The sequence below is a fragment of the Rutidosis leptorrhynchoides genome, chromosome 11 (assembly GCF_046630445.1).
Source record: "Rutidosis leptorrhynchoides isolate AG116_Rl617_1_P2 chromosome 11, CSIRO_AGI_Rlap_v1, whole genome shotgun sequence".
NCBI classification, from domain to species: Eukaryota; Viridiplantae; Streptophyta; class Magnoliopsida; order Asterales; family Asteraceae; genus Rutidosis; species Rutidosis leptorrhynchoides.
In genome coordinates, this window is record NC_092343.1 from 64,671,678 (window position 1) to 64,743,766 (window position 72,089).

The window sequence follows — 72,089 nt, forward strand, 5'->3', positions numbered from 1 at the left end:
AACTCGTCTAGACATGAGTACTGCCTATCATCCACAAACTGATGGGCAGAGCGAAAGGACGATACAAACGCTTGAAGACATGCTACGAGCATGTGTTATTGATTTCAAAAACAGTTGGGATCGACATCTACCGTTAGCAGAATTTTTCTACAACAACAGCTACCATTCAAGCATTGAGATGGCGCCGTTTGAAGCACTTTATGGTAGAAAGTGCAGGTCTCCGATTTGTTGGAGTGAAGTGGGGGATAGACAGATTACGGGTCCGGAGATTATACAAGAAACTACCGAGAAGATCATCCAAATTCAACAACGGTTGAAAACCGCCCAAAGTCGACAAAAGAGCTACGCTGACATTAAAAGAAAAGATATAGAATTTGAAATTAGAGAGATGGTCATGCTTAAAGTTGCACCTTGGAAAGGTGTTGTTCGATTTGGTAAACGAGGGAAATTAAATCCAAGGTATATTGGACCATTCAAGATTATTGATCGTGTCGGACCAGTAGCTTACCGACTTGAGTTACTTCAAAAACTCGCAGCTGTACATAACACTTTCCACGTCTCGAATTTTAAGAAATGTTTTGCTATAGAAGATCTCACTATTCCGTTAGATGAAATCCAAATCAACGAAAAACTCCAATTCATAATAATGGATCGTGAGGTTAAAAGACTTAAGCAAAACAAGATACCAATTGTTAAGGTTCGATGGAATGCTCGTAGAGGACCCGAGTTCAACTGGGAGCGTGAAGATCAGATGAAGAAAAAATACCCGCATCTATTTCCAGAAGATTCGTCAACACCTTCAACAGCTTAAAATTTCGGGGCGAAATTTATTTAACGGGTAGGTACTGTAGTGACCCGAACTTTTCCATGTTTATATATATTAATTGAGATTGATATTTACATGATTAAATGTTTCCAACATGTTAAGAATTCAAACTTGTTAAGACTTGATTAATTGAAATATGTTTCATATAGACAATTGACCACCCAAGTTGACCGGTGATTCACGAACGTTAAAACTTGTAAAAACTATATGATGACATATATATGGATATATATATATATATAGTTAACATGATACTATGATAATTAAACATATCATTAAGTATATTAACAATGAACTACATATGTAAAAACAAGACTATTAACTTAATGATTTTTAAACGAGACATATATGTAACGATTAACGTTGTAAAGACATTTAATGTATATATATCATATTAATAGATATTCATACATGATAATATCATGATAATATAATAATTTAAAATCTCATTTGATATTATAAACATTGGGTTAACAACATTTAACAAGATCGTTAACCTAAAGGTTTCAAAACAACACTTACATGTAACGACTAACGATGACTTAACGACTCAGTTAAAATGTATATACATGTAGTGTTTTAATATGTATTTATACACTTTTGAAAGACTTCAATACACTTATCAAAATACTTCTACTTAACAAAAATGCTTACAATTACATCCTCGTTCAGTTTCATCAACAATTCTACTCGTATGCACCCGTATTCGTACTCGTACAATACACAGCTTTTAGATGTATGTACTATTGGTATATACACTCCAATGATCAGCTCTTAGCAGCCCATGTGAGTCACCTAACACATGTGGGAACCATCATTTGGCAACTAGCATGAAATATCTCATAAAATTACAAAAATATGAGTAATCATTCATGACTTATTTACATGAAAACAAAATTACATATCCTTTATATCTAATCCATACACCAACGACCAAAAACACCTACAAACACTTTCATTCTTCAATTTTCTTCATATAATTGATCTCTCTCAAGTTCTATCTTCAAGTTCTAAGTGTTCTTCATAAATTCTACAAGTTCTAGTTACAAAAAATCAAGAATACTTTCAAGTTTGCTAGCTCACTTCCAATCTTGTAAGGTGATCATCCAACCTCAAGAAATCTTTGTTTCTTACAGTAGGTTATCATTCTAATACAAGGTAATAATCATATTCAAACTTTGGTTCAATTTCTATAACTATAACAATCTTATTTCAAGTGATGATCTTACTTGAACTTGTTTTCGTGTCATGATTCTGCTTCAAGAACTTCGAGCCATCCAAGGATCCGTTGAAGCTAGATCCATTTTTCTATTTTCCAGTAGGTTTATCCAAGGAACTTAAGGTAGTAATGATGTTCATAACATCATTCGATTCATACATATAAAGCTATCTTATTCGAAGGTTTAAACTTGTAATCACTAGAACATAGTTTAGTTAATTCTAAACTTGTTCGCAAACAAAAGTTAATCCTTCTAACTTGACTTTTAAAATCAACTAAACACATGTTCTATATCTATATGATATGCTAACTTAATGATTTAAAACCTGGAAACACGAAAAACACCGTAAAACCGGATTTACGCCGTCGTAGTAACACCGCGGGCTGTTTTGGGTTAGTTAATTAAAAACTATGATAAACTTTGATTTAAAAGTTGTTATTCTGAGAAAATGATTTTTATTATGAACATGAAACTATATCCAAAAATTATGGTTAAACTCAAAGTGGAAGTATGTTTTCTAAAATGGTCATCTAGACGTCGTTCTTTCGACTGAAATGACTACCTTTACAAAAACGACTTGTAACTTATTTTTTCAACTATAAACCTATACTTTTTATGTTTAGATTCATAAAATAGAGTTCAATATGAAACCATAGCAATTTTATTCACTCAAAACGGATTTAAAATGAAGAAGTTATGGGTAAAACAAGATTGGATAATTTTTCTCATTTTAGCTACGTGAAAATTGGTAACAAATCTATTCCAACCATAACTTAATCAACTTGTATTGTATATTATGTAATCTTGAGATACCATAGACACGTATACAATGTTTCGACCTATCATGTCGACACATCTATATATATTTCGGAACAACCATAGACACTCTATATGTGAATGTTGGAGTTAGCTATACAGGGTTGAGGTTGTTTCCAAAATATATATAGTTTGAGTTGTAATCAATACTGAGATACGTATACACTGGGTCATAGATTGATTCAAGATAATATTTATCGATTTATTTCTGTACATCTAACTGTGGACAACTAGTTGTAGGTTACTAACGAGGACAGCTGACTTAATAAACTTAAAACATCAAAATATATTAAAAGTGTTGTAAATATATTTTGAACATACTTTGATATATATGTATATATTGTTATAGGTTCGTGAATCAACCAGTGGCCAAGTCTTACTTCCCGACGAAGTAAAAATCTGTGAAAGTGAGTTATAGTCCCACTTTTAAAATCTAATATTTTTGGGATGAGAATACATGCAGGTTTTATAAATGATTTACAAAATAGACACAAGTACGTGAAACTACATTCTATGGTTGAATTATCGAAATCGAATATGCCCCTTTTTATTAAGTCTGGTAATCTAAGAATTAGGGAACAGACACCCTAATTGACGCGAATCCTAAAGATAGATCTATCGGGCCCAACAAGCCCCATCCAAAGTACCGGATGCTTTAGTACTTCGAAATTTATATCATATCCGAAGGGTGTCCCGGAATGATGGGGATATTCTTATATATGCATCTTGTTAATGTCGGTTACCAGGTGTTCACCATATTAATGATTTTTATCTCTATGTATGGGATGTGTATTGAAATATGAAATCTTGTGGTCTATTATTATTATGATTTGATATATATAGGTTAAACCTATAACTCACCCACATTTTTGTTGACGTTTTAAGCATGTTTATTCTCAGGTGATTATTAAGAGATTCCGCTGTCGCATACTTAAATAAGGACGAGATTTAGAGTCCATGCTTGTATGATATTGTGTAAAAACTGCATTCAAGAAACTTATTTTGGTGTAACATATTTGTATTGTAAACCATTATGTAATGGTCGTGTGTAAACAGAATATTTTAGATTATCATTATTTGATAATCTACGTAAAGCTTTTTAAACCTTTATTGATGAAATAAAGGTTATGGTTTGTTTTAAAATGAATGCAGTCTTTGAAAAACGTCTCATATAGAGGTCAAAACCTCGCAATGAAATCAATTAATATGGAACGTTTTTAATCAATAAGAACGGGACATTTCATTGATGATTATTATGTGGATTCAAGAGGCATTCCTCCCATTAGTATTCCTCAAGCGAAGTCTAATGAAGCTTCTACATCTGGAGTTCTGACTACATCAGAGGTTCCCGTGACAAGTGTAAGTTCAACAGTAGCAGACGATGTTCAGACAGAGAGTGCAAATGTAGTGACAGCCTTTTAATCATCACTGAATAAGACAAGAAAAATATTTGTGCATGCTCACTCATGTTATGTGTGTCAAATCGAACCTAAAGATGCTTATGAGGCATTGAAGTATGACGAGTGGGTTAGTGCAATGCAAGAGGAGCTTTTACAATTTAAACATTTAAAGGTTTGGAAGCTAGTCAATCCACCACATGGTTGTGTGCCCTATGGTCTTCGATGGGTTTTGAAAAATAAGAAGGATGAACAGGGTATTGTTATCAGTAACAAAGTTAGATTGGTGGTGAAGGGATATCAACAGATCCCTGAAATTGACTATGATGAGGTATTTGCTCCGATAGCGAGACTGGAGGCTATTAGGATTTTCTTGGCCTTTGCATCCTTCATGGGATTTAAAGTTTTTCAGATGGATGTTAAAAGTGCATTTTTGTACGGAGAGATCAATGAAAGAGTGTTTGTTGAACAACCACCCGGTTTCGAAGACCGGCATTTCCTAGAAAAGGTTTATCGACTTGAAAAGGCACTTTATGGTCTTCACCAAGCTCCGGGAGCATGGTATGCAACGTTGTCCAACTAAATGCTTAAAAACGGTTTTAGGTGAGGTGTCATTGATCAAACACTTTTCATCAAGAAGAAGGGACAACATCTTATGTTAGTGCAGGTTTATGTTAATGATATTATCTTCGGGTCAACAGATCAGGGAATAGTTGATGAGTTTGAGAAGGTCATGCAGCAGAAGTTCAAAATGAGTTCAATGGGAACAATAAAGTTTTTCTTAGGTCTGCAGGTAGCTCAGACGGATAAAGGCATCTTTTTGCATCAAACCAAGTATGTTGCTGATAATCTGAAGAGGTTTCAAATGGAAGCAGAAAGACCAGCTAAGACTCCGTTGTCTGTGAATCATGGGATATCACCTGATTGTGAGGGTGCTTCAGTGGACCAAACGTTATACAGGGCAATCATAGGTTCTCTAATGTATCTTACAACTTCTCGACCAGATATCATGTTTGCGGTTTGTCTGTGTGCCCGTTATCAGGAAAATCCTAATGTTCATCATATGTTGGTGGTTAAGAAGATTCTGAGGTATTTGAAAGATACACCGAGTTTAGGGTTATGGTATCCGTGTGAGGATGGTTTTGATCTCACAGCGTATAGTGATTCTGACTATGAAGGTTGTAAGAAAGATTTTAAGTCAACATCAGGGGGTTGTCAATTTCTGGGTAGCAAACTAGTTACCTGGCAGTGTAAGAAGCAGACAGCAGTGGCTCATTCCACTTGTGAAGCAGAATACATTGCCGCAGCCAGCTGTACATCACAGGTCATCTGGATTCAACAGCAACTACGTGACTACGGTTTGCAAATTTCTAACACTCCTATTTATGTTGATAATACTGCAGCCATAGCTGTCACTAAAAATCCCGTAAATCATTCTAAAACGAAACATATAGGGATTAAATACTATTTCATTAGAGATTGCTATGAGAAAAAGTTGATAGATGTAGTGCAGATAGACACTACAGCCCAAAGGGCTGATCTCTTCACAAAAGCTTTTGATAAACCACGCTTTGATTTTCTGTTAAAGGAAATAGGTATTAAATTGCTTACTGACGTGGTTCCTGTAACTGAGGTTCCTAACACAGAGGAACCTAACCAAGAGACTGAGTTGTAAAGAACTTGAAACTACTTGTATAATATGTGTAGCTTTGCATGGTAGTTTGTAGGTCATTTGCATGTTCTCTTGTCATTTGTATAATAGATTAGTATTTGATGATATTTCTGCATGTTTGCTTATGTTTTTAGATAGTTTTATGCATTTGTACAGAGAAAATCAAAAAGACGTAAAAATCGAAAAAACCAGAAAAACAAATAAAAATTGAAATATGGAAAATCCAAAAAAATTGGAAAAACCTGAAAATGAGTTGCTTATTCTATGTTATGGGGAAGTGATTGCTATACTGGACTGACATGTAAGTTGTGAAAAACAAGTAATACAGGATGATTGATAATGTGTCAGTAGACTTTATTGGCCTAACTCTAGATAGAAGATGATCACACTAACAAATCGTAAATATCATGATGAGGAAATTATGGAAAGATTTACAGCGGTTGAGGGTAGTCACCTACTTATCACTGAATATGTACTGAGAAATGATTGTTCAGAAACTCAACAGACGGTTGAGGTCTCCCCTACTACGATTTATACTTGGTAGCAAAGGATAATTTTGTGAGTCCCCAAGGTGAGCATACTTTGTCTAGGATGCATACTTATTTCTATTTACCTTTATTACTTGGACCTAAATTCAACAACATACATATCGGGTACCCAAAGGGAGGTGTATTCTCTTGAAGGGTTGAGAAGTGCAGTCTTGTATCACAGACACATAATGATTTGTGAAATGCAACGTCATCGAGTTCTAGATTTCAACATCAGAAGATTGGTTTTCCGTGCAGTTACAATAAAAGTCAAAGACAGTGGTGCATCATCATCATCATGTATAGTTGTATTTGTTTATTTATTTTTCCTTATTTTGTTTATGTGCTGTAAATTGGCATGGAGAAAAGGCATTAAAAAAAATGTGTTCTGTTATGTTTATGTTTATTTATTTCAAGTTACTAATAACATGATGCATCACATTACTACAAGAGAATCATGGATCAAGAATTGAACAAAGCTTCAAAGATTTTCACGTTATCTACGTCTGAGACAACAGATATTCCAATCGGAGAATTAATTGGACGATTTAGTTATCTACATCCGAGGGGGAGAAATCATCAGATCATCAGATATAGAGAACTTAAATCATTCAGTCCACATTTCTAATCTGGTGGACTTTACATCTTTTGTCTGTGGTATGGGATTGTACCTATTGGCCTGGATAACAGGGAATATCTTCTGGAATGTATCTTAGCGTTCCATCACTCAAATATATATTTCACTTACATCCATCCAACATCATACATACAAACGATTTAAGTTTAAGTATGGGGTTTATAGCGGCCGGTATGCGTCTTTAACAAAGTATGCAATAAATTTGAGATTCACAAGGTTATCTGAAACGAAAAGTGTAAGTTTAAGGTAGAAGCTCATGGCTAACAGGGTTGCTAGAAACATCGTGAGATGGTTCTGTCCAATCAAATTGAAAGTACATTGATGTGATAAGAGGACATCGTCAACATGTTGTGCTCAATTGTTCTACCTGAAACATCGTGCAATCTCAAATGAGGACTGACTTTGTGATCAAAATCTAACATTGAAAAATGTTAATGTAATTAATATAACATGATCATCGAAGTCTAGGGTGAAAGTTGGTAAATGTTTACTGATATATTTGAAAGTTGTTCTGTATATGCTTTATCAAGTAAGTTAATGACTGAATTGTGGGATAACATGTCAATAAGGTTCAGTTCTGATCCCCGAATTAAGAGATTAAATCAATGAGATATGTCAACTCACAAAAACATGTGTTATGCTTTTCTTAGTGTGATTCATGATAAGCAGTATTACCTGTTCCTATGCTGATGACATCATATACTCTTCTTATGCAATTGTTTAATGAAACTGATGTTAGAAGTTGATTTATTGCAGACCTAAATGGTTAAAAGTTACTAAATATGTCTGTTATAATATTGATGATCATGATATGCTGAATCTTGTACAGTGGTTTGCTTTGTGAATTTGCATATGCTTTCTTATCTGAAAAATCCAAAATCATTTGCATTCATAAGATTAGTTGCATGTGCATTTCTTTTTATGTATTAAGCCAAGCAACTCAGTTCTCGGAGAGGTTTACTGTGAAAGGAATCCTATGTTTTTATTAAATTTGAAAACAAGTTGTTTAGAGCTTAAAGGAACAAAGCGTGTTTGAATTATACTGTGGAGATCAGTCCCAGGGGAGTGAATGTGAAAAAGAAGGTAAAGTTTGAGTATGAAAAGTGTTAAGTTTTTAAATTTTTCAAGGCCAAGACCACCGGCCGACAGTATTTATCCTCGGCCGAAGGACTATGACACTCGACCGAGTGTCTGGACCATTGGACCGAAGGATTAGACCATCGGCCAATGGTCACTGACAGAGTATAAAAGGCCCAAAGTCGATTGGGTCAGTCACTTTGTGCAAATTTGTGAGATTTTACCTTCGATTTTCAAGTGAAAGAGAAAGGAGTTTTTTATCCGATAGTTTTGTGCATCTTTTCTTTGTGATTCCAGCGCTATTAACAAGGTGCTCTAACTCACTTTCATCTGTTTTAAATCGTTAATTTCATGTTCGATGTATAAACTTTTAATCGAGTGACTTTTAGACATTATCTGTTAAAACTGGTGTGTATATTTGTGTTTATCGGCCCCCTTAGAGACTATTGTGACCAGGAATTGACCCAGAAACAACAGATTGATCGAACTGAATTATTGAGTAAAAACAGATCTGATGAACTACACTCGGCCGATGGTCTCTGACCATCGACCGATGGTGTCTTACACTCGGCCGTATGTCTCTACACTCGGCCGTAGGTCCCCAAGTTGATCAGTTGTTAGATTTTTGGTGTTGTGTTTAGACCAACTGCCGTAGGTCTAGACCATCGGACCGATGGTCTAGTCCATCGACCGATGGTCACTTAATTGGACCGATGGTGGGTTTTTATGTTTAATCTGAATGAATTTTAGGTCTCTGATAATCTTTGTTATGCCTATCTAATGCTAGTGCTTGTAGTCTGTATTAGAATGTCAGGTGGTTCCTTTATTGGGCAATGGATGTTTAACATCGACCTTAGGATAATTCTAGCTAGTAGACGACCCATCTTAGTGGAACAAAAGGTCATTGCGACTCGACAGACCTATAACCTTTGGGAACAAATTGGATGTCAAGAATTCTTAGACATTGGGGATTACTTTTGTCCTGATTTGTTGTGGGAATTTTATGCCAATGTTGCCGTAGAAAATAGCAAGAAGAAATTTGTCCACTCAGGCTTATTTGACCAAAAGTATAAGTGGACCATGGAGGAATTCTCAAACCTGTTGAATGTTCCTTTCACTGGGGTTAAAATACTATATGCTAGTAAAGATCTACGAAAGATTCCCAACAGATTCAAACTGTCTGACATAATTGCAAGGTTATGTGTGACGATCGCTCCAAATCCATATGGACGAACACGTCATTCATCGATTTCATTGCGAGGTATTTGACCTCTATATGATACGTTTTGTAAACATTGCATTCTTTTGAAAAGGCACACCATAAATGAATATTTAAGTCAAAGGTTTTCGACATCTGATGATTTCTACATATAGACAATCACCATAAATAATAGTTTACAATAGTACTTCCGTTGACAATGCAGTCAAAATAAGATACATGGTGATGATTTGGTGAATGCAACGTTTCCTTGAAAAAATATGCCATGTAAGACTCCATGCACATAGCTTGTGTAACATATAATCAAACAGCGGAAGACTTCTAGGGAACCTGAGAATAAACATGCTAACAAGTGTCAACACAAAGGTTGGTGAGTTCATAGTTTTAATGTTTCGTATAATCTGTATATAAAGGTGGATCACAAGATTTCAGTTGTTTCATCCAGAAACGTTTATCAAAATATTCTACGAAATTGAGCACCCTGGTAACTAAACTTTAACGTATATATAATTTGTGTCCTTTGTATAATCATCTTAATAATACACGCAAACCAACGTGTACGCTTCTCAAATAGCATACATCCGTTAAAAGGCTAGTGCTCTAGCTCGGACGGGGATATCAAGCCCTATGGATCCATATACTACTACTCGCGCCCACCAGTTCTTATAACTGGCAGTTAACAGTTACCAAAGCTAAGGGATTTTTGGTTCAAACTCAGTGTAAAATTTAGTATGTACTTGTATCCATTGCGTTTAAAATAAAGTGCATGTATTCTCAGCCCAAAAATATATATTGCAAAAGCAATTAAAAAGGGATCAATGAAACTCACCTTAGCAGCATATAAAGTCGTTCACCAAAATGTGATCGAAACTCGGATTACCAAATAATCGTAGATCTCAACGTATAAATATTGAGATTCAATATTGTAGGAAAGTACGTAGACGTAACGGAGATGATAAACACTAGATTTGATTCACAAATATACCCCCGAACATTACCCATAACCTCCTTGGCAATAACCCATAATTTCCTTACCTCTATCCCGCTCAAAAACCCATTTTGAAGGTGACACACTCATAACCTCGTCGTAGTATTTTAGGTATATATACTACTAATAATAATATTATAATAAGATTAATAATAATAATATTAATCTTAATAATAATAATAATAATAATAATAATAATAATAATAATAATAATAATAATAATAATAATAATAATAATAATATAAAAAATAATAATTCGGAGGAATGAACCGAGCTTTTATAGTATGTGGCCTGCTACAGTACCTCATGCGATCGCATGAGTTTTCAGTGTTTTTGCCATGCGATCGCATGGCCGCCTTATCCGTTTTTGTTTGCTAGTTCGCCGACATCAAATAGTGTTTTACTGTAGCAAATAGTGACTGTAGCAAATAGTGTTACTGTAGCAAATAGTGTTTACTGTAGCAAATAGTTTTCACTGTAGCACTGTAGCAAAATACGGTTTCACTGTAGCAAATAGTGTTTACTGTAGCAAATAGTGTTTTACTGTAGCAAATAGTGTTTTACTGTAGAAAAGTCGTTTTTACTTGTACATATATATATATATATATATATATATATATATACATACATATAATTGTTCATGAATCGTCGAGAGTAGTCAAAGATAATTGTATATATGAAACGGTTCTAAAATTTTGAGACTCAATCTAACAGACTTTGCTTATCGTGTCGAAAACATTAAATCATTTAAAGATAAAGTTTAAATTTGGTCAGAAATTTTCGGGTCATCACAGTACCTACCCGTTAAAGAAATTTCGTCCCGAAATTTAAGTGAGGTCGTCATGGCTAACAATAAAAATGTTTTCATGATGGATATGAGTTGATAAATAGAATTTTATCACCTTTGAATTATATGGATAAAACAATCCAATTTCTCGAAGCGTATGAGAGAAGTTATCGTAAAAGAGTGAAATGAAAGAATAGAGATTCGTCTTAACTTTTGACGTAGTTACGATTGAATTCCGGAATTTAAGGAATAGAAAATCTTCATAATCTAAATAAGATTTGATTCTTCGGAATTTGCGGAAATTAGGATTTTCTTTGATTAAATGCGTAATCTGCCTCGATTGCTATGTCTGATATTTGACTATAAATTGACCTCTTCCGTTTCATTTATTTTCACCACTCCTATAATCTTCTTTCTTATTTCATACATCCCAATAGATTGTGAAAATGCTTAATCCAGTTCTGATTCTTGATATTTTCCTGGCTATCGTATCCTTCATTCTTCTTTTTCATCTGCCACCAGAGGAAGTTATTTTCTTCTACTATTACCTTGGGGTTATAGTGTTTTTCATTCTCCCGTGTCTTTATATTGCTATACGCATTGATATACACGGTTTGTAATTTCGGGGTTGTTATCGGGCTTTATATTCTCCATTATATTTCGGAGCTTCATGCTTTCGTTTTCTCTTCCCGACCTTAAGTCAAGCGGATAATGGTCCAGAATTCGTAGATATGAAGTTTCAGATGAACATAACTAATGTTCTAAGAAAGAAATGGTAATAGTACAATCTGACTTGTCAAATTACCAGAATACCTCGAAAAAGACCGAATCATCAAGAAATATATTTTCTTGATATATTTAGAGATTATATAGAATGAAAGAGTTATGTAACATGGTTCATGATGAGGGTGGGATCTGTGAACCTTTATCACGTTCCATTAGAAACTCAGCATGACTTACTGTAATATAATCACGTTGATCAAATGTCATTATATTATACTAACTCATGCTTCAATTCCCAACACTACTTCAAAGACATCCATTTTTCGAAATTTTCAGAATTTAGAAACTGAAACAGTTTCTTTTATGATATAACACAGATAGCGTGAATAGATGAATGATTTCAGATAAGAATAGTTATGAAAATATCTTCAGAAATATGGAGGATATTTATAACGGAAGATACGATGATATCTTATAATATTTAAGATAAGATGATGATAAAGAATATTATACGTAAAGGTTTTAGAGTAAGGAGCAAGGTATTCGCTAATGATTTCAGCAGACACTGAATCATTTGGATTCTTTGAAGGTAGATTTAGTCTTTGTGATTTGTCCACAGCCTCCTTCATGGTCTGCTCAATTCGTTTTTCAGTTCCAAACCTTCTTTTTTTCTCAGCTTTACCACCATACTATTCTTTATTATCAAACTTTTGACTGTTAAGGTTGTTTACAGTTTTTGCTGCTTCATCAGCATTGTTCCAATTTCAGAGAACTATTTCATAGTTTGGGATGTTTTTCAGAAGCTTCACATTCGAAGTATGTAAGTCTAGAAGATAGATGTTATCTATATATAACTGTTGTCGTAGAAAATGCTGCGAGATTCAAAATACTGATTGCTAATTCCTGGTAGTTGGTATGGCAATTACCGTTACAAGATGTGGATGAGTACATGATAGGGTTTCAATGAGTATAATGACTTTTCGGAAGGTTAAAGATCAATGAAGTTGTTGGTAAATTTACTGCTAATGTGGTGGAACATAAAAGGTTCTCAAGTAACAAAAATGTATATGTCAAGGTTATAATAAGACTAATCTGAAAAGTCAAAATTGACTGGTTGAAAGTGAGGGTAAAACTGGATACTTTGAAAAAGAAATTTCAAGGTTATTTTCGGTAAAAACAACGCTAAAGGATCTTGCACAGTTTTGAAGTCAAAGTATAGATTTGAAAGATGTAGAGATCTAAGAATGATGTCACCGGTTCAGAGTTATGACTTGGATTCTGATCCGTCAATATCAGAATATGTATTTGAATTTGTATGGAAACGATTGTATATCGATGTGAGCATAGTTAATAATTTTTGAATCAAAGTTGAAGAATGTACAATATAACATATTAATTGTGAACTTATATATTTCCCGCAAATTACCGACCCGTTAAAGATTTCACAAGTAATATTTTGTACAAAAGAATTTTCATTACAGTCTTTATGAAAATATATGTATGTATATTTCTTCAGATGTAATACGGATTTAATGAGTTAATATCATATTAAGCTCATTTGATTTTCGACTTGACTTAAAAATGATTAATCTCTAAAACATTAAAGATTACATAGTCTTTGCGGAGTATTTCACTAATGAAATCAACACTTCATTATTTATTCTTATTGATATTCCTAAGTGAAGGATGTTGGTGCTCGTGGAATTTTTGTGAACCTTACAAGGCACAGATGATGTTTTCTGAAAAGTTTCGAGTACATCGAAAATGAAAATGTAAAATCAATTATGTAATTGAATAATACACTTGGTTTATTATGAAATGAAATTCATTAAGTTGTAACAGAGATTGTAGTTAACAATTGTAACGACCCGCACTTTTTCGATCATACTATACTTATAAGATTAATATTTACATAAATTAAACCTTGCCAACATGATAAGCAATCCAAATTGTCGAGACTTATATTTCCGAAAAGAGTTTTACACAACGTTTGACCGTCTAGTTTGACCGATGATATCACGAACTATACAATATATGATAATTATACGTTTGTGTATATATATGTATATATACATATTTAACATGATTAATGAATGTTTTAATATCTCATTTTGTATTAATAACAACAAGTTATATGTGTATTTTGAAACTACTAACTTAAGTTTTCAAAACGATAACAATACGTAACGTTATTTGACTTAAATACTTAAGACTATAATGTTTATACATATATTGTATAAGTAATGTATTTAATCACTTTTAAGAACTTAAATACATAAAATCATATAAGTGTATTCACAAAAGATAGCTATATTTGAATCCTCATTCCATTTTTCACAAAATTTCTATACGTATATTTAGAGTATTTGTACTCGTATCATACCTAGCTTCTATACGTATTTACTAATAGTAAATACACATCAAAATCACCACCTAACCAGCCATTATTCATGCCCTTAGAGCTAGGTAATTACTTTTGGATGATTACTTGACTAATTAACAAAATTACAAACTAAAAATCTTATCATGTATTACATGATACATGTTTTTTTTAGGTTATAAGTATCACCATTTCTAGTTTATTTTCTAACCTCATTTTTAGTTAAACACACACTCTTTCACAACCCTTAAAACCCTTAATCAATTCAGCAAAGTTTCCAAGAAGATCTAGCTTCAAAAACCATACTAAAACACCATAAGAAAACCATACAAAAACACTTCAAGAAAGCCCTCCAAGAACACCAACTTACTCCCAATCTTTCATCCACTTCTATCACCCTTTTGATTCTAGCTTCTTACTCCTCTTTTACAGCAAACTTATCCAAGGAACTTGAGGTAGAATCTATGTTCATAACCTTATTCAATTCATATATATATATAGCTATCTTATTTTGTGGTACAAAAGTTTAACAACAAGAACATAGTTTGAATATTTTCAAACTTGTTTGCAAACTAAATAGATCTTTCTAACTTAACTTTTAAAATACTTCAAGACATGTAACATAACTTATTTATATGTTAATTTAACAAGGTAAAACTTGGTTTTTCAAAGTATAAGTATTTTTGGAAAAATGGTCATTAAATGATTTTGTTGTAACAAAAATGTTTAACTTCATATGTTTCACTAATGTTTCACTTATGCCGTATGATTTTGAATACAAACCAAGGTATTTACAGTTCATAGTCTTAAAGAAGAACTCGATCCAAGAAGATGGCAATTTGAATCAACGAAAACGGATTTGTAACGAAGAAACTATGACCGAAACAAAATTGGTTATCCTAGATCATTTCAACTACGGGATCAATTGGAAAAAAATGATATAAATCACATATTTCTAAGATAACATGATATTTTATATATATGTACTTATAATTCAATTTTATATGGTTCAGGATCACCCGTAAACAATACGAGAAGATTAATCATAAGATCCCATGTTTGTACGCAACACGTCATTTGACAACACCGGTACTTTATGTACGCAACACGTCATTTGACAACACCGGTACCATGGGTCAAGATTAATCTCGACCAATACATATACGATGGGGTTTTATTTATTTCGTTGGGGGTTTTGTTTATTGCGGGTATATTAAACATCTAAAAATGAACCATTAAAAATTGAATTACTAACATCGGAATGCTAACTACGGACTAAGGAAATATTCAAAATATTAAAAGTATAACAAGTATATATATATATATATATAACGTTTGTTTTAAAATGAAAACATATTGATATATTATATATGGATAGGTTCGTGATATCAACCGGAAGACCGAGTCAAAATATATATATCATCAAGACAAGAGTGAGTATATAGTCCCACTTTTAAACTGTAAATATTTCGGGATGAGAATACATGTATTTTATGTTTTACGATATGGACACAAGTAACTGAAAAATATGTTCTACGTTGAGTTGTACCACTGGCATACTTCCCTGTAGCTTGGTAACTAATATTTACAGCGGTATTGTAAACGCGAATCCTGTTGATAGATCTATCGGGCCTGACAACCCCAACCGGACTGGACGACCAGTATTCAACGGTTGCACAGTACTTCGTTTTGTGACTACACTTGGTACGGTGTAGTAAGATTTCATATTAAAGGGAATATGTGACGTGAAAATGTTAAGTATGGTTACCAAGTGCTCAACCACTTAGAATATTTTTATTGAAATGTTTATATACGAAATCTTGTGGTCTATATATATATATTGCTGCGCACTAAACCTATATCTCACCAACTTTATGTTGACGTTTTTAAACATGTTTATTCTCAGGTGATAATTAAAGCTTCCGCTGCATTATGTTGAATCTAAGCAGGATCATGCGTACTCATATTTGTGTCAAAAATAAAACTGCATATCCGAGGACGTGTGTTGTAAAATATGCTAGAAATCGTGTTGTTATTATCATTTGTAAAGTTTGTAAGTCGAAGATTATCGTTAAACGATAATCATTTTTTTTATTGTCTAAAGCTTGTAACAAAAATAATGGTTTGGTTTGTAATGTATAATATATGCAGTTTTCCTTTTTAAAAATGTCGCATATAGAGGTCAATACCTCGCAATGAAATCATACGTTATCTAACACGTTCTTATGGTTAAGGACGGGTTATGACATGTGGTATCAGAGCGGTGGTCTTAGCGAACCAGGTTTGCATTAGTGTGTCTAACTGATAAGTCGTTAGGATACATTAGTAAAGTCTGGACTTTGACCGGGTCTGATTTAAAAAAAAAAAACCATTGCTTATCACTGTTGGTTAAAATTTATATGTAAATATTATATAAGTACTAATGGGTTAGTTGTTGTGTGATAGATGTCGAGCTCAAAAATTGTTATCACAATCAACGACTCCGAATCAGAATCTTCAGATGGCGTTCCAGTCATTAACCTGTCCGATGACGAAAATGATATCCTTGGGGAAGACTCACAAATTCCGGATGAACCAACTATAGAGAACTCGGAAAGTGAACCCGAGGAGGAAAGTGAACCCGAGGAGGAAAGTGAACCCGAGGAAGAAATACAGGAAATTACAAAAGACGAGTTCGAACTAGGAAAGAAACGAAAGGCTAATGAATTAGAAAATCCAAATCCCGAGTTTAATGAGAATGATGTGGCACCAATTCCACTCAACACTACCACCCCTATCCCCGCTATTCCTATTCGTTCTGTCCCGGCATCCAGTTCTTCAGTCCCACAGCCAAAATATAGGCAGACAGTTAGGATAAGCGTTAAGCAAATCTTTGTGTCTAAACGTCCTAGAAAATAGATCAAACGATGCGCTGCTGTGTCAAACCATGGAACCGAATAATGTTTTGTATAATATTAATAGTGTGGTTTGCTTAATGTTCGATGTAAGATAAGCATATGTAAAATATTGAAGTATGAAATGCAATAATTTTCCATGGTTAAGTATTATTTAGATTGTAGTAATTGATTCTGTACTAAGCTATTAAGTATGAACATTAACGGGTAGGTACTACCCAAGATATAATTATAAAACGCTAATAAGAAGAAAAGGCTTTTATAATAATACCTAGTTCATATTATTAATAAGCTATAATGTACTATAAATACACACTACATCTATAATAATCCATGTGAATAATTATTTTCTTTCATTAGGAAATGGCGCGATTGAATCGAATGACGGAACAAGAACTCGAGGAACTCATCAACCAGCGAGTGAATGATAGAATGCTATGGGTTGAGGCTGCAAGAGCTGCTGCAGTTAATCCAAATCCTCGTGTAGGATGCTCCTACAAGACGTTCCAAGCTTGCAAGCCATCATCATTCAGTGGAACGGAAGGACCTATCGGTTTAACCCGATGGATAGAAAAGATGGAGACGGTGTTCAAAATCAGCGGTTGTGATGAAAAAGACATGACCAAGTTTGCATCGTGCACTTTACAAGATAGTGCACTCACATGGTGGAAGAATTATGTGAAGGCAGTAGGAGGAGATGTAGCTTATGATACTCCATGGGAAGAAATCAAAGCAATGATAATCACCGAGTATTGTCCAAGGAATGAGGTTATTAAGTTAGAAGATGAGTTACGAAGTTTGAAGGTGGTTGGTACTGAAATCACCAACTACAACCAGCGATTCATGGAATTAGTTTTGCTATGTCCTGAATTGGTTCCAACCGAAGCACGGAAGATTGAAATGTACAAAGGTGGTTTGCCTAGAAAGGTCAAGGCAAACGTTACGGCGTCGAAACCTAAGACAATTCATGAAGCTATAACCATGGCGAACGAGTTAATGGATCAGGTCATTCTGGATAAGAAAGCATTCACTACTGAGGTGAAGGTATCGAGTAACAAAAGGAAGTGGAACGGAAATTATGATCGAGGTTACCAACAGCAATCTTTTAAGAAACCAGAAACCCCGAAAGGTGCGGGTAGCGGTTCAGGCTTTGGTTACAAAGGACAAAATCCTTTATGCAACCGTTTCCACAAACATCACTTTGGTTACTGTAGTGTGTTATGCACCAAGTGTAATCGACAAGGTCATCTTGCGGAAGATTGTAAGGCTCTCGTTACAAATGGCAACAAGACTCCTGCCACCAACGCAAATAGAACTGCTTTGGCTACCATTACTTGTTTTGGTTGTGGAAAACAAGGTCATTATAAGAGTCAGTGCCCGAATCAGAATGGCGGACCTGCACGTGGAAGAGCGTTTGTTATTAATGCTAGAGAGGCACGAGAAGACCCGGAGCTTGTTACGGGTACGTTTACCATTAATAACTTATCAGCATCTATTTTATTTGATACTGGCGCCGATAGAAGTTACGTGTGTATAAATTTTTACACTAAATTGAATTGTTCATCATTACCTCTAGATGCTAAGTACTTGATTGAGTTAGCTAATGGTAAACTAATTAAAGCCGATAAAATTTGTCGTGATTGTAAGATAAATTTAGCCGGAGAAACATTTAAGATTGATTTGATACCCGTAGAATTAGGAAGTTTTGATGTAATAGTCGGCATGGACTGGATGTCCAAAGTAGGAGCGGAAGTTGTTTGTGCCAAGAAGGCAATTCGTATTCCTGGTAAGGATAAAATGCCGGTGATGATTTACGGAGAGAAGGGTGATTCAAAGCTAAAACTCATTAGCTGTTTGAAAGCCAAAAAGTGTTTAGAAAAGGGATGTTACGCTATTTTAGCACATGTTAATAAAGTCGAAAAGGAAGAGAAGTGCATCAATGACGTGCCTGTGGCAAGAGATTTTCCCGAAGTTTTTCCGGAAGAATTGCCGGGATTACCTCCATTTAGATCGGTAGAATTTCAAATAGATTTAGTACCAGGAGCTGCACCAGTGGCTCGTGCTCCATATAGACTTGCACCGTCCGAGTTAAAAGAACTTCAAAGTCAGTTAAAAGAATTACTGGACCGTGGATTCATACGACCGAGTACTTCACCGTGGGGAGCTCCAATTTTGTTTGTTAAGAAGAAAGATGGATCTTTTAGGATGTGTATAGACTATCGTGAATTAAATAAGTTAACTATCAAGAATCGGTATCCACTACCGAGAATTGATGACTTATTTGATCAATTGCAAGGATCATGTGTTTATTCAAAAATCGACTTAAGATCGGGCTATCATCAACTACGCGTCAAAGAAGAGGATATTCCGAAAACTGCTTTTCGGACACGCTATGGTCATTACGAATTTTTGGTTATGCCGTTTGGATTGACGAATGCGCCAGCTGTATTCATGGACCTCATGAATCGAGTTTGTAGTCCGTATTTAGATAAGTTTGTTATCGTTTTCATTGATGATATTCTTATCTATTCCAAGAGTGAGCAAGAGCATGAAGAGCATTTAAGGTTGATACTGGAGTTGTTGAGAAAAGAACAACTTTATGCTAAATTTTCTAAGTGTGCTTTCTGGTTGAAAGAAGTGCAATTTCTTGGTCACGTTGTTAATAGCGAAGGAATTCAGGTTGATCCAGCAAAAACTGAAGCTATTGAAAAATGGGAGACTCCTAAGACACCAACGCAGATACGCCAATTTTTGGGTTTAGCCGGTTATTATAGAAGGTTTATTCAAGATTTTTCCCGAATAGCTAAGCCGTTGACAGCATTAACGCAAAAAGGGAAGAAATACGAATGGACCTCGGAGCAGGAGAACGCATTTCAATTACTGAAGAAGAAGTTAACTACGGCGCCTATTTTATCGTTACCTGAAGGGAACGATGATTTTGAAATATATTGTGACGCTTCGCGACAAGGTTTTGGTTGTGTTCTTATGCAACGAAAGAAAGTTATTGCATTTGCATCCCGACAATTGAAGATTCACGAGCGAAATTATACGACGCATGATCTAGAATTGGGAGCAGTCGTGTTTGCATTGAAGATGTGGAGACACTACTTGTATGGGGTTAAATTCACTGTGTTTACTGATCATAAAAGCCTTCAACATATTTTTGATCAGAAACAATTGAACATGAGGCAACGTAGGTGGGTCGAGTTAATAACCGACTATGATTGTGAAATTCGTTATCATCCCGGAAAGGCGAACGTGGTGGCCGATGCTTTAAGCAGAAAGGAACGAGAACCAATTCGAGTACGAGCGATGAACATAAAAATTCGCATGAATCTCAACTCACAAATCAAAGAAGTTCAACGAGAAGCACTTACTAAAGAAAATATAGGAAATGAAATAATGAAGAAGTACGAGAAACAACTTGTTGTACGGGAAGATGGAATTCGGTATTTTGCAAATCGTATTTGGGTACCGAAGTTGGGTGGATTAAGGAAGTTGATATTGAACGAGGCACATAAGACAAGATATTCGATACATCCTGGAGTTGGAAAGATGTACCAAGATCTTAAGACGCATTATTGGTGGCCTAATTTGAAGACAGACGTTGCAACATATGTTGGGGAATGTTTAACTTGTTCCAAAGTCAAAGCAGAACATCAAAAGCCGTCAGGGTTACTTCAACAACCAGAAATCCCAGAATGGAAATGGGATGGTATTACCATGGATTTCATCACGAAGTTACCAAAGACTGCCTGGGGATACGACACCATTTGGGTGATTGTTGATCGTCTCACCAAGTCTGCACATTTCTTGCCTATAAAGGAAACGGATGGAATGGAGAAACTATTACGATTGTATATAAAGGAAGTTGTTTCAAGGCATGGAATACCTATTTCTATTATATCCGATCGTGATAGTAGATTTACCTCAAAGTTCTGGCAATCACTACAGGAGGCACTAGGGACTCGTTTGGATATGAGTACCGCATATCATCCGCAAACCGATGGACAGAGTGAAAGAACGATTCAGACTCTCGAAGACATGCTCAGGGCATGTGTGATCGATTTTGGAAACGGATGGGATAAGTATCTACCGTTAGCAGAATTCTCGTATAATAATAGTTATCATGCGAGCATTGGAGCTGCGCCATTCGAAGCATTGTACGGAAGGAAGTGTAGATCTCCTATCTGTTGGAATGAAGTAGGAGATCGACATTTAACTGGTCCCGAGATCATACATGAAACGACTGAGAAGATAGTGCAAATCAAGGAGAGATTGAAAACAGCCCGTAGTCGCCAAAAGAGCTACGCCGATGTTCGAAGGAAACCATTAGAGTTTCAGGTCGGGGACATGGTTATGCTAAAGGTGTCACCTTGGAAAGGTGTAATACGTTTCGGCAAAAGGGGTAAACTGAACCCAAGATACGTAGGCCCGTTTAAGATCATCGAACGCATTGGACCGGTAGCTTATCGACTCGAGTTACCGCAACAACTCGCCGGAGTACATAATACCTTTCACGTCTCAAACCTTAAGAAGTGTCTTGCAAAGGAAGACCTCACCATTCCTCTTGAAGAAATCCATGTCGACGCGAAACTACAATTCGTCGAAGAACCAATCGAAATCATGGACCGTGAAGTTAAACAGCTCAAACAGAGCAATATACCGATTGTTAAGGTTCGTTGGAATGCTAGAAGAGGTCCCGAGTTTACTTGGGAACGAGAGGATCAGATGAAGCAAAAGTATCCACACTTGTTTCTCGATGACGCAAAATAGGTACAATTTTAAAATTTCGGGACGAAATTTATTTAACGGGGAGGTAATGTAACGACCCGCACTTTTTCGATCATACTATACTTATAAGATTAATATTTACATAAATTAAACCTTGCCAACATGATAAGCAATCCAAATTGTCGAGACTTATATTTCCGAAAAGAGTTTTACACAACGTTTGACCGTCTAGTTTGACCGATGATATCACGAACTATACAATATATGATAATTATACGTTTGTGTATATATATGTATATATACATATTTAACATGATTAATGAATGTTTTAATATCTCATTTTGTATTAATAACAACAAGTTATATGTGTATTTTGAAACTACTAACTTAAGTTTTCAAAACGATAACAATACGTAACGTTATTTGACTTAAATACTTAAGACTATAATGTTTATACATATATTGTATAAGTAATGTATTTAATCACTTTTAAGAACTTAAATACATAAAATCATATAAGTGTATTCACAAAAGATAGCTATATTTGAATCCTCATTCCATTTTTCACAAAATTTCTATACGTATATTTAGAGTATTTGTACTCGTATCATACCTAGCTTCTATACGTATTTACTAATAGTAAATACACATCAAAATCACCACCTAACCAGCCATTATTCATGCCCTTAGAGCTAGGTAATTACTTTTGGATGATTACTTGACTAATTAACAAAATTACAAACTAAAAATCTTATCATGTATTACATGATACATGTTTTTTTTAGGTTATAAGTATCACCATTTCTAGTTTATTTTCTAACCTCATTTTTAGTTAAACACACACTCTTTCACAACCCTTAAAACCCTTAATCAATTCAGCAAAGTTTCCAAGAAGATCTAGCTTCAAAAACCATACTAAAACACCATAAGAAAACCATACAAAAACACTTCAAGAAAGCCCTCCAAGAACACCAACTTACTCCCAATCTTTCATCCACTTCTATCACCCTTTTGATTCTAGCTTCTTACTCCTCTTTTACAGCAAACTTATCCAAGGAACTTGAGGTAGAATCTATGTTCATAACCTTATTCAATTCATATATATATAGCTATCTTATTTTGTGGTACAAAAGTTTAACAACAAGAACATAGTTTGAATATTTTCAAACTTGTTTGCAAACTAAATAGATCCTTCTAACTTAACTTTTAAAATACTTCAAGACATGTAACATAACTTATTTATATGTTAATTTAACAAGGTAAAACTTGGTTTTTCAAAGTATAAGTATTTTTGGAAAAATGGTCATTAAATGATTTTGTTGTAACAAAAATGTTTAACTTCATATGTTTCACTAATGTTTCACTTATGCCGTATGATTTTGAATACAAACCAAGGTATTTACAGTTCATAGTCTTAAAGAAGAACTCGATCCAAGAAGATGGCAATTTGAATCAACGAAAACGGATTTGTAACGAAGAAACTATGACCGAAACAAAATTGGTTATCCTAGATCATTTCAACTACGGGATCAATTGGAAAAAAATGATATAAATCACATATTTCTAAGATAACATGATATTTTATATATATGTACTTATAATTCAATTTTATATGGTTCAGGATCACCCGTAAACAATACGAGAAGATTAATCATAAGATCCCATGTTTGTACGCAACACGTCATTTGACAACACCGGTACTTTATGTACGCAACACGTCATTTGACAACACCGGTACCATGGGTCAAGATTAATCTCGACCAATACATATACGATGGGGTTTTATTTATTTCGTTGGGGGTTTTGTTTATTGCGGGTATATTAAACATCTAAAAATGAACCATTAAAAATTGAATTACTAACATCGGAATGCTAACTACGGACTAAGGAAATATTCAAAATATTAAAAGTATAACAAGTATATATATATATATAACGTTTGTTTTAAAATGAAAACATATTGATATATTATATATGGATAGGTTCGTGATATCAACCGGAAGACCGAGTCAAAATATATATATCATCAAGACAAGAGTGAGTATATAGTCCCACTTTTAAACTCTAAATATTTCGGGATGAGAATACATGTATTTTATGTTTTACGATATGGACACAAGTAACTGAAAAATATGTTCTACGTTGAGTTGTACCACTGGCATACTTCCCTGTAGCTTGGTAACTAATATTTACAGCGGTATTGTAAACGCGAATCCTGTTGATAGATCTATCGGGCCTGACAACCCCAACCGGACTGGACGACCAGTATTCAACGGTTGCACAGTACTTCGTTTTGTGACTACACTTGGTACGGTGTAGTAAGATTTCATATTAAAGGGAATATGCGACGTGAAAATGTTAAGTATGGTTACCAAGTGCTCAACCACTTAGAATATTTTTATTGAAATGTTTATATACGAAATCTTGTGGTCTATATATATATATTGCTGCGCACTAAACCTATATCTCACCAACTTTATGTTGACGTTTTTAAACATGTTTATTCTCAGGTGATAATTAAAGCTTCCGCTGCATTATGTTGAATCTAAGCAGGATCATGCGTACTCATATTTGTGTCAAAAATAAAACTGCATATCCGAGGACGTGTGTTGTAAAATATGCTAGAAATCGTGTTGTTATTATCATTTGTAAAGTTTGTAAGTCGAAGATTATCGTTAAACGATAATCATTTTTTTTATTGTCTAAAGCTTGTAACAAAAATAATGGTTTGGTTTGTAATGTATAATATATGCAGTTTTCCTTTTTAAAAATGTCGCATATAGAGGTCAATACCTCGCAATGAAATCATACGTTATCTAACACGTTCTTATGGTTAAGGACGGGTTATGACAACAATGGTTAAGTTGTTAAGGAAGGATGTACATCATTGCATATTAGTAATATGAACTAACCGAGTAGTACTTACCAGTTTAAGATTCACACGTAATAGCTTAGTACGAAAAGATTTATTTTGATTTCTGATAATGCTAAAAACGAACATATATTTCATAGCATTATTCCTCAAGAAAGACAAGCTTTTAGTTGCAATTGTTCTATTTACAAGTGATATTCGTTTAAATAATAAAAGGTGAAGACAAAAGACAGATTCGACGAATTGAAGACGCAAACGACCAAAAAGCTCAAAAGTACAAAAGACAATCAAAAAGGTTCCAATTATTGATAAGAAACGTCTCGAAATTACAAGAGTACAAGATTCAAAACGCAAAGTACAAGATATTAAATTGTACGCAAGGACGTTCGAAAATCCGGAACCGGGACCAGAGTCAACTCTTAACGCTCGACGCAACGGACTAAAAATTACAAGTTAACTATGTATATAAATATAATATAATATATAATTAATTATATTAATTATATATATATATTATATTTATAAATAAAAACCGTCGGCAGAGAAAGACTCCAAAGTGTGAGCTGGAATTTCAAACTCCGCGACTCGCGGAGTTTGAAGGCAAAATATGCCGCGAGTCGCGGAGCCCCAAATTGAAAAACTGCCTATAAAGCCAACCGAATTCTGATCGCAAATCATCATCTTTTTTTCTCCTCATTCATACGATATATTTATATTTATAATTTATATTTTAATTTTAATTTTAATTATAATTCTAATAATAAGGGTATGTTAGCGAATGTTGTAAGGGTGTAAGTCGAAATTCTGTCCGTGTAACGCTACGCTATTTTTAATCATTGTAAGTTATGTTCAACCTTTTTACATTAATGTCTCGTAGCTAAGTTATTATTATGCTTATTTAAAACGAAGTAATCATGATGTTGGGCTAATTACTAAAATTGGGTAATTGGGCTTTGTACCATAATTGGGGTTTGGACAAAAGAACGACACTTGTGGAAATTAGACTATGGGCTAATAATGGGCTTTATATTTGTTTAACTAAATGATAGTTTGTTAATGTTAATATAAAGATTTACAATTGGGCGTCCTTATAAATTACCATATACACTCGATCGGACACGATGGGCGGGGTATTTATATGTACGAATAATCGTTCATTTAACCGGACAAGGGAATGGATTAATAGCCACTAGAATAATCAAAACAGGGGTGAAATTACATTCAAGGGTAATTGGTGTAATTGTTAACAAAGTAGTAAAACCTTGGTTTACACGCAGTTGATAACCTGGTGTATTCATTAAACAAAGTATTAAAACCTTGTTACAATTCGAATCCCCAATTAGTTGGAATATTTAACTTCGGGTATAAGAATAATTTGATGAGGACACTCGCACTTTATATTTATGACTGATGGACTGTTATGGACAAAAACCAGACGGACATATTAAATAATCCAGGACAAAGGACAATTAACCCATGGGCATAAAACTAAAATCAACACGTCAAACATCATGATTACGGAAGTTTAAATAAGCATAATTCTTTTATTTCATATTTAATTTCCTTTATTTTATATTTAATTGCACTTCTAATTATCGCATTTTTATTGTTATTGTATTTAATTGCACTTTTAATTATCGTACTTTTTAATTATCGCAAGTTTATTTTATCGCACTTTTATTATTCGCAATTTCATTATCGTTATTTACTTTACGCTTTAATTTAAGTCTTGTATTTATTTTTAATATTTTACATTTGATTTTAACTGCGACTAAAGTTTTAAAATCGACAAACCGGTCATTAAACGGTAAAAACCCCCCTTTATAATAATAATATTACTTATATATATATTTGTATTTTTATAAAAGTAAACTAATATAGCGTTGAGCTTTGTTTAAAAAAGATTCCCTGTGGAACGAACCGGACTTACTAAAAACTACACTACTGTACGATTAGGTACACTGCCTATAAGTGTTGTAGCAAGGTTTAAGTATATCCATTCTATAAATAAATAAATATCTTGTGTAAAATTGTATCGTATTTAATAGTATTTCCTTGTAAAATATAAACTATTTCGTATACCTTAGCTTTGACATCAAGTATTTTTGGCGCCGCTGCCGGGGAACTTTCTAAACGCCGGAAGCGCAACGCTAATAAAAAAAAAAGATTTTTAGTTTACTTCTATTAAAAGTCGCTTTTGTAAAAATACGTTTTAAATATTCGAAAATATAAAAAGAAAAACAAAAATTTGTATATTTTTAAGATTTTGTTAAATATTTAAGTTTTATAAAGTTTCTTTGTTTTTATAAAAACATAAGTTTTATTTAAGTATTTTGTTTTTATTTAAAAACATATAAATATAAAAAAAAATTATATATATAAATCTAGTTTTAAGATTTTTATTTATAAAATTATAAAGTGATTCTATTTTTATTTAAGTTTTAAATATAAAGTTTTATTAATACACATATTTAAAAACAGAAAATAAAATAAAAAAAAAACGCGTAAATTAAAACTGCTCCAGAGTTGAAATTCTGAACCCCGCGACTCACGGGGTTTGATGCAATAAATACCGCGACTCGCGGAGACTTTCTGACACGCGACAGAACCCTAATTCAGCATTAATTACGGGTTATTTAATATTTATTATTATTATTAACCCTAATTATTATTATTATTATAATTAATTTTATTTTAACTTTTACTTTTTATTTAATTTATGTATTTAGTATTAATTAGTTTTATTAAATTGTAAAATTAGTAGTTTTATTAAATAAATAATATAAAAATAATATTTTTATAAAAATTGTACTTTTTACAACTTTTTGTATATTTTTATATTTTGTCCCTTTTTAATCGTTTTAGCGTAATATTTGTATTTTTAGCTCATATTTAATTTTAAACTTAGTTTTTGCTATAGTCATTTTTACTCCTAGATTTTTAGGCTTTGCCGTAGAATTCCTTAAGTGCTTTTTCTTTAGACTAAGATTTAGGTGCTTTAGAATTTTGCGACGCCTTTTTAAGTTTTAGTTTCTTTTTAAGTTATTTCCATTTGGGATTTAGTTTTTCCTGTAAGCTTTAATATTTTTAGACACCTTTTACTATGTATCAATTATCATTCCAATTAGTAATTTCAATTTACGATTATAATTTTAAGTTAGTTGTAGTAATAAGATTAGGTTAGTCAAGTATTTTTAAGTTTTATAAGTTTCTTTTATTTTTTTTTCGTCACCTTTTATTTTTCAACCATTTTTCTTTTTCGACCTTTTGCGACGAACTCTTTTTCTCTCTTATTTCTCGCCATTCTAGTTTTTAGGACTTAGAATTTTTTCTACTTCTTATCTAAATTTTCTTAAAATTACGAAAATTTATTTTAAGTGGTTAAATTGATAGACATCAAAATTTTCTGGTTCGTAGTAATAGTTGGATTTGTACGTGGACCGGGTTATTGGAGCCAAACAGTCCTCAATTATATTGAGACCAAACGAATCCTGCCCCTCTGTTGCATCTTTTGGCTATTCAAAACGTGGGCAAAATCAGAAAAGTCTATTGGTTGGATAACTTATTATAATTTTTCTTTCCTTTTTAAAACTAATAGGATATTCAGTGAATGCACCGAGCAAGACGTTCACCACCTTTTGTACGTTCACCACCTGTAACTCGATCAAGACATTTAGCAAATATAACCGCCGTTGATTTTTCTTTAGAATCATCATCCAGTCGACCAAGTACTTCAGTTCAAATTTCTGATAATCCATTTTTTGAACCCGACCTCACAATTGAGAATCCGGAGAATATTCAGGAACGGTTCGTAGATCCTGAACCATTAAACTTTCCTCCGGAGCCACCAATCATTCAAACAGAGATTGTTGAGGAACGAACCATTAAATCAGAATCATCTAGTGATACCGATTCAACAAATTCAATTATGGAGAATCTGGAACCTTTAAGTATGGAAGACCGAATGAGAGCTAAACGCACTGGCCAAGGTCACGCAATTACTCATCCAGACATTAATGCGCCAGATTATGAAATCAAAGGACAAATTCTACACATGGTGACTAATCAATGCCAATTTAGTGGTGCGCCGAAGGAAGATCCAAATGAACATCTACGTACCTTTAATAGGATCTGCACACTATTTAAAATCCGAGAAGTGGAGGATGAACAGATATATCTCATGTTATTTCCCTGGACTTTAAAGGGAGAAGCCAAAGATTGGTTGGAATCGTTACCTGAAGGGGCGATTGATACATGGGATGTTTTAGTTGACAAATTTCTTAAACAATTCTTTCCTGCATCTAAAGCCGTAAGACTTCAAGCAGGAATTGTTACGTTTACACAGAAACCAAATGAAACTCTATATGAGGCATGGACAAGATATGGAAAGTTGTTAAGAGGATGTCCGCAACATGGTTTAGACACCTGTCAAATAGTACAAATATTCTACCAAGGATGCGACATCACTACAAGGAAAGACATAGATATAGCAGCTGGTGGTTCTATTATGAAGAAAACCGAAACTGATGCTTACAAAATTATTGATAACACTGCTTCCCACTCACATGAGTGGCACCAAGAAAAAGATATCATTAGATCATCTAAAGCAGCTAGAGCCGATTCTAGCCATGACTTAGATTCCATTTCCGCAAAGATAGATGCTGTGGAAAGACGAATGGAAAAGATGACTAAAGATATTCACTCAATACGAATTAGTTGTGAGCAGTGTGGAGGACCACATTTGACAAAAGATTGTCTCAGTATTCAATTAACAATGGAACAAAGAGAGAATATTTCATACATAAACCAAAGGCCTGGAAATAATTATCAGAATAATTATCAACCGCCAAGACTGATTTACAATCAAAACCAGAATTATAACCGAAATATTCCATACAACAACCAACAAGGTCCTAGCAATCAACAAGTATCCAATAATACTTACAATCAGCAAAGACCTAATTTTCAAAACAAACCACCACAACAAACCGATGATAAAAAGCCGAATTTAGAAGATATGATGACGAAGCTAGTTGAAACTCAAACGCAGTTTTTCACCTCTCAGAAACAAACCAATGAACAAAATGCTCAAGCATTTAGAAATCAACAAGCTTCTATTCAAAATCTGGAACAAGAAGTGAGTAACCTAGCAAGGTTAATAGGTGAAAGAAAACCGAGAAGTCTACCTAGTGATACAAATGCTAACCCCCGAAATGAAACAGCTAAAGCCATTACCACAAGAAGTGGTACAACACTTAAACCACCTGAAATACCTGTAACTTCTGATGAAACCATTCCTACTCCACAAGAACCACAACCTGATCAAGATAAGGAAAAAGAACCGGTAGTTGAAAAGGTTAATGAAGATAACACAGTTAAGGATAAACCTTATGTTAAACCATACCAACCACCACTTCCTTACCCCGAGTAAAATGAAGAAAGAGAAACTTGAAGCCGAGCAATCCAAATTCTTAGATATGTTTAAACAGATAAATGTAATCTTCCTTTCATTGATGTGATTTCAGGAATGCCTAGATATGCTAAATTCTTGAAAGATCTAATCTCAAATAGAAAGAAAATGGAAGAACTCTCGGCTGTTACTATGAATGCTAATTGTTCAGCAGTGCTGTTGAATAAGATACCAGAAAAATTATCTGATCCAGGAAGTTTCACAATTCCATGTTTTCTGGGTAGTCTTAGTTCAATAGAAGCATTGGCAGACTTAGGTGCTAGTATAAATCTAATGCCGTATTCACTATACGCTAAACTAGACCTTGGAGAATTGAAACCAACCAGAATAAGCATACAACTAGCCGATAGATCAATAAAATATCCTAGAGGGATAATGGAGAACATGCTAGTTAAAGTTGGTAATTTAGTATTTCCAGTAGATTTTGTTGTTCTGGACATGGAAGAAGATTCTCAAGTTCCTCTCATATTAGGAAGACCATTCTTAAACACGGCTAAAGCAATGATAGACGTGTTCGGTAAGAAACTGACCCTAAATATAGAGGATGAGAGTGTTACCTTTTCAGTTGATAGAGCAATGCAACAACCACAATCTGCAGATGATACATGTTATTATATTCAAACTATAGATGCACATGCAGAATTATTAGAAGAATTTCCAGAATTACAAGGAACAGGAGAATGTTCTTTAGGAGAAGGTAATGAACCAATTGATGAAGCTGAAATGTTAGCTACACTTATAGCTAATGGATAAGAACCAACAACAGAAGAAATTCAAATGCTAAAAGAAGAAGACAGATATCGATACAAATCATCGATAGAAGAACCTCCGAAATTAGAGTTAAAGCCACTTCCAAACCATTTGGAATACGCTTATTTACATGGTGAATCTGAATTACCTGTAATAATATCGTCTTCACTTACTAAAAATGAGAAATCACAACTCATTTCTGTGTTGAAAGCTCATAAACCAGCCATTGCATGGAAGATTCATGATATTAAAGGAATAAGTCCTTCGTATTGCACACATAAAATCCTTATGGAGGAAGGTCATAAAACGTATGTGCAACGCCAACGAAGACTAAATCCTAATATGCAAGATGTAGTTAAGAAGGAGATTATTAAACTGCTAGATGCAGGTTTGATATATCCAATTTCTGATAGTCCATGGGTAAGCCCAGTTCAATGCGTACCTAAGAAGGGTGGCATGACTGTCATTACAAATGAAAAAAATGAGCTTATTCCTACTAGGACTGTAACAGGATGGCGTGTATGTATTGATTATAGAAAATTAAATGACGCCACCAGAAAAGATCACTTTCCCTTACCTTTCATAGATCAAATGTTGGAAAGATTAGCCGGAAATAGTTACTATTGTTTCTAGATGGATTTTCCGGATATTTTCAAATTCCAATAGCACCCGAAGATCAAGAGAAAACCACATTTACGTGCCCTTATGGTACTTTTGCTTACAAACGCATGCCATTTGGACTTTGCAACGCCCCTGCAACCTTTCAAAGGTGTATGATGGCGATTTTTCACGACATGATAGAAGAATGCATGGAAGTATTCATGGATGACTTTTCAGTCTTCGGTGATACATTTAAATCATGTCTAATTAATCTGGAACGAATGCTAATTAGATGCGAAAAATCAAATCTAGTACTTAATTGGGAGAAATGTCATTTCATGGTTAAAGAAGGCATCGTTCTTGGACATAAAATTTCAAAAGAAGGAATTGAAGTGGATAGAGCTAAAGTAGATGTAATTGCTAAACTTCCACATCCCACCAATGTTAGAGGAGTTAGGAGTTTTCTAGGGCATGCCGGTTTTTACCGACGTTTCATAAAAGATTTTTCTAAAATTGCCACTCCTATGAATAAACTCCTAGAAAAGGAAGCTCCATTCATCTTTTCAGATGAGTGTATCAAATCTTTTAATATTCTTAAAGAGAAACTCACTAATGCGCCGATCATGATAACACCAAATTGGAATCTACCATTTGAACTAATGTGCGATGCAAGTGATTTTGCAATGGGAGCCGTTTTAGGACAAAGGATTGAAAAACGATTTCAACCTATATATTATGCTAGTAAGACATTACAAGGAGCACAAACGAACTATACAACTACTGAAAAAGAACTCCTTGCTATTGTCTTTGCTTTTGACAAATTTCGATCATATCTCGTTCTAGCAAAAACGGTGGTCTATACCGACCATTCTGCTCTTAGATACCTATTTTCAAAACAAGATGCTAAACCAAGATTAATCCGTTGGATCTTACTCTTACAAGAGTTTGATATTGAAATCCGAGATAAAAGAGGAGCAGAAAATCTCGCCGCTGATCATCTTTCTCGTCTTGAAAATCCTGAGTTAGAAGTTCTAAATGAATCAGCCATACAAGACAACTTTCCTGATGAATATCTATTGAAGATAGATTATAAAGAAATCCCATGGTTTGCAGACTATGCAAACTACTTAGTTTGTGGATTCCTTGAAAAAGGATTATCGTACCAAAGACGAAAGAAATTCTTCAGTGATATAAAACACTATTTCTGGGAAGATCCACATCTGTTTAAAAGTTGTCCCGATGGAATAATACGCCGATGTGTATTTGGAGATGAAGCTAGTAAAATTTTAAACCATTGTCACACAGGACCAATAGGAGGGCATTATGGGCCTCAACTAACAGCAAGAAAAGTTTATGAAGCTGGATTCTATTGGCCTACAATTTACAAAGACGCACACCTTCTTTGCAAATCCTGTGATGCATGTCAAAGGGCCGGAAAAATAAGTCAACGTGATGAAATGCCACAAAATGTCATCCAAGTATGTGAAGTATTTGACATTTGGGGTATTGACTTTATGGGTCCATTTATAAAAAATCTCATAATAATCTATATATACTCGTAGCCATTGATTATGTATCTAAATGGGCGGAAGCACAAGCTCTCCCAACTAACGATGCACGAGTTGTAGTCAACTTTTTAAAACGTCTTTTTGCAAGGTTTGGAACACCGAAAGCTTTAATAAGTGATCGGGGTACTCATTTTTGTAATAATCAACTTGAGAAAGTTCTTAAAAGATATGGAGTAACTCATAAAATCTCCACCGCATATCATCCACAAACAAGTGGACAAGTTGAAAATACCAACCGAGCTTTAAAACGTATTCTAGAGAAAACCGTAGGATCAAATCCGAAGGAATGGTCCATTAAATTGGAGGATGCACTCTGGGCTTTTAGAACAGCCTACAAAACTCCAATTGGAACCACACCTTTTAGACTTGTTTATGGAAAAGCATGTCATCTTCCAGTAGAAATTGAACACAAAGCATTTTGGGCTTTGAAGACATGTAATCTTGATTTACATGAAGCCGGACGTCTACGATTAAGTCAACTAAACGAATTAGAAGAATTAAGACATGAAGCATACGAAAATTCGTTAATCTATAAAGAAAGAACGAAGAAATGGCATGATAAAAGAATCAGAAGTTTAAAAGAATTTAAGGAAGGAGACAGGGTTCTTCTTTTTAATTCACGATTCAAGCTATTTCCTGGAAAATTGAAATCAAGATGGTCTGGACCATTCATAGTCAAAAGAGTTTTCCCATACGGAACGATAGAATTGATAAATTCAAATGGGATTGAATTTAAAGTTAATGGTCACAGAGTTAAACATTACATACATGGTCCGATGGAAGTCGACAACGAAGTTAATCACAATTTCGACACCACAGCTAACTAAGTGTGGGGAGAATCAAGTCTTTAAAGGATAATATGTATTTCTGTTAGAGTTAGATTGTCTGTTTTCGTGTAGTTCTCGAAAATAGAACCCGAATGGTCTTTCCCTAGCAGACCCTAAAGAACTAGTCTTCTCCCCCCATTCTGAATTTTTATTTTTTTAGGTTTTTACAAAATGAAGACTGCCTGTGAACTAAACCATGGTCTAATGCTACACGCTTTGATCACTAAACGTAATAATGACATACTACCGAGTGAATTAGTATCAGTAATCAGAGAAAGAATGGACGGAGTTAGAAAAGAATCCAGATGCGAAGATAATAAATTACAATTTGGTAAAGGAAAATCAAAATCCGCAGCGAAAAGAAGAGCACGACACCCAGAAAGATGTCACAAATGCGGAAAATGGTCACATGGAGGTAAATGTTCAAATAATCAAACCTATTCAAATACCGAATTTGTTACTTTATGCAGAGACGGACCGTTCATATGTTTAGAAGAAAAGACACTGAATGCTCGAGGTTACGCCTATGTAGCCATGGAAAACCAATTAAACCGACTATCTTATGAATGGGATAGATCATATAACTAAGAAATCTATTTCACAGGTATGTCTGTACAGTTTTTTATTTCTATTTTTATTTTTAACCTTTTGATAATAAACGCTAATTTGTTCGCTAAAAAGTATTAAATTGGTATTGAATAAAATTAGGTTTGGCGACCGAAATTATTGATATCATTCAAAAATTTATTACATCACTGCGAAATTTAACGTTTATTCTTAAGGTATAAATATCTTTAAACAATCAACCCAAAATATTTCAAAAATTCGTCATGAGTTAAATTAGGTCTTGGAACCGAAATTACTTTACCGAAAAAAGGGGCGCATATTTTTGATAATATTTGATTGATTAAAGTGGGATAAAAAGACAAAAAGATTTTTAATTTTATTTTTACCATGTTTTTAAAATTAATATTTAAATCTTAAATTAATATTGTAAACTTTGTAAAAACAATATATTTAAAATTGTAAATATTTGAAAAATAAATATAAGTTTGGTATGAATTTATAATATGAATTTTTAATTTTATGCATTTCAAATTTTAAGTTTGGTGTGAATTTTTAATATTAATTTTGAATTTCATATTTAAGTTGTGTGAATTTAAAAACAAAAATTTACTTTATCTCATTAAGTTAAAAATATGATTTTTAAAATTCGTCGTAAGTTGAAGACTAGGTCTTTGAACCGAAATTGCTTTACCCGAGGGAGGGACGAGAACTTTTATTATCATTATTTTTAATTTCATTGAATTAAAGTATGCCAAAAACATTGGAAAAAAAAACCCAAAAATCTTAGCTTTTAAAACAATCGCTACAAAAAGACAAATTTTAAAATTTTGTCGAGGGACGGACTAGGACATCGATCCGAAACGACCTCGTCCTAAATAACAAGGGAAACAAAATTTTAAAATTAAGTACTTAATTGTTTCATAAGTTAATGATTATAAAAAAAATAAAAAATATCAAACTCCGCGACTCGCGGAGTTTGAAGAGTATTTCACAGCGAGTCGCGGAGGGACCGAAAATCAGAAAAAAAATAAAAAGAGCTGAACGATCAGTTACAGTCCACACAACCCAAAACTCAAAAACACAGCGAAATACCCACGAAAAAACCCGAAAAATACACCCCAAAATCACAATTTTTAACCGTTAATCATCAAATCTTTTGCTAAAATCATGTTGAGAAGGATGCTATCTAAGAATTACTCAAGAAAAACGGTAAATTTCTACACCTAAACACCATTTAATCTGAAATTTGGTGTTCTTGAGCAATTTTTTTTCCAATTTGATTTTGATGCTTTTTAGTGTAATTAGGCTTAAATTGTTTATGTATTATGCTTGTATAACCTAGATTGATGCTGTTTAACATGATTAGAAGCCATAAACTTCAAATTTTGAATAATCTAGGGTTTGTGTTCTTGAGCAAATTTGGGGCTTTTTGATATAAACAGGTTATGGCCGATTTTTGTCATGAATTATTGCTAAATTGAGTAGTGTAACATGTCTAGGTAGTTAAATGATCCAAACTTTGAGCCTAAACATGATTTTGAGAATTAAAGTGGACTTTTTCAAGTCTAAAATTCATGAACTTGATTTTTGAAAGATAATGCCATTTGAAACTTGTTTAATTGCTAGTAATGATTATTTTGACATGTTATTTGAGTTGAATGATTATGAACTTGGCGAACATTTTCGTATATGCTTATTTGAAAAAGTGTAGATTTGATGAAAATATGAAAATGAGCTTAAGTTTGATATAAATTGATAATGTCATTGTAATTATTTTGATTGATGATTTTGCTGACACTAATGCATATTTGGATGCACAAAATTTGTGTTTGATGTGTTTTGCAGACTGAAAGGGGTGAATCTTCATCCCAAGCCCGCAATGCTCCTGCTGAGAATTTGGAACAACAGGAGGTGGATAACTACTACAAGCAGGATATACCTCATCCAGTCATGACCTTTTCTGATATACACTTGGAAGAATTGCACCCGAACCTGAGATTTGACAGACTTTGGATAGATTATCCAAAATATCAAAGGGGTTTGCATACTCTTCATTCTAAGGTTGTTGAGGTACCGAGGGTCATAGAATGGGGACCCTTAGAAGCTGTAGAATTGGCCGGGCCAATTAGGGAATTACTTGTACAGAGGTATGGTAATTCTTCTTTTAATGACTGGGTACGTTTATTCACCATGCGTAGACCTGTATATAAAGTATGGTGTGAAGAATTGTTATGTAGTATAGAGTTGAATGATCGGGTAGCTAGTTTAACCGATCGTTCTTTTATTAGATTTTTGTTAGGCGGTTCGATGCGCCACATGTCTTTACTGGACATGGCTCAGGCTTTACGTATATATACGCCTGAGGAGTTAGCGTCTACCGATTGTAGAGGATTGATACTAAACGGTAGAAAGATAGATGAAAATTTTGATACACACGGTGTGTGGAGTCAAATGACAAGCCATCACCGTTTCAAAGGGGGAAATTACTCTTATTTGGATATAGATAGAGCCGAATTAAGAGTGATACATAGGTTTTTAGCTAATTCGATTACACAAAGGGGTAAGAACAAGGAAAAAGTAAATGAACAGGATTTGTTTTACCATATGTGTATTCGAGACCCACAAAGCACTGTAAGTATACCATATTGTGTGGGTTATTATTTATCAGCTATGGTTCGGGGGATGCGACCGCATAGCATAATAGGAGGTGGTATTTTTATTACTTTGATTGGTGAATATCTCGGTGTGGATATAAGTCGGGGGGGATTATTAGTAGAAGAACCAGAACCCCGCGATACTATAGGTTTAAATGTATACCATGGTGCGAAAGTTTTGAAGAGGCGAAATAACGCCGCAGTAATATACCATGGTAGACATCCACAGGTGGAGAGAAACCAACAGCATGGTAATGTAGGAGGGGGGAATGAGATGCAAGAAATGCAAAGGTTTATAGCTTCTCAGGAATACGAAAATGCTAGACAGAGAGCATTTGAAGATTGGCAAGTTCATCAGAACCAAATCATAGCTCATTGCCAACATATAGGTAGAAACTATATTCCTACACCGAAACCCATCTTCCCTCCCTGGTCTATAGAGATGCAGCCACCGTATCCTACGTATGACCCTGCCAAAGCATTCTATAGCACCTATGGTTATGCCTGGAACCCCTATTAGTACCAGTATCATCCCTAGTATACTTAGTTTTATTTATTTTGTAATTTGTAATTATTGATACGTTTAATACTTTGGTTAATATTGTAATCATTTTTATAATTATCTAACTTTTATTCTTAGATTTTAATAATTTTTGAATGTGGGGTAATATACCAAACTTCAAAAATATGTATATATGTTTGCAGTTTATCTTATGTACACAACAGGGTAAAACAACGCATTTTCAAAGACTGGCATTAAGTTCAGCAAAAGCAACTAATTTTGACGACAAGATGCAAAATATATGTGAAATAACAACAAGACGGAATGAACAAATGATGTGCACCATTTATCATTCAGCAAACAAACGCCAATATATTTGAAAACTTTGGTAAAATTTAATCATTTTCACACAAATCACCCTCAATAATTTAAATTGTTACTGATTTCTTGCAAATGAGGGCATTGCAAGATCTTAAGTGTGGGAAGGGGTTAAATTCTTTCGGATTTTAAAAATTTTTACTTTATACACTTGGTTACCATTAAAAATACTAGTAAAGCAGTAGTTGTATTAGAATCTAGTGCTCTCTGATAATAAAGAACAGCCCTGGTCTTATATACTGACTACCCAATTCTAGTAAAATTTTTCAAAATTTTCAATTAAATGAACTAAAAATCATGTTTATACATATTTATAAACGATAAAACTAGGTTTTAACACCGAAATTATTGTTACCTCAAAAAGGACATAAATTGAGAAACAAACCAAAATGTTAAAATTCATTTAAAATGGAATAGAGGACGATAAAAAGGAAAATAAAAGCCAAGTGTGGGAAAATTTACCAAGTTATCTTAAACATAAGTCACATATATCTGTAACAAATAACTGAAAATACTTTTGCTTTAGACTAAACTAAACTGTTTTTACCCGATGAAAGAAAAGAAGAGATGGATCTACACGATGAATCAATTCCATCATTAAATGGAAGTAAAGTCTTCCGAAAAAGAAACGCGCTTCTTGATTTAGGTCATGAAGTTGTCATCCAGACCAGCTGTAGGTTGACGAAAAATCTAGAAAAGTCATCACTAAAATCAGCAGGAAATCCACGGACCTCAGCATTAAACATGGTCGCCAAGTGGTCAGATTTATCCTAACCATGAGAAGGATTTATCTCGTACAATGGGGGGGCACCATGCAAATTAGCTGGATAAGACTAATGAATCAGATCCCCAGAAAGGATAATCTCCTTAAAGATTAAAAATCAGCTTTTAAGACTGATATTACTCAATCCTAGAGATTGACCTTAAAGATTGAGAATTCAAACTCATGGAATTCAATGATATCTAAACTCGAGCTTGAACGAGAAAATATTTTGATCAAAATTATAAACCGATTTGTTTTCTGAAAACCCATTTTCAATGCGTTCATTACCATTGAACGTAAAATCCTAGGAATTCACCTGGAATTCATTAGGTCACCTGAACTAAATCGGGTGTCAACCGTAAGAACGGTGGTTGCATAGCATGGTCAAAGATAGGACCTTGTGCCAGACCGAAAAATCATAAGGGTGAGCTTTACTATTGCTCCTACCAAGGATAGTAATTGCGTCCAACACGTTATAGACCATAATTAAAAGCATGTCAGGGGACATTGCCTTAACAGTTGCTTGTTCAACGCTTTCCTTTATAACCGGACGGTAGTTTACCGAAAGGTAATATACGGGACAAGTAAACTGGACGTGTTGCTTTCCAAATACAAGGTTAGCAAGTGGGTGACACAAAACCGCAAGTTTTGAGCTAAAATTTTCAAATCTGAAACCCACCAAACCCACAAAAATATTTTGCAAACACCGGTAAAGGGTTATCCCGGAAAACTTATCTAGGGTAAAAACTAGATTTAATTTTCAAAAGATCAAATGTTTTCATAAAGATCCAATTTCCTTAATGGATCTAAATTTTTATAGTCATGTGGGACTGTAAACCATATCGTTACTACCATTGTTTATACCGCCGTATAGAAATCACTGATGTACAAAGTGTGAAGAATAAAGAAGTGATTCTAGTATTTCAAGACAATATTGCTTGAGGACAAGCAACGCTCAAGTGTGGGAATATTTGATAATGCTAAAAACGAACATATATTTCATAGCATTATTCCTCAAGAAAGACAAGCTTTTAGTTGCAATTGTTTTATTTACAGGTGATATTCGTTTAAATAATAAAAGGTGAAGACAAAAGACAGATTCGACGAATTGAAGACGCAAACGACCAAAAAACTCAAAAGTACAAAAGACAATCAAAAAGGTTCCAATTATTGATAAGAAACGTCTCGAAATTACAAGAGTACAAGATTCAAAACGCAAAGTACAAGATATTAAATTGTACGCAAGGACGTTCGAAAATCCGGAACCGGGACCAGAGTCAACTCTTAACGCTCGACGCAACGGACTAAAAATTACAAGTTAACTATGTATATAAATATAATATAATATATAATTAATTATATTAATTATATATATATTATATTTATAAATAAAAACCGTCGGCAGAGAAAGACTCCAAAGTGTGAGCTGGAATTTCAAACTCCGCGACTCGCGGAGTTTGAAGGCAAAATATGCCGCGAGTCGCGGAGCCCCAAATTGAAAAACTGCCTATAAAGCCAACCGAATTCTGATCGCAAATCATCATCTTTTTTTCTCCTCATTCATACGATATATTTATATTTATAATTTATATTTTAATTTTAATTTTAATTATAATTCTAATAATAAGGGTATGTTAGCGAATGTTGTAAGGGTGTAAGTCGAAATTCTGTCCGTGTAACGCTACGCTATTTTTAATCATTGTAAGTTATGTTCAATCTTTTTACATTAATGTCTCGTAGCTAAGTTATTATTATGCTTATTTAAAACGAAGTAATCATGATGTTGGGCTAATTACTAAAATTGGGTAATTGGGCTTTGTACCATAATTGGGGTTTGGACAAAAGAACGACACTTGTGGAAATTAGACTATGGGCTAATAATGGGCTTTATATTTGTTTAACTAAATGATAGTTTGTTAATGTTAATATAAAGATTTACAATTGGGCGTCCTTATAAATTACCATATACACTCGATCGGACACGATGGGCGGGGTATTTATATGTACGAATAATCGTTCATTTAACCGGACACGGGAATGGATTAATAGCCACTAGAATAATCAAAACAGGGGTGAAATTACATTCAAGGGTAATTGGTGTAATTGTTAACAAAGTAGTAAAACCTTGGTTTACACGCAGTTGATAACCTGGTGTATTCATTAAACAAAGTATTAAAACCTTGTTACAATTCGAATCCCCAATTAGTTGGAATATTTAACTTCGGGTATAAGAATAATTTGATGAGGACACTCGCATTTTATATTTATGACTGATGGACTGTTATGGACAAAAACCAGACGGACATATTAAATAATCCAGGACAAAGGACAATTAACCCATGGGCATAAAACTAAAATCAACACGTCAAACATCATGATTACGGAAGTTTAAATAAGCATAATTCTTTTATTTCATATTTAATTTCCTTTATTTTATATTTAATTGCACTTCTAATTATCGCATTTTTATTGTTATTGTATTTAATTGCACTTTTAATTATCGTACTTTTTAATTATCGCAAGTTTATTTTATCGCACTTTTATTATTCGCAATTTCATTATCGTTATTTACTTTACGCTTTAATTTAAGTCTTGTATTTATTTTTAATATTTTACATTTGATTTTAACTGCGACTAAAGTTTTAAAATCGACAAACCGGTCATTAAACGGTAAAAACCCCCCTTTATAATAATAATATTACTTATATATATATATTTGTATTTTTATAAAAGTAAACTAATATAGCGTTGAGCTTTGTTTAAAAAAGATTCCCTGTGGAACGAACCGGACTTACTAAAAACTACACTACTGTACGATTAGGTACACTGCCTATAAGTGTTGTAGCAAGGTTTAAGTATATCCATTCTATAAATAAATAAATATCTTGTGTAAAATTGTATCGTATTTAATAGTATTTCCTTGTAAAATATAAACTATTTCGTATACCTTAGCTTTGACATCAATTTCAAAATTCATATATATTAAATATACATAAAATTTCTTCAGGGGAAATGAGTTAATACTTCATCGGTTATTGTTGCTGGTATTTCTTGGTAATTACGGTGCGTATGACATTGATGCTCGTGGAATAGATTGTGAAGTTGAGGTTTGTGATGCGGTTGTTGTTGGTGGTGGTAATGGTACTGTTGGTGTTGTTGTCGGTGGTACTATTGATGCCTGTGATGTTGCTGGTGCTTGTAACCTTTGCACCATATTCTCCAAAGCCACTACCCGAGCGCGAAGCTCATTGACTTCTTCTACTACACCGGGATGATTGGTGGTTCGGACGAGCGGATGAATAAGATCCAGAATTTGAGATAGTATATTATCGTGAAGGGATACTCTGGAAATGAGAGAGAAAATGGTGTCTCAAACAGGTTCGCCGGTAAGTGCTTCAGGTTCTTCGCCAAGAGGGCAATGTGGTGGATGGAAGGGATCGCCTTCTTCTTGTCTCCAATAATTAAGTAGGCTACGAACCCATCCCCAATTCATCCAGAATAGGTGATGGCTGATTGGTTGATCCATTCCGGTTACACTGCCTTCGGAATTCAGGTGAATATCCATATCGGAATAGCTGTCGGAGTTTAAGGAATTTGAACTAGATACGGGATCCATCTTGTATAATTAGGGAGATGATTTTTGATATGAATTAGATTATAGAATTTAGTTTGGTATTCTTCAATACATAATTTACATATGTATATATAATACTAAAATTCCATAAATCACGGAGAAATTTTCGGAAGATGTCAGGAAAAGTTTACAGTAACAGATACGCTAAGATATGAATTTTTGTCTATACACTATTTATGCAATAAATGCAGGAAAACGTGTCTAGACTTAAGAATGATAAGCAGGTAATTTCCAACAAAAAAATGATAAGCAAAACTTTTAACATGCAGACACGGTCGAAGTCCAGACTTACTAATGCATCTTAACAATTATCAGTTAGACACACTCATGCAAGACCTGGTTCGCTAGGACCAACGCTCTGATACCAACTGTGACGATCGCTCCAAATCCATATGGACGAAAACGTCATTCATCGATTTCATTGAGAGGTATTTGACCTCTATATGATACGTTTTGTAAACATTGCATTCTTTTGAAAAGGCACACCATAAATGAATATATAAATCAAAGGTTTTTAACATCTGATGATTTCTACATATAGACAATCACCATAAATAATAGTTTACAATAGTACTTCCGTTGACAATGCAGTCAAAATAAGATACATGGTGATGATTTGGTGAATGCAACATTTCCTTGAAAAAATATGCCATGTAAGACTCCATGCACATAGCTTGTGTAACATATAATCAAACAGCGGAAGACTTCTAGGGAACCTGAGAATAAACATGCTAACAAGTGTCAAAACAAAGGTTGGTGAGTTCATAGTTTTAATGTTTCGTATAATCTGTATATAAAGGTGGATCACAAGATTTCAGTTGTTTCATCCAGAAACGTTTATCAAAATATTCTACGAAATTGAGCACCCTGGTAACTAAACTTTAACGTATATATAATTTGTACCCTTTGTATAATCATCTTAACAATACACGCAAACCAATGTGTACGCTTCTCAAATGGCATACATCCGTTAAAAGGCTAGTGCTCTAGCTCGGACGGGGATATCAAGCCCTATCGATCCATATACTACTACTCGCGCCCACCAGTTCTTATAACTGGCAGTTAACAGTTACCAAAGCTAAGGGATTTTCGGTTCAAACTCAGTGTAGAATTTAGTATGTACTTGTATCCATTGCGTTTAAAATAAAGTGCATGTATTCTCAGCCCAAAAATATATATTTCAAAAGCAATTAAAAAGGGATCAATGAAACTCACCTTAGTAGCATATAAAGTCGTTCACCAAAATGTGATCGAAACTCGGATTACCAAATAATCGTAGATCTCAACGTATAAATATTGAGATTCAATATTGTAGGAAAGTACGTAGACGTAACGGAGATGATAAACACTAGATTTGATTCATAAATATACTCCCGAACATTACCCATAACCTCCTTGGCAATAACCCATAATTTCCTTAGCTCTATCTCGCTCAAAAACCCATTTTGAAGGTGACACGCTCATAACCTCGTCGTTGTATTTTAGGTATATATACTACTAATAATAATATTATAATAAGATTAATAATAATAATATTAATCTTAATAATAATAATAATAATAATAATAATAATAATAATAATAATAATAATAATAATAATAATAATAATAATAATAATAATAATAATAATAATAATATAAAAAATAATAATTCGGAGGAATGAACGAGCTTTTATAGTATGTGGCCTGCTACAGTACCTCATGCGATCGCATGAGTTTTCAGTATTTTTACCATGCGATCGCATGGCCACCTTATCCGTTTTTATTTGCTAGTTCGTCGACATCAAATAGTGTTTACTGTAGCAAATAAGCAAATAGTATTTACTGTAGCAAATCACTGCAGCAAGTCGTTTTTACCGTAGCACTGTAGCAAAATACGGTTTCAATGTAGCAAATAGTGTTACTGTAGCAAATAGTGTTTTACTGTAGCAAAGTCATTTTACTGTAGCAAATAGTATTTTACTGTAGAAAAGTCGTTTTTACTTGTATATATATATATATATATATATATATATATATATATATATATATATATATATATATATATATATATATATATATATATATATATATATATATATATATATATATATATATGCATACATATAATTGTTCATGAATCGTCGAGAGTAGTCAAAGGTAATTGTATATATGAAACGGTTCTAAAATTTTGAGACTCAATCTAACAGACTTTGCTTATCATGTCGAAAACATTAAATCATTTAAAGATAAAGTTTAAATTTGGTCAGAAATTTCCGGGTCATCACATTATGCAAGCCAGGGAAAGTAGTTAATGCTGGTAGGGTTGAGATTAGTGATGACGAGGTGTCACAACAACATGAGATATACTTGAGAATAATCAAAAGTAATGTGACTTTTAGGAGAGAAGGAGATAATCTGTTGTCTGGTACTGAAGCTCTGCTTTTGTATTGCCTACTAGAGGATATTCAAGTGAATATGGGCCACTTTCTCATTCATGTGATGAGAGATTTTCTTGAGATGGAAGAACCATTTCCGTATGCAGCATAATTGCATAATTTGTTTGAGAAACTTGGTGTGGTTCAATATGAGGAAAAGCTAGTGCCAGAGAATCCCATTGTGGGATAAGTGATTCTGAGTTTATGTTTCTGTTTTTGTTTTTGTTATTATGTATTTTTAGCTTGGTATGTAATTTGATGATGCTAGCCTGTTAGCATTGATACAATATTCAATGTCTGTAATAATCTTACTTCGAACATGTAATCGTGATCTTGATCTTATGGACTAAATGATGTAATATATTCTGTGATGATCACACTGTGTTATCTAATAAGTCATGAATATATGATACTGATTTGAAATTGTGTTTGCAGTTATTGTTAATCATGTCAGGTGTACAAATCGATCAAGAGCAGGTAGTACATGGATCTGAAACTGAATCATCAGGTGGACCAGAATCAGCTGATCTTCCAGGATTGAAAGCCTGCAATGGTTCTAATTTTACTGCTTGTTTGAACGAGAAGGGTCCGAATGCTGGAAAATACAAAGGAGTGATAGAGTTTCTGAAGCGTTCTAGAATCTTTGCTGCAGTATATATGCTGTGTACTGCTTATTATTCGCATCAGAGAGAATTCTGGAAGAAGGCAAAAGTTGAGACTGTAGATGACCGAAAGGTGATTGTGAGTTCTATGTGTGGTCAAGAGATTAAGATTTTTGAAGATACGATTTGAAACACATTTCTGTTTAAAGATGATGACGACATGCCCAAGAAGTTGTCCAAGACAAAGATTACTGGGTATATGTTAAGGTGTAAGTATACTGGTGATATTACTCGAGCTACAATCAAGAGAAGTGGGTTCACTCCACCGTACAGATACTTGTCACTGGTTGTGGTTAAATGTTTAAGTCCGTTACAAGGCGGGTTTGATGAACTGAGCGAGATCTATCAAGGAATGTTTGCTGCGTTGTTTTTGAAAGCTGATTTCAATTTCTCGGGGGTTATCTTTGATCGGCTGGTAAAGAATGTGACTAGTCAGTTATATTTGATTTAACCGAGGTTTTTACAGATTATGATCAACCGTTAAACTGTTGATTTGCCAAGATTGAAGAAAGATATCGTTAAGTTGAAATATATGACAGATCTTACTTTCAATCGACTGAATCAGAAGAAAAGTGCTAATGATGGCAAGCTTGTGTGTCATCTTGCGAGAGAGAACTATTAGTGTCCTCCAGGGAAGAAGTGGAGAAATGAAAATAGTTTATCTGATCGAGAGCCTGCTTTTGAAGTGGCAAATAGTGATGATGTAACGACCCGTCAAAATCGCTATTGACGCGGCACGTTAATCATTGATTCCACAGTGAGGTTTTGACCTCTATATGATACGTTTTGATAAAATATTGCATTCATTAAAATAAGTGACTTTCTAAACATAGAAAGTTATAAACATGTGGGCGAGTGCTTAGGTATAAGCAAAACCCCGAAATACATAAGTCTTTAATTTACAGGTTGACATCACAGTCCAATTATTTATTACACAACGCAGTTTTATTTTGAATGCAATAAACTTTGTACAAAGCATAAGAGACTCCATGCAGGCAACAAGCACATCACAGCGGAAGCATTCTAAGGACCTGAGAATAAAACATGCTAAAAAGTCAACACGAATGTTGGTGAATTATAGGTTTAATTGCTCGAGTCATAAACATATATAAAGATAGACCACAAGATTTCATCAAAAGTTTATCAATAGATTCTATGTAACAGAGCACCCTGGTAACTAAACTTAACGCTATAGTGATAATTACCCCATTCGTTTTAATACACGCAAACCAACGTGTCTTAAACTCAAATAACATACGTCCGTTAAAAGGCTAGCGCTCTAGCTCAGACGGGGATGTCAAGCCCTATGGATCCATATACAATTATTCGTGCCCACCAGTCCATATCCTATGTACTGGCAGCTACTAGTTACCAAAGCTAAGGGATTTTCGGTTTAACTCAGTGTAGAATTTAGTATATACTTGTGTCTTATCGTGTTTAAAATAAATTGCATGTATTCTCAGCCCAAAAATATTTAAAGTATTTAAAAAGGAGACTATAGACTCATGGTTCAATATTGAGACTCAATATTGTAGGCAAATTGCGTAGACGTAATGATGGTAGACGACTGTATGGCTGGCCTTGGATTCAAGAACAATACCCCGAACAATACCCAATATTTCTTTAGTTTAAAACGGTTTGAAACCCGAATTAAAAATACTCGTTCATAACCTCTTTTCAATATATTACCACTTATAAAAATATAACATCAAAATATGTAAAAGTATATATGCATGTGTAGTTTAAAAGCAAGAACGAATTCTCAATTTATAGATGAAAAACTTCAATCCTATCATGCATATTTTATTTAAATAATAATATAATAATTAAAGCCGCCATCACTTTTTATGTCGACAAACTTTTTATGTCAACAAACATTACGCATTTCGCGTAGATAGGTACGCGGTCCGTGTATGATGTCTTCATGAAAGTTGTAGATTTTTGAGTTACGGACGTCTGGACACCGGAATCACCCTTTTTCGAGTCAGTATGATTTAGTTATGATTTTTCTCGTGAAAGTACGCAGGTTTAGTGATTTCCATGATTTTAACTTGAAATCTTGATACGAAATGTTGTAGTCTTTTGTTATTTTATCTTTAACAAAATTTAAATGAGACTAATTATATACACACACATCAGCTTGCATGATCAAATGTCTAGCTACATTAAATTTTGTCCTCGTCTAATTTCGAATTTATATAGATATGCATGTTTATCAAAAGTGAAAAATAGAAAGTCCCATATTTTTGTCCAAATACAATCTTGCCATTTTCAATGATATATATATCGAGTTACTTATATAACATATATAATTACATTATTTAATTAAATCGTTATATATATATATACATATATATATATATATATATATATATATATATATATATATATATATATATATATATATATATATATATATATATATATATATATATATATATATATATATATATATTAATGTGGAATTTTCTGGATCATTACAGTACCTCCCCGTTAAAGAAAATTTCGTCCCGAAATTTGAGTAGTACCTGTTTTATGAGTGATATCAGTGAACAAATGTGGATACTTTTGCTTCATTTGATCTTCACGTTCCCAAGTAAACTTGGGTCCTCGTCTAGCGTTCCAACGAACTCTAACTATCGGTATTTTGCTTTGTTTTAATTGTTTGACCTCACGGTCCATGATTTCAACAGGTTCTTCGATAAAATGGAGTTTATCATTGATTCGTATTTCGTCAAGAGGAATTACGACATCCTCTTCAGCTAAACATTTCTTCAAATTTGACACGTGAAATGTGTCGTGAACACTACTAAGTTCTTGCGGTAGCTTTAATCGATAAGCAACTGTTCCAACTCTTTCTGTGATTTCAAAGGGTCCTACGTACCTAGGACTTAACTTTCCTCGTTTACCGAATCGTACTACGCCTTTCTAGGGTGACACTTTCAACATGACTTTGTCGCCTACTTGAAATTCTAGCGGTTTTCTTCTTACATCAGCATAACTCTTTTGGCGACTCATGGCCGTTTTCAATCGCTGTTGTATTTGAATGATCTTTTTGGTGGTTTCATGAATAATTTCTGGTCCAGTAAGTTGTCTTTCTCCTACTTCACTCCAATATATAGGAGATCTGCACTTTCTACCGTAAAGTGCTTCAAATGGCGCTGCGTTGATGCTCGTATGATAGCTGTTATTGTATGAAAATTCTGCCAACGGTAAGTGTCGATCCCAACTGCTTCTAAAGTCAATCACGCATGCCCGTAACATGTCTTCCAATGTTTGTATTGTTCTTTCACTTTGACCATCAGTCTGTGGGTGATAAGCGGTGCTCATATCTAATCGAGTTCCCAATGCTTTTTGTAATGATTGCCAAAAACGTGATGTGAATCGGGTGTCGCGATCAGATATGATGGAGATGGGTACACCATGCCTGGAAACTACTTCCTTCAAATATAGGCGTGCTAATTTCTCCATACTGTCTGTCTCCTTTATTGGTAGGAAGTGAGCTGATTTAGTTAGACGATCAACTATTACCCAAATAGTATCATGACTACTTGCAGTCCTTGGTAATTTCGTAATAAAATCCATGGTTATTCTTTCCCATTTCCACTGCGGAATTTCCGGTTGTTGCAGTAATCCTGACGGCTTTTGGTGCTCAGCTTTGACCTTTGCACATGTCAAAGATTTGCTTACATAAGTAGCAATTTCTGTCTTCATATTAGGCCACCAATAGAACTTCTTGAGATCGTGGTACATTTTCCCGTTTCCTGGATGAATTGAGTACCTCGTTTTGTGTGCTTCATCCAATACTAGTTGCCTTAGGTTACCATGTCTTGGTACCCATATCCTACTAGCAAAATACAGGGTTCCATCGGCTTTTACTTCAAGTTGTTTTTCTAACCCTTTGCTCATTTCGCCTTTTTCGGTTTCTGCTTTTAAAGCCTCTAACTGTGCTGCTTGAATTTGCTTTGTGAGATCAGTACGAATTGTAATATTCAAAGCTCGGACCCTAAGAGGTTTTACTCTTTCTTTTCGACTTAGGGCATCAGCTACAGCATTAGCCTTTCCGGGGTGGTAACGGATTTCACAATCGTAATCGTTTAACAACTCTACCCAGTGACGTTGCCTCATATTGAGTTGTTTTTGATCAAAAATATGCTGAAGACTCTTATGGTCAGTGTACACTGTACACTTGGTGCCATATAGATAGTGTCTCCATATTTTGAGTGCAAAAACTACTGCTCCAAGTTCCAAATCGTGCGTCGTACAGTTCTTTTCATGAATTTTTAGTTGTCGTGAGGCATATGCGATAACTTTTGTGCGTTGCATTAATACACATCCTAAACCTTGGCGCGAAGCGTCACAATAGATCACGGAATCATCATTTCCTTCTGGTAATGATAAAATGGGTGCAGACGTTAACTTCTTCTTTAATAACTGGAATGAGGATTCCTGTTCCGTGGACCAATCATACTTCTTTCCCTTTTGAGTCAATGCAGTTAAGGGTTTGGTGATTCTAGAGAAATCTTGAATGAATCTTCAGTAGTAACCAGCAAGACCTAAGAATTGACGGATTTGTGTTGGATTCTTCGGTGTTTCCCATTTACTAATGGCTTCGATCTTGGCAGGGTCAACTTTAATTCCATGTTTACTAACAACATGGCCCAAAAATTGTACTTCTTGTAACCAGAAATCACACTTCGAAAATTTTACGTACAATTCTTCTTTCTTGAGTATCTCTAGTACCAGTCTTAAGTGTTGCTCATGTTCTTCCTTGTTCTTTGAGTAAATCAATATGTCGTCGATAAAAACAATGAAAAATTTGTCTAAATACGGTCTACAGATGCGATTCATTAGATCCATAAATACTGCTGGAGCATTAGTTAATCCAAAAGGCATGACTAGAAACTCATAGTGACCGTAACGGGTTCTGAACGCGGTTTTAGGAATATCTTCTTCCTTCACTCTCAGCTGATGATATCCGGAGTGTAGATCAATCTTAGAATAAACACGTGATCCTTGTAATTGATCAAACAAATCATCAATCCTCGATAATGGGTACCGATTCTTGATCGTTAATTTGTTTAATTCTCGGTAATCTATGCACATTCTCATAGATCCATCCTTCTTCTTGACGAACAGAATAGGAGCACCCCAAGGTGAAAAACTGGGACGAATAAATCCACGGTCCGATAATTCTTGCAACTGGTTTTGTAATTCTTGCATTTCTGAAGGTGCAAGTCTATATGGAGATCGGGCTACAGGTGCAGCTCCTGGTATGAGATCAATCTGGAATTCTACACATCTGTGTGGAGGTAGCCCCGGTAATTCTTCTGGAAATACTCCGGGATATTCTCTTACAACCGGCATGTCATCAATGCTTCTTTCTTCAGTATTGATCTTCTTTACGTGTGCCAGAATAGCATAACAACCTTTTCTTATAAGTTTCTGGGCCTTCATACAGCTGATAAAGTTCAGCTTTGAGTTGCTCTTCTTCCCATAAATCATTAATGACGTTTCATCCTTACGAGGGATACGGATTGCTTTCTCAGTGCAAAAAACTTCCGCTCTTGTTTTGGACATCCAGTCCATGCCAACGATTACGTCAAAACTTCCTAATTCTACAAGTATCAAATCGATTTTGAAGGTTTCACCAGCGAGATTCATTTCGCAACCATGGCAAATTTTATCGGCTTTTATCAGTTTACCATTAGCTAATTCAATAGTATATTTATCGTCTAGAGGTAATGATGCACATTTTAGTTTAGAACTAAAGTCTTTACACATATAACTTCTATCAGCACCCGTATCAAACATAATAAAAGCTAGTTGATTATTAACGGTAAACGTACCCGTGACAAGATTAGGATCCTCACGTGCTTTACTGGCACTAACATTAAATGCCCTCCCACGTGCGGGTTCTTTATTCTTCTCCTTATCAGGGCATTGATTTATAAAGTGACCAGACTTCCCGCATCCATAACATTTCTTGACATCGGTCGATTTTGTCTTTACTTCAGAAACGGTGGCATAACAATCTTTCGCCACATGTCTTTTCTTGTTGCACTTATCACAGACCACTTGGCAATAACCTGCATGATGTGTGTAACATCTTTTGCAGAACGGATGGTGTCCCTTATAGTTTGGACTAGCAGTTGCCCCATCTTGTTTACCTTTAAAAGTTTCTTGTTTCTTCAGTTGAGTAATTTTACCCTTATAATCTTCCCATTTCCTCTTTCCTTCAGTTGTCTTGACTTCGGTAATTGGTGGCTTAATCGAACTCTCTGTGATCTGGTCCATGAGTTGGTGTGCCATTGTCATGGCTTCCTGCATCGTATTTGGTTTGGACGATGTAACATTTCCTTTGATATTGATCGATAAACCGTCAATATACATTTCTATCTTTCGTTTCTCATTTGGCACCAATTCGGGACACAACAAGGATAGTTCCATGAAACGCTTTTCATAGTTATTGAGATTCGCACCGATAACCTTCAGATTACGTAACTCAGATTCCATTTTTCTGATCTCGTTTCGAGGACAGTACTCCTCGATTAGCATCTTTTTCAGTTCTTCCCAAGAGATATCATATGCCGTATCTATTCCTTCTGCTTTAGCATAATTGTTCCACCAAGTAAGTGCACCGTCTTGCAATGTGCACGAAGTATACTTTGACTTGTCTCCGTTCGCACAATTACTGATTTTGAAAACGGACTCCATCTTTTCAAACCATCGGGTTAGACCGACTGGTCCTTCGGTTCCACTAAACGTCTGTGGTTTGCATCCTTGAAAAGTTTTGTATGAGCATCCGTTTCGTAAGTTTGTGTTTACGACTGCTGCTTTGGCTGCTGCTTCGGCTACTGCTTCGGCTGTTGCTTTTGCTGCCTCAGCTGTAGCAATTCTTTCATTCACACGTTTCTCGACTAGTTACTCAAACTCAGCATCCGACATTTGAGACATGTTTCTTCAATAAACACAACAGATATAATTTAATCATATAGAATATTATAGGTAAAATGAGTTGTCAATAGTTAATCGTAGCATATTAATAATATGAACCGATTATTATAAAAGCCTTTTCTTCTTATTAGCATTTTATAATTATTTCTAGGGTATTGCCTACCCGTTAAGTTCATACATAATAGCTAGTACAAGGAATTAACTACTAAAATCCTAATAATATTCCACTATGAAAAATTATAGTGAGTTACTACGTTATTATGTAATAATAATAATAAGAAGTAGTAAAAATACAAATAATCATTCCATGCATTTATTATTAATAAACCAAAATAATACAATACCATACAATACCGATATTTTACATATGCATATTTTACATAACAAGATAGAGTAGCACACATAAGCAATAAAATAGCGCATGGAAGATTTATGGTTGCGAGGTCGTTTATTCAGAACTATCAGAAACTTCTTCCCATTTGGTTCTCTCTGCCAATTGTTTGTGTGCACATGGTCCGACTGATATTCTGGCAGTGTATTTAAGTTTTGGTTGGGGTTTTGAGGTACCCGTTGCCTCAGTGGATTTAATACAATAAGGGTGGTTACGGATTGAATGGTCCTGTTCCTTTTTAATAATTAAGGTCTTTTTATTACTGTGGTTGTTTTTGTTATCTATAGCAAGTTGGAATTTCTCCTTAGTGACTTCTTTTATTTCATTAGCGAAATCCTCCTCCTTACTGATCTCGTCTGATGACGAACTGTCTGAGTCATGTGTAGGAGAATATGATGACGAACTGCGAGAATATGTACCGGTGGTCATGAACCGAAATCTGCCAGGCGTAATCGGCACAACCCGCCCGTCGGCGGTATATCTGGACCAATGTCCATATTCATTTAGAAATGGACGAACTTCGTTTACTCCAGGGATCATAGGTCCATGCCAACGATACTGTGGCTCCGGAAAACTAAAGCTGGGTGGAGCTGGAACCTCCTCTGGGTTTACCGGGAGTTGAGATTCCCCGGCTAACATAATTTCTTCTTTAATAGGTATTGGAACGCCCTTTTCAGTTGTGGATAGAATAGATTCAGTGTCCGATTCCGAGTCGTACAAAATGATAGGATTAGAAGAAGTCATCTATCACATAATTGAAACAACAATTACGTTAGCATATAAATATATCACATATAATGTTTTTGACCAAATGATAAGCAAAAATCAGTAAAAACAGATATGGTCATAGTCCAGACTCACTAATGCATCCTAACAATTACCAGTTAAACACACTAATGTAATTTCTGGTTCCCTATGACCTCAAGCTCGGATACCAACTGTAACGACCCGTCAAAATCGCTATTGACGCGGCACGTTAATCATTGATTCCACAGTGAGGTTTTGACCTCTATATGATACGTTTTGATAAAATATTGCATTCATTAAAATAAGTGACTTTCTAAACATATAAAGTTATAAACATGTGGGCGAGTGCTTAGGTATAAGCAAAACCCTGAAATACATAAGTCTTTAATTTACAGGTTGACATCACAGTCCAATTATTTATTACACAACGCAGTTTTATTTTGAATGCAATAAACTTTGTACAAAGCAAGAGATACTCCATGCAGGCAACAAGTACATCACATCGGAAGCATTCTAAGGACCTGAGAATAAAACATGCTAAAAAGTCAACACGAATGTTGGTGAGTTATAGGTTTAATTGCTCGAGTCATAAACATATATAAAGATAGACCACAAGATTTCATTAAAAGTTTATCAATAGATTCTACGTAACAGAGCACCCTGGTAACTAAACTTAACGCTATAGTGATAATTACCCCATTCGTTTTAATACACGCAAACCAACGTGTCTTAAACTCAAATAACATACGTCCGTTAAAAGGCTAGCGCTCTAGCTCAGACGGGGATGTCAAGCCCTATGGATCCATATACAATTATTCGCGCCCACCAGTCCATATCCTATGTACTGGCAGCTACTAGTTACCAAAGCTAAGGGATTTTTTGTTTAACGCAGTGTAGAATTTAGTATGTACTTGTGTCTTATCACGTTTAAAATAAATTGCATGTATTCTCAGCCCAAAAATATTTAAAGTATTTAAAAAAGGAGACTATAGACTCACGGTTCAATATTGAGACTCAATATTGTAGGCAAATTGCGTAGACGTAATGATGGTAGATGACTGTATGGTTGGCCTTGGATTCAAGAACAATACCCCGAACAATACCCAATATTTCTTTAGTTTAAAACTGTTTGAAACCCGAATTAAAAATACTCGTTCATAACCTCTTTTCAATATATTACCACTTATAAAAATATAACATCAAAATATGTAAAAGTATATATGCATGTGTAGTTTAAAAGCAAGAACGAATTCTCAATTTATAGATGAAAAACTTCAATCCTATCATGCATATTTTATTTAAATAATAATATAATAATTAAAGCCGCCATCACTTTTTATGTCGACAAACTTTTTATGTTGACAAACATTACGCGTTTCGCGTAGATAGGTACGCGGTACGCGTATGGTGTCTTCATGAAAGTTGTAGATTTTTGAGTTACGGACGTCTGGACACTGGAATCACCCTTTTTCGAGTCAGTATGATTTAGTTATGATTTTTCTCGTGAAAGTACGCAGGTTTAGTGATTTCCATCATTTTAACTTGAAATCTTGATACGAAATGTTGTAGTCTTTTGTTATTTTATCTTTAACAAAATTTAAATGAGACTAATTATATACACACACATCAGCTTGCATGATCAAATGTCTAGCTACATTAAATTTTGTCCTCGTCTAATTTCGAATTTATATAGATATGCATGTTTATCAAAAGTGAAAAATAGAAAGTCCCATATTTTTGTCCAAATACAATCTTGCCATTTTCAATGATATATATATCGAGTTACTTATATAACATATATAATTACATTATTTATTTAAATCGTTATATATATATATATATATATATATATATATATATATATATATATATATATATATATATATATATATATATATATATATATATATATATATATATATATATATATATATATATATATATATATATATATATATATATATTAATGTGGAATTTTCTGGATCATTACAGATGAAGAAGTTGAACAACCAGTGAATACTCAAGCTGCAGGTGGTTCAGGTGCTGGTGGATTAGTTGATGAAATAGGTGATGTTAATCCTAATGTGGGTGTTGAGGAAGCTTCGAGAGGTGAACGAAGAAGAATGGTTGAAGATGAGGGTTCACAGGTGTCAACAAAGCTCAGACCGAAGAAAAGGTTTAGGTTTGTTTATAAAACTCCCGGTGGATCTGCTACTGGTGCTACCCAGGGAACTCAGCCTTCAAAAACTCAAGGATAACAACCTCCACTTCAACAAACCCAATCAACTCATCAATCACCGCCCGTGGCACAACAAGTGTCTCAGGAGACAGTTTCTACTCCAACTCCTGATGCTCCTCCACATACTGGGGCAGAAGGAGGTGTTAGTTCCTCTACTCTTTGTACTTTGAATGATTTATATGTTCAAGCTATGGCTGATAACTTGAGAATGAGAAAGGAAATGGATGAAAAGGTTGAGCAGCTGAAGGAGGAGAATCGTGTTAAGTCTGAGGATGTTGTACGGTTAACGTTGCAAGTTGACCTGTTGCAAAGGAAAGTTGGTGATCAGTCGTTGTTATTGACTGATGCGAAAAGAGAAGCTTCTCAAGCTAAGGAGTTGGCTGCATCAGCTCTTGTTAAGGTGACTGCATGGGAAGAAAAGTTTGATTTGGTAGAGATGCCTGAGGATGAGCCTGAAAACAAATTGGTGGAGGCTCCTGGTTCCTCCAAAGCTACAGCACTGTCAGTAATTCCTCTTAAAATTGATTATAGTTTTAGTGATTTCTTTTCTAAACAGGATGAGCTCATGCATTCTGTTATTTATGATGAACTAGAAGAGGGAGAGATCCCTCACAACCTCTCTAGAGAAGATCTGGACGAACTGGTGCGTCTAGAGCAAGAGGAAGCTAAAGCTGCTGATGCACAGTTCGATGATTCTCCATCTGAGGATGAATCTTTTGGTCCAGAGATTACTGAGGATCTAAGTGATAGAGATGTTGATGGTCTGGTTGAAGATGTTACTCATGAAGATTTTCTACATATCGAAATGATAAGAATGAAGATCTTCCTGGTTTTAATGAATTGTTTAAGACTAATGATGAGATTTTGAATAGAAGGTGTAAAGAGAAGGAGAGAACTGAAGTTTTGCCTGAAGGTTTCTTGCCTGTTAAATATAATGATAAATCAGTTGAGAAGTTGGAAGCTGATTGGAGAGATATCTTGAGGATTAGAAAGTATTGTGAGAAACCGAAGCTTGAGCCGAAGTATTTGAAGATGATTAATCTGAGAAAGAGTGCGAAAGGGAGAATTCTAGCCTGGGCTTATATTGAAGAATTCAACATGTTTGCAGTTAAACGAGAATTTGGTGTTGATTATTTTAAACATGGACACGAATTCAAGTCACTACCGTATTTTTAGCTAATGCAGATTGCCAGGTTAAGGATGTTGTATTGTGGAATGAACGATCGATCTTCGTTACTGGTGAAGAAGATTCGAATTGCATTTAATTCAAAGAATTGGGAAGGTTTTAGGCCACAGTTTCCTAGGATTAGTTACAAAGTTAATCCTATAACTGGTGAATCTCGAAGAATTGTAAAGTACAAACGGGCAAAGAATATGAAGAAGGTACCGTTGAGGAGGTTGCCGCAAAATAGGAGTCAGAGATTCAGATGGTGGTTTTATGATGATCGTTCAGAAGAAGCTGTGATTGTGCTTGATAAGGTGAATGAGAATGATATTGAATGCATTCGTGTGTTGGATCCGATTTGGTTGAGAAACTGTACCGAGGCTGACATTTTTACGTTGTACTATAATCGTATGCTCTATCGACGCGAAAACAAGGTGCAGGCTGAACAGTATGTGAAAGTAGCAAAGATGTGCTACTTGAATAACATGGTGATTGATCCATACGAATGAACTGTATGATGACTGAAGATTTTTGATATAGAACTAGGTCTTAGGGGAGTTTGTTGGTGCATAATCCCGAGTTCTATATTGTAATAAGTTCTATTTGTATTGTCGTTTACATTTCAGTCGTGTATAAACATTGTCATTGATACTTTGTGTTTGAATTGATTAAGCAATGACGTGAAATGGTTTAGAGCTGATTGGTTGGTAGCTCAGACCATCGACCGATGGTAGGGACCATCGATCGAGGGACTTACACCGTCGGTCGTAGGTCAGAGACCACCGGCCGATGGTCGCTGTAACTATATATAAATACGGGTGTTGGGTTATATTGTTAGGTTACACACCCTACACCCTCTAGCCGTCGTATTTCGCTGTTACCATTGTCCCAGACCATACCCCAACCGAATACAATCATCTAGGCGTCGATTCTATCAATATTTCATTGGTTAGATTGATCCCAAAGTGAACAACGTATTCGATTCATCCTAGTTTAGTGTTTTCCGCCTCTACTCTAGGTATAACGTTTAATCTAAGGTTCTAGATCGTCTACAATGGTCGACTATTGATGATGCAAGTAATATAATATTCTAGTATTCTACATATGTGAATGTAAATTATAGTGATATGTCATTGATTCCTTTTATTATGATTGATTCCATAGTGCAAACATTATATATTATATTACTAGTGTTGAATTTGGAAGCAAAAACGTACTAGACAAACATTGAGATATTTTGTGCTTTTATGTTAGTATTCTTAGTTTAAGATCCATTACAGATTTGCAAGTAAATAAAATGTTATCTTCTATTTATGTTGCTGCTAGGATCAAACTTATTTCTCCGATCATCATTTTCGTTCTTCATATATTCGACGAGAAGCTTACAGTTCCTATGCATCTAACGCGATGACGCCAAAGGAACACACAGGTAATACCCTTTCTTGAACGGAAAGATCTTAAGAATCTTATTCTTCACACATCTAGGAACATTACAGAAAAAAGTTGTGCTTGATAACAAGAAAGTCACATTTTTACATACATTATCATCCTGTTTTTAGCCCAGACAAGACGACTAAAATGACTAGAAAAACGGTTTATATAATTTTCCGAGATAAAATGCATACTTTTTGACAAAATTGATAAATCGTATAGCCGAATAACATGTCCAACATATAAGTTCAAGAGTCCATCCTTTTCTAAAGCCAATTGGTGATAGAGGGACTTCCCCTTAGACTTATATGCATACATTTATTTTGTCCCATGGTCGATGTGGGATAAATTCCCAACACTTTTTATAGTATAAAATTTGGGGATAGAACTTGTTTTTTCCTATGTTATAGAATAGAAAATTACGACGCGGGAAATCAAGAATTGTTGGAATTGGGCAAGAAACAAAGAAACCTGAATCAAAGCTAAAAATCGTACCCGCAACAAATGTTAATTGGTTTCACAATCTTAGTGGCACTTAATCCATCTTCTACAAATGTAGCAAGAGCAACGTCATATAACTTGATCTAGAGTGGAACTCTCATTAAATTATCCTTTGTTGCTGAGATATTAAGTGACCATTTATTCAAAATTATTGGTATAGTCGGTATCATCCATGGCCAGTTTTCACGTGCTTCATACCTTTTTTTTTTCTGTCGTACGTGAACTTAAAGACTAAGAAGCCACTGAGAGCTTTCACATATGACATGGTCCCGGAAACACCCTTTTCCTGAACATGCAAAACATGCGTAATTGCGTACTATCTACGTTTGTAGCCACTTCAATAATATAAACAATATTACTAGGTGGCGTAAAAAGGACACATTCTACCTTAGCCCTAGTAGTCTAGTACCTTCGCCGTCATAAGATTCTGACGCTGTATGAACTATTGCATGATCTTCGTTAAGATTTTAATCATCATTGTTGAACAAGTGAACATATTCATTTTTGCCAGTAAATATACTGCCAATGTGATTATCAGATCTTGCACTGACGATACATGACGCATCACATGTGAGACGAGATCAATATGTAGTGTCCTCCTCATGTCCTTAAATTCATTTGACTCGTCACTATATATGATTGCCTCTTATCTTCCTGCTCTTAAAAACCATAGGCCGGACGGGTCACAAACCGTCCAGATGAGAGAAACGGTAAAAAACCATCTTAAGCTAGTTGTTTATTTGTCCATTTATTATTTTCTTGTTGTTCGATAGGTAGGCTTGATCGGCTCATGTATCTTGTCGCTAGGGTTTGTGGTTATTCATGTCTTGGTTTTTAAGTTTTGTTAGTGGCTAGGCTTGTTTGGAGTTATCGTTGTCGACTTGTGACGTTTACTTGTTTCGAGTCCGCCCGATTCCTTTCTTTTTGTATCGGTTAGGATCTTCTTTTCGATGAACATCCCATTAATATAGTTTTCGATTTTTTTTGCCAAAAAAAAAAGAAGAAAAAGGAAAAACATAGGCTGGGTTTTAGTCACTTTTGCATTCTTGTCCTAAAAACAAGATGGAATCATGATTGGAAATCGAATTTTAGAGACGATCGCCCTAAGTTGTGGTTTACGTAAAACTGTGAAATTTCAAAGTCCACAATTTTTTATCTTAACTATATTATTATTCTTGATTCACATATATACTCCTAACACCAACTATTCTTCCACTTTTTACCTCCTCTTCTATATGTTACTATGCTACAATTATCATACCCATATACTTACATATACATACGCTAACAGTAAACACCAAATATTGATCCACCAGAAAGTGACGTTTGCCACCACTCGAGCTTATTTGATTAGTTAATACGTAGTAAGATAATATAATAAGGTAGAAATTGAAAGAGAGAACGTGCTAGTGAAATTTAAACCTCATATCTCACAAGACCACAACATTATCTTGGGATGGTTGCTTAATTTGGTTAGCATGTATAAGATAGAGTATAATATAATACATGTTAATTGTAGGTATTAAAAGTCTACACCACTGAACAAAATATCAAATCTAACACCAAGAATCAACTGATAACGAATTAAACACCAAACTTCTTATTAAACCAACAGAAACATATATTCATCAACTAGATGAATAATATTCAAAAACATCAAAACCTAACAAGTTTGATTTTAGAAATCAACTATTACAGAGACATTAAACTGAATGATTGAGTTAAACTATGAATATTTGAGAGAGCTATCGTATGAAGGTAAATAAGATTCTGAAACAGTAACCCTAATTGGAACTTATATAGCAAAGGGTTAGATAGTTACAGCCTAACCCCTTACAAATACAAAATAGACAGAAATAGCCCTCTATATTTATTTAATTAAGCCAAATTGTGTCCCGTCGTTGTGTATTGACTCTTTCACCCCCATACTAGGTATGTTAACTACTTGAGCAATACACTCGATCCACAAATGACTTAACCCTTCACTTGAACTCTTAATCTTGAAAACAATCAGCAAGGACATCACTGCTCAGCTCACTTTTACCAAGCTATTCAGCAACAACCTGCATAATCTCAACCACAAATAAGAACAAAATAACATGAAAATAGAAATAATAACAATTAGATTGATCATTTGAACACCCCCCACAATCTAATTGTTAAAGAAATCTTTCAAATTAAGTTTTTCACAAAGTTTATTATGTTGAAATGAACACAATCCTTTTGTAAAAATGTCTGCAGTATTATGCTCAGAATTGATCTTGTTTGTAACAATTACACCTGCACTAATTTTTTCTCTCACAAAATTCAAGTCAATCTCAAAATGCTTGGTTTTTTCATGAAATACAGGGTTTGCTGCAATTTTAATTGCAGATGAATTATCAACAAACATAGGTACAGGAATTGAATAGTTTGAACTGAACTCATTAAGTAACTTAATTACCCAAATAACCTCACAAGAAGCATCAGCCAATGCTCTATACTCAGCTTCAGCTGAAGATCTAGAGATGGTTGCTTGCTTCTTGCTTTTCCAGGCTATCAATAAAGATAAAGACAATAACCAGTGATAGACTTTCTTTCCATAATTCCTTTTCCCCAGTCAGAGTCAACAAAAGCAAATAAACTGTTATCACTAGACTTCTCAATACACAAGCCTTTACCAGGAGCATTTTTAAGATATTTTAAAACCCTAATGGCACATTTTAAATGAGAATATTTAGGTGAATGCATAAACTGGCTCAAAACATGTACAGCATATGAAATATCTGGCCTTGTAAGAGTCAAATAAATTAACTTTCCTACAAGCCTTTGATATTCACTTATTTTATCAATAAGCACATCATGTTTCTTAACATTACTATCACACAAAGCATTTGGTTCAATAGGTGTTTGTGCAGGTTTGCACCCTAATAAACCAAATTCAGACAAGAGATCAAGAGTGTATTTTCTTTGTGACAAATACACACTTTCCTTAGTTCTAATCACTTCTATCCCAAGGAAATATTTTAAACTTCCTAAATCCTTAATTTGAAACTGTTTACTTAAAAAAGTTTTAAAATTTTCAATTTCATCAATATTGTTTCCTGTAACCACAATGTCATCAACATACACTAAAAGTGCAATAAAAACATCATTCTCAGATTTTATAAACAATGAGTAATCATTTTTACTTTGATTAAAACCAAGTTCAACTAGAACAGATGTGAGTTTTTTATTCCACTTTCTTGGAGCTTGTTTAAGCCCATACAAAGACCTTTTTAGTTTACAAACTCTTGTATCATTTTTGTCAAAATAACCTAATGGTAAAGTCATATAGACAGTTTCATCCAGGTCACCATAAAGAAAGGCATTATTTATGTCAAGTTGAAAAAGCATCCAGTTATTTTGAACAGCAATATTAATTAGACATCTGACAGTTATCATTTTAATAACAGGTGAGAAAGTTTCATCAAAATCTATGCCTTCTCTTTGGTTATAGCCTTTGGCTACTAACCTAGCTTTATATCTATCTACTTCACCATTTGATTTAAATTTAATTTTGTAAACCCATTTGCAGCCAATAGGTTTTCTATCAGCAGGCAAGGAGGTTAATTCCCAAGTGTTATTCCTATGGAGAGCTTCCATTTCCATATTCATGGCATCAATCCAATGTTTATGTTTGGAAGCTTCCCAATAGGTACTTGGTTCAATGCTTTTATTAAGAGTTGTAACAAAACAAAGATGATCAGCACTCAGATTAGAATAATTAATAGACTTTTCAATCCCATATTTAACTTTGCCTTCAATAATAAAATCATTATATTTTCTTGGCATGGAACTATCTCTTTGAGACCTCCTAGGTGTGAAAGTATAAGACTGTGACACATTCTCATTATTAGAAACATCATTAAAGTTGCCCTCAGGGATAACAGGTTCATCATTAGATGTTGCAGTTGGACAATATGACCTGGTATGTTCATGTTGACCAATATTACTTGGTCTTGTAGAACTATCCAAGGTCAAATCATCACTACTACCATCATCTTTATTGTTATCATCTTTCCCTTCATCATTGGGTCTTGAGTTATTTGGATTGTCTGTGTTAAATTCATCAAAAAAGTTTAACTGATTTAAAGTTTTATCATTAAGGTGTGAAATGGAATCACTATTCTGTAGTTTGAAAGGGAAAACATTCTCAAAGAACTTAACATCTCTGGATATAAACACATTTTTATGATCAAGGCTATAAAGTTTATAGCCTTTTTTAGTTGAAGAATATCCAAGTAAAACACACTTTTGAGACCTTTCAGAAAATTTATCATTGTTATTCAAAACATTTACAAAAGCCAGACATCCAAAAACTCTCAAATGGGAAAGATTAGGAGCTTTGTTATAAATCATTTCAAATGGACACTTTCCTTTTAAAACAGAACTTGGAGTTCTGTTTATCAGATAAGCAGAAGTTAAAATGCACTCATCCCAAAACTTCAAAGGAATCCCCCCTTGAAACATAATGGCTCTTGCAACATTGAGCAAGTGTCTATATTTCCTCTCAACAATACCATTTTGTTGAGGTGTATAAACACAACTAGTTTGATGCACAATACCATCTTTATTAGTGAAATCATTAAACTTAAAGTTTAAAAACTCTGTGCCATTATCAGTTCTGATTGTTTTAACATTCTTGTTGAACTGATTTTTAAGTAAGCAGATTAAATTCTCAAAACAATCAAACACTTCATCTTTCCCTTTCATAAGATACACCCACACAGCTCTAGTATAATCATCTACAATGGTCAAAAAATACTTAAAACCATTGTAACTTGTGACCCTATATGGTCCCCATACATCCAAATGTAATAACTCTCCTAAAATACTAAACTTATGCTCACTAAGAGGAAAAACCTCTCTTGTTTGTTTAGCCTTAAAACAAATTTCACAAGGATTATCAGATATATTATTATCTTTGAAAAACAAATTATCCTTTAAATGCATTAAAGCCTGCTCAGCAGGATGACCAAGTCTGCAGTTCCATAAATCTTTAGTTAAAAAATTATAATTACTTATATTAGTTATTCCTGAATTACCTTTACAGTTTCCAGTTAGATAATAAAGTCCATCACATTGTTCACCAGTCACTAAGATCTCCCTGGACACCAAGTCCTGAAGGTGACAGGCATGCTTATTAAAATTAACAAATACATTGTTATCCTTCACTAAACAATAAACAGATAGTAAACTTACACAGTACTCAGGTATAACTAAAACATCTTTCAAAATAATCTTTTCATTAATTTTTAAATCTCCAATTTTAGACACTTTAGCCTTGGTCCCATTTGGGTGTCCAACTGTCATATTTAAATCACTAACATCAACATATGACACAAAATTTTCAACAGAATCTGTCATGTGTTGATTTGCTCCTGAGTCTACAATCCATCCAAAATGACCTCTATGTGTTTTATTTGAAGTGTTTGAAGTAAAAAACCTTTTTATGTTTGAGTTAAAGAAAACATTATAATTAACAAAAGTACCTGAAACATTTGAAACAGCAGACTTATTCCCACTTTTATCATCCAAAAGACTAAGAAGTTTCATTACCTGTTCATTACTTAATGAAACAGGATTAGAAGAACTAGCAGAGTTAATATCATTACTCACTTTACTTGAATTACCCTTATAGTTATTTCCAAAATCTTTTCTTTTAAGATCAGGTGGATAACCAATTACTTCAAAACATTTATCAATTGTATGATTAGTCATACCACACTTAGTACATTTTAAATTTCCACTTCTAGTTGGAAAACCAACTAACTTAAAACATTTTTCAGTAGGATGATTATCTCTGCCACATTCAGAACACCTTGGACCAGAAGAAGATGTATTTTTACCTTTAAGAATATTAGATGTAAATGCAGAAGTTTCATTTAAAGATTTCTTTTCAGAGAGAGGAGCTCCCCTATGTGATTCTTCTCTAGAAATTATAGAGAAAGCAGTTTTAACAGTTGGTAAAGGATCTCTCATTAACAAATTACTTCTAATAGGTTGATATACATCATCTAAGCCCATAAGAAACTGCATTAGTTTGATTAGATTTGTATGATCTTTGAATTCTTTTGATGCTGTGAGGCCACAAGCAGGTAATTGGACAAGAACATCATATTGTTTCCAAAGAGAGTTCAATTTGTTATAGTAATCTGAAACAGGAGTTCCAGATTGTTTTGTTGAATTAATTTGTTGATAAAGATTAAACAATACAGAACCATCCACCTTATCATATGTTTCTTATAACTCTATCCAGACCTCAGAAGCAATTTGAGAAAAAATTTGACCATTATACAATTCATCAGACAAAGATCCAAGAATCCAAGAAAGTACAACAGCATTACATCTATCCCATTGATTACTTAAAACATCATCTTCTTCATCTTTTTGTATTGTACCATTTATAAAATCCATTTTATTTTTAGTTTGAAGTGCTAATTTCATAGCACATGCCCAAGCCTTGTAATTTTCTGTACCCTTTAATTTAAATGTAATTAAAGGAGTACTTGAAATAGCACTGGCATGTAAATATAATGGATCTCCAAAATTAAGTTTACTAATTTGAGTAGTACTAGTTTCAGATCTAGTATCATCACCCATCTTAACAGATAACAGATATATAAAACAAAATAAAGAATATTAAGTAATTCTTTCTAAAATCAAGCCACAACTTGATCAGGTTTCCAGTAATTTCTTGAATCACGGTCAAGAGTTGGGTTGTGGCGATTCTAAAAGAATTATTTAATCAAAAATTGATATAAACAAAAAAGATATGATAAAGAGGGATTTAGAGACGCCCCTATATCTTTAACGCAGCGGAAGAACCAACAAATCTCTGAAGAAACCAAGAACACGATCAAATTAGGGTTTGAAAGAAAACCCTAAATTATCAAACACGATCCAGAAAGACCTTGAACCGCCTTTGAAGATCGATTGGATACAGAGACAGATAAACCCCCAATTTTCAACACCGATTATCAAGAAATTCGATCAAACACTCCTTTGATCAAACCCTAATCACGAACAACCAGAAACTTGTAAACAAAAAACCAAATCAGGCGTTAGATCGCTCTAATACCATGAACAAAATATCAAATCTAACACCAAGAATCAACTGATAATGAATTAAACACCAAACTTCTTATTAAACCAACAGAAACATATATTCATCAACTAGATGAATAATATTCAAAAACATCAAAACCTAACAAGTTTGATTTTAGAAAGCAACTATTACAGAGACATTAAACTGAATGATTGAGTTAAACTATGAATATTTGAGAGAGCTATCGTATGAAGGTAAATAAGATTCTGAAACAGTAACCCTAATTGGAACTTATATAGCAAAGGGTTAGATAGTTACAGCCTAACCCCTTACAAATATAAAATAGACAGAAATAGCCCTCTATATTTATTTAGTTAAGCCAAACTGTGTCCCGTCGTTGTGTATTGACTCTTTCACCCCCATACTAGGTATGTTAACTACTTGAGCAATACACTCGATCCACAAATGACTTAACCTTCACTTGAGCTCTTAAACTTGAAAACAATCAGCAAGGACATCACTGCTCAGCTCACTTTTACCAAGCTATTCAGCAACAACCTGCATAATCTCAACCACAAATAAGAAAAAAATAACATGAAAATAGAAATAATAACAATTAGATTGATCATTTGAACAACCACACTGCCGGGAAACAGACACAACTTAACTGGACTGCGTAAATTCGAATAAAAATATTTGCACTCACCAGATAACCCAAAACTTTTTTATATCTATCGTTGAACCTAACATGAGAGGCTCAAATCCGTTGGTACGTTAGTATCATTTTGTCACTGGTTGTTGGTAACTTATACTAATTAACTTGTCAAGTCATCTTAAATGATTGATCTTACCAAACTATTAAGAAAACTCCAATTATTTAGTCTCACTCAGAATCACATTCTGAATTAATAATCAATTACAAATTACAAATGTCAAAATGTATCATTTATTTAGTCTAGAAACAAATAACATATAAATCATTTAGGTGATATATACTGATATTCCTTTGAATGCATGAAAACTATGTGGAAGTGCATAGATACGTTCTAGGGTATAACATCTTTATGTTATACCAAATACTTTTAACTGCATATATGAACTATCAATCTCTATAATTACACGTATACGGAGATATATATACATGTAACATGTTAGGTGCAAACCTATATTTCATGTTATTAAAAAAAAAAAAAATTAAAAATACTATACATACATGTACACCCAAAAATTGTGTTAACAACTAAATTATAAATGTATATCGAATAAATAAGTGTAGGACACAATACTTAGAAAAGGTTTTAATTTGGACCAAGTTTTATTTATCAACCTAGGTATCCGATTCGTTTTGAGAGTCTACTAATTACAAAGTTGCCCCTCTAGGTAGTAGGGGGTCTCTTTACTAAGTTTAACAAGTTTTGAGGTCAATCGCGCTTTGCTGCGAGTGGTTGACCGTGTAAGAGATTTTAATGGATATTACTACTAAATATTTACGTAGTATTTTCGTACGTAATTGATATCGGCTAAAAAGTCACGTTTTCACCCCGGTATTAAGGCCCAAAAACAACAAAGATTCGAACTTTATCGGCAAAATACCCACTTCGTCGGTTAGAATTGAAGAACAAGTAATTATGAAGGTGGTGCAAAAAGAATCAAGAGAATCGGAGCTAAAACGAAGATTTTAGAGCGAAAACGGTGAAAGACAAGAAATCAAGTTACGATCCAGTGAATCAAGGCTGACCAACATTAAAAACGGCCTGCCATACGGCCTGCCATACGGCCTGCCAGTATGTAAACGGCCTGCCAAATACGGCTCACCAAGCGGCCTACCATACGGGCTGCCAGGAAAACGGCCTGCCAAATACGGGCCACCAAACAGCCTGCCAGCCGTATTTTGGCAAATTCCTAGTCTATTTAAAGGGGCTTTGTCATTCATTCCAACACACACTTCAATTCACTTCTTTCTCTCTCTTGTACAATATTAGTCATACTCTCAAGGCCTTCGACTCCGTGCGGGAAACCTAGTACCCGGAGAAGAACGCTGAAGATTGTATTAGGAGCGGTCTGGAGTCTTGAAGTTGTCACTTTTGTATTCAGAACTCGTTTAATCTACTGGTACTTCTATCCTTTATCTTATATAATGTTTTATGATATTGTTGCCATGATTAGCGAGTAGTTATCTTTAGTGTATGCTATGATGTAAGCAGTTATAATGCCGAAATAATATTATGGTCTGTGTATGCTGTTGAAATACTTTCCGATTATGCTTTAAACTCAATCGCTTTTCCAACTAATAGAACGTAGTTATAGGCTCTGTTATTGGGAAGTCGCGAACCCTGATTCAGAGTACACTATCTGTGTCACCCCTTGGTAAGAGAAGTCTATCGGATACAATGTAAGATCGACCGAGGCACACCGGTTGTAGTAAGTCTATCGAGCTTTGGATTCCGACTGAGGACTCTTTCGTAGTGAAACATCTGACTAGACCCTTAGTACATTGTCGGTCCTAGACCATGCTAGTGTAGTCACCAAGCATACAAACTTCGTGCGTGCACACTGAAGCACAGCGGTTGTTGTAAGCTGTACCTCTGCTAAGTAAGGCCATGGAACCCGGTTAGTGTTGACCAGTACACTGCACCATAACGCGGTCTCAAGCATTGCACCCATCTTGAGGGATTCTTAGTTAATTAAGGAACTGTTTGTTTAGACACATAAAGGATTGGACCGTTAGGATAACCGAACATGTTCATGGAAGTCAGCTTGACTTGGCCATGGCGTTCTTTATGGTTGAACTCTTTTTAAGGGCCTAACTATCTTTTACCAATCATTAACGAAAGCATTGAAACGCATCACGTCTCTCGGATATGGTAAACCATGTATTCTATTATGCTTAAGAAAGTTTAGACCATTTCGGAATGTTAATACGTCGCCCAACCAAGTCGCTCAATTGGATGAGCCGTCTGAACGTGTATGCCTGTAGTCAGACTGCACGGGCGTCGGGGGTAAGGGAAGTTGCTGTCTATTCAGAATCTTCAAGCCTAACGCAGTACCCAGTGACATGTCTTATGACAGGGGCGTTTAGGACCAATGTAATGAATACAAGGCCTCTGCCTATTCATGAGCCAGCATTCCATAATCTCGGCAGAATAACTGATAAAGTCATAGTATGCATTCACTTTAACCTTATCTGAATTACGAATTTTATCGCATTTACTTTATCTGTATTATAAACTAGAAAAACCCCAAAATAAATATTCACTACTCCCTAACTATCTTAGGCTTAAATATAAGTTCGATTCTACTGATATCTCAAAAATACGACTCTAGGTCATAATTCCCTTACTTATAAGGAGTAGTAAGATTTAGGCCCCGTAAAATATAAATTTAAAACAGTACCTTCCTCCCACTAGTGGCTGATCCTGGCGAGCCGCGGCTTGACGACACCGCGCGAATAAAAAAAACCGTCCGTTTCGGCCATATCACGGGAGGATACTAGTTTTTGGCGCCGCTGCCGGGGAACTGGTATAAGGCAATACTGCTCTCTATCAAACTTATTCACAAGCATTTAGTGGTGTCTAAGAAAGACAATTACACGGACTTGGTTATTGGATTTTTCGAATAGTCGCCAATTACATTGGGACCAAAAGTATCCTGCCTCTCCGTAGTCGGCCTGGCCACTTGGTTTGTTGAATAGTTCGTGCGGAGCTCTGTTACCGAAATACCAGAGAATCAGTAGCCAGAACCAAAAACATATTCCACCGTAGGATAGTTAGTTATTTAAATTAGATTACCTTAGATTACCTTAGATTAAAATTAGATTAAATTAGATTACCTTAGAATTAGATTACCCTAGATTAGATTACTTTAGATTAGTTTAGCTTATTATAATTTAGTTTATTTGCGAAAAATTAAAAACAAAAAAAAGGCATACCTAGTGTATGACCCAAACCCGATCTAGACCAGGGCCGTTGTTATTCGTACCTGATCCAGACGCAATAATCTCTAAAGCACGCAAGGAAGCACGAATCAGAAATCGAATGGCGTTACGTGTTACTTTAGCAGAAAATACCAAACCCTCGATTGAAGGTCGATGAGGACCAATCAGATTTCCAGAGATTCAAGGACACTCGTTCGAGTTAAAACATCACATCATCCAACTCATTCAGAATAGCTGTCAGTTTCATGGATTACCGAATGACGATCCTAATTCTCACCTTGATAAATTCATATCTCTTTAGAACTCCTACAAACAGCCAGGGATAGGACAAGATATAGTCCGGCTATACTTGTTCCCCTATTCTCTCACTCATCATGCTCAAACTTGGTTCGAAGGACTGGAAAAAGATTCCATCACGTCATGGACGGAGATGGCTACTAAATTCCTAACCAAATATTTCCCTCCTTCTAAACAAACCAAACTGAAGAATGACATCATTAACTTCAAACAAAGTTATGATGAATCTCTTTACACTGCATGGGAGCGATTCAAAAACCTGCTAAAGAAATGCCCTAATCACCAGCTAGAACGGTCAGCCCAAATCTGTACCTTCTACAATGGTCTTACGGTAAATCATATGATGACGATCGATGCAGCAGCTCAAGGGAATCTGATGAACCAAACCGTAGACGAAGCATGGGAATTGCTCGAGAACATGACAATGCATCATCATGACTGGAACAGTGGTGAAACAACTTCATCATATGCCCCACTATCTGCACTTAACAATCAAACGGAGGCCATCAAATCCCTCACGGATAAGATGGAATCTCTTGCTAAACAACTCGGAGAACTGAAGACGCAGCCGCAGCAGGTTAACCAAGCTCAGGCTTGTGTTAATTGTACCAACCCGCAACCTACTGAAGAATATCAAGTTGAGTACGAAAACCCTGACGGTTCAGTCTGTTACATCCAATACCCAGCTTGTCCACCAAATCCCGGATTCAATCAACCACCTAGGGTTAATCAATTTCAGCGAAGCAATCAACCTTTTCGCTATCGCTATCCACCTTATCCAGCCCAACAATCTCAATTGACCTACGATCAACCACTTCCACTCACTGGTCCCCCAGTTGAGGAAAATTCCCCTACCACCCAGATTACAAAAGCAACTAACCCCACTCTCGAAGCTGATGATCAGTTAACTCAGTTCATTCAAGGGCAACAACAGCTAAATCAGAGAACTGTAACCAGACAAGATTAGACGGAGATACTAATGAGAAATCAATTGGCTCTGCTCAAAAGTTTGGAAACGCAGCTCGAACAATTATCACAACGCCTTGAAACCCGACCGCATGGAAGATTGCCAAGTAATACTATCCAAAATCCCCACATAGAAGAAGCAAAGAAAATGGACTCCGTAATCCCGGAGGAAGAACCACGGAGAAGGTCAACTAGGCTCAAGAACAAATCGACATATACTCAGAAGCTGACCCCTGAAACTCCAGTTCGCATACCTTATCCTGGAAGGCTACAAGAAGAACCATCCAAGCTTGATTCCTTCAAACTTGATGGAAGATTCCTGGACACTATGTCCAAAGTTTCCAACCAGAAGAGATACATCCGAAGGCTTCTTTCTACAAAGGAGAGGATACCAGACTCTAACAAAATTCCACTGAGTGAAGAATGCTCCGCATTACTCATAAAATCTTTACCACCAAAGCTAGGAGATACGGGCCGATTCGTTTTTCCATGTTCAATCTACCAATCTGGAACCATTCATGCGCTAGCAGATTTAGAAGCAAGTATCAACCTAATCCCCTACTCTCTCTATCGGAGATTAGAGTTAGGAGACTTGTCACCAACTAAAATGACAATCCAACTTGCCGATCACACAATTCGATATCCTAAGGGCATAGTTGAGAACGTCTTGGTGAAAGTCGTCAAATTCTTGTATCATACGGATTTCGTAGTTATGGACATTAAGGAAGACCTATACACACCAGTGGTGTTAGGAAGACCTTTCATGAATACGACTAGAACTGTAATTGATGTGTACAATCAAACCTTGATCTTACGATCACATGGGGAGAGC

At 34.6% G+C, this 72,089-nt stretch overlaps 1 non-coding gene across 1 annotated transcript; it reads right to left on the bottom strand.

Moving 5' to 3' along the window:
- Nucleotides 1-70,472: 70,472 nt before the first annotated feature.
- Nucleotides 70,473-70,579, bottom strand: LOC139879051 (small nucleolar RNA R71). Its single transcript, XR_011769905.1, has one exon. It is a non-coding gene; the product is annotated as a small nucleolar RNA R71 (small nucleolar RNA).
- Between the last annotated feature and the right edge of the window lie 1,510 nt (nt 70,580-72,089).